The sequence below is a fragment of the Lepidochelys olivacea genome, assembly GCF_965140295.1.
Source record: "Lepidochelys olivacea isolate rLepOli2 genome assembly, chromosome: 11".
Taxonomy (NCBI): Eukaryota; Metazoa; Chordata; order Testudines; family Cheloniidae; genus Lepidochelys; species Lepidochelys olivacea.
Genome location: NC_140421.1, coordinates 76,910,104 through 76,981,030, shown reverse-complemented (window position 1 = coordinate 76,981,030; position 70,927 = coordinate 76,910,104). Strand labels below are relative to the sequence as shown.

Here is a 70,927-nt window from a genome sequence, read left to right as displayed (position 1 = left end):
CCCATGGAGTGTCCCAGAAGACAATGGCCATTCCAATTGCCTGGACATTTGGCACCAAACAATAAATGACCATGGACGGCCCACCCTCCATGGGAAGGCAACCAAGTGTGCCCAGCTGGAGGACAAAGGACTAGGCTGGGGTTCTAGGTGTGGGCTGCTGGAGGCAGGAGAGGAGCTTGTGGGCTCGGACGACAGAGGGGACAGAGGGCTCTGGGACTGACCTAGATGGACCTTTCCATTCTCTGTCTTCACTAAGCACTGTCTGCATTGTGTTCCAGACATGTCAAAAAATAGGGAGAGTCAATTATTTTTTATTCAGGTCCAAATTTCTTGGTCAATGCATTGTCAAGGTCCAGACTTCAGAGAAAATAATACAAAATAATAACAATCATGATCATAATAAAATAATAAAAAGATTTCAAGATCTGCTCAAAAGCATCTGGTGGTCCAGATTTGGCCCACGGTCTGCCTGTTGACTGCCCGTGTAATAACCCCCACTGCTTTTACAGTGCTGGTTGAGAGTCACTCCAGGGTAAGGAAGTGGGGGTACATGGCTCCCTGGGGGCCTACAAGTCTCCCTTCGGTGTCCAACTCAGGTGGACTTGCTGACGTGAAGCAGGGGTGTTGAAGGCTCTGAGATTCAGAGTCAGGAGGCGGTGAAGCCAAGTGACTTTCCTCCTTGGAAAAAGTGTGACCTTAAGGGGGTTGCCACACTAAAGAGCTCCTCCCAGGGACTGTTCAAGAGCACCAGACCTATGGCAGGGAAACAGCCTGGAGATGATGGTGCTGGGCCGGAGCGAGCCCGGCCCAGCAGCTCTGCCGGGGAGCTACCTTGGAGCTGAGGTCACTTTTTCAGAGGGTTGGAGAAGGGGGACCTGCTCCCACAGCCTCACTCTGCTCAGTGACGATGTTATCGCTCGGCCCAAACCAGTGACCCCAAACCAGCCCCCAGAGCCATTGTCTGTTTGCAGGAGCAAATCCCGACCCGCCTGCAGCATCTGTGGGAGGAGACAGAAGAGCTCCTGGGCCTGAAATCCGACTGGGACAAGGAGAGGGAGAGGCTCCTGGTAGGTGCCCTGCCCTGCCTGGCCGCTTTGCACAGGGGTGTCAGCAACAGCAGCAGGGGGTCTCTACGCTGCTTGGGGTCTGGGTCATTCAGAAGGTTAAAGGGTTTCCAGGGTCGCTACAGGGAGACAGGTCAGGGCCATTTTAACCAGTGCAGGGCAGACTCTGCTCTCAGGTACCTGGTGTACATCAGGAGTGAGCCCACCGAAGTCAGTGGGGTCAGGTCAGACTCCTCTGGGACCCTGCTGTTAGTTCCCACTGGGGTCAATGGGTTTACACCAGGGTAGCTGGGAGCAGCCTCTGGCTCTGTCTCTCTAGCGCTGGGAGGGGGGGCGGAGGGAGAGGCCAGTAAAACACTGAACAGGCGCAGATGTGGCAGGGTCGGGGCGGAGCAGGGGGAGACTTTTGCTGATCCCAGGGTTCGAGTGTCAGACGTCCCAGTGATGCCATTGGGCAGTTTGGGAAGCACCATTTGCCACGGCCTGGTCTGCACTTCACTCTGGTGCTGGGACAGTGGTGGGGACGGGCTGGGGGCTGGTGATTTTGGGTCACATTTTTATACTAGCAAAAGCTCTCGTGTAGCCACGGTTACTCTGGCAAAGAGATGGAATGAAACGCTCTGGGGAGCCCGGACAAGGCTTTGTACCATTTCCCAAGACACCCGCTCTCCCCGGGTCCCTGCCCTGCCCCTGCGTCTCTCTGTGCACCCCAGAGGCAGACGGAAGTGGAGCGGCCGCTGGTGGTGTCCAAGTGCGAGGGGCTGCACCAGTTTCTGGCCGAACAGGAGCGCCTCCTCCTGGCCCGGCTGGGAGAGCTGGGCGAGGAGATTGGGAGGAGGAGGGAGGACAATGCCACCCACCTGGGTGAGGAGATTTCCCGGCTCAGCGCCCTGATCACGGAGCTGGAGGGGAAGCGTCAGCAGCCGGTGCTGGAATTGCTGCAGGTGAGACAGTGTCGGATGCACCCAGAGCCCAGTGCAGGGAGGGGACGGCCCCTGAGTCACTCGGGCTGACAGGGTAACTCAGTGCAGGGCGCACGGCCCGGGGCGTCTGCAGGGCCAGGGGCCCAGGGCTGCAGAGAGACAGGAGTTTGGGCTGTCGGGGAGGTGGGGGAGGCTGGTGAAAGGCTGTTCCAGCCCTGGGCTCAGCACAGAGGACCCGGCCGTCCCGTCCCTGCGGAACATCTGGTGTGAACGGGGCTCTGCTCCCTCTCGCACAGCCCTTCAGAGTCTCCACCCCACTGGGGGAGCAGCCTGTGGGGCCGGGCTGGGGGAGCAGAGTGACCCGTCTGGGGCAGGGGGCCGGCTGGGCCATGGGCCCTGACTCTCTGCTCTGTCTCTCCTTCCCCTCTGGGGTGTCAGAAGTGCTGTGAGCAGATACACCCAGGCTCCGTCTGCCCCCACAGTCAGGGTATGTCTACACTATGGAATTAGGTCGAATTTATAGAAGCGGTGTTTTGGAAATCGGTTTTATATAGTCGAGTGTGTGCGTCCCCACAGAAAATGCTCTAAGTGCATTAAGTGCATTCACTCGGCGGAGCGCTTCCACAGGACCGAGGCAAGCATCGACTTCCGGAGCGTTGCACTGTGGGTAGCTACCCCACAGTTCCCGCAGTCTCCGCTGCCCATTGGAATTCTGGGTTGAGATCCCAATGCCTGATGGGGCTAAAACATTGTCGCGGGTGGTTCTGGGCACATATCTTCAGGCCTCCGTTCCCTCCCTCCCTCCCTCCGTGAAAGCAAGGGCAGACAATGGTTTCGCGCCTTTTTTCCTGAGTTACCTGTGCAGACGCCATACCACGGCAAGCCTGGAGCCGCTCAGCTCACCGTCACCGTATGTCTCCTGGGTGCTGGCAGACGTGGTACTGCATTGCTACACAGCAGCAGCAACCCATTGCCTTGTGGCAGCGGACGGTGCAATAGGACTGGTAGCCGTCATCGTCATGTCCGAGGTGCTCCTGGTCGCCTGTGTGAGGTCGATCAGGAGCGCCTGGGCAGACATGGGCGCAGGGACTAAATTTGGAGTGACTTGATCCGGTCATTCTCTTTAGTCCTGCAGTCAGTCCTATAGAACCATCTTATGGTGAGCAGGCAAGCGATACGGATTGCTAGCAGTCCTATTGCATCATCTTCTGCCGGGCAGGCAAGCGATGAGGATGGCTAGCAGTCCTATTGTACCATCTTCTGCCAAACAGCCATGAGAAGTGGATGGCATGCAGTCCTTCTGCACCATCTGCTGTCAGCCAAACATGTAAAAGATAGATGGAGTGGATCAAAACAAGAAATAAACCAGATTTGTTTTGTACTCATTTGCTTCCCCCCCTGTCTAGGGGACTCATTCCTCTAGGTTACACTGCAGTCACTCACAGAGAAGGTGCAGCGAGGTAAATCTAGCCATGTATCAATCAGAGGCCAGACTAACCTCCTTGTTCCAATAAGAACAATAACTTAGGTGCACCATTTCTTATTGGAACCCCCCAAGAAGTCCTGCCTGAAATACTCCTTCAGTAAAGCCACCCCCTTTGTTGATTTTAGCTCCCTGAAGCCAACCCTGTAAGCCGTGTCCTCAGTCGCCCCTCCCTCCGTCAGAGCAACAGCAAACAATCGTGCATCTGAGTTGAGAGTGCTGTCCAGAGCAGTCACAATGGAGCACTCTGGCATAGCTCCCGGAGGCCAATACCTCGAATTGTGTCCACAGTACCCCAAATTCAACCCGGCAAGGCCGATTTAAGCGCTGATCCACTTGTCAGGGGTGGAGTAAGGAAATCGATTTTAAGAGCCCTTTAAGTCGAAATAAAGGGCTTCATCGTGTGGACAGGTGCAGGTTTACATCGATTTAAAGCTGCTAAATTCGACCTAAAGTCCTAGTGTAGACCAGGGCTCAGAGCCCAGGCAGCAGACCCAGCATCCCGACCGTGGGACGGTCTCACCCTCTGGATCCAGCCCCCCTCCATCCCCATAGCCCTGGGGCTGCTGCCGCTGTGTCTGTGTGACCCACCCTGGGAAGGGGAGTGCCCCACAGCTCTGGGCTGGAGAACCCTCCCTGGGACCAGGCTGGCTTGGGGGATCATTAATGGGGCTGAGAGCCTGTCACCCCGAGGGCCCAGCTAGGACCTGGCCCCAGCTCTGTCATGGCCCAAAGCCTGTCCCGTGTGAGGGGGGCCCAAGGGCCTGTGGGGAAAGAGCTGAGTGTCCCAGCCCAGGCCCTCGTGGGGCAGTGTCCCGGTCCCAGAACCCCCACCCCACGGGGAGTGACCAGGCCCCTTGGAGGCTGAGAGGAGAAGCTGAGAAGAAGCTGGGCCTGGAGAATGAGCCCCTCGCTCATCCCTGGGAGAAGCCCCTCCAGGCCCTTGTAGGGAACGTGGGGCTGGGCCAGGTGTGAGGGGAGCTGGCCCTGCCTGGGCTGGGTTTTCTCTCTGGATGGAGAGAGGCCCCCAGTCTCCAGGCTGGCCCCGGCAGATCGTGCAGGCAGTAAATTCCCTGGGCAGCAGAGGTCACGGCCCCGTTAGCCCTGCCTGTGGCCCAGCTCCCACCCACTCCCCATCTGGCTCTGGGGGGCAGGAACTTAGAGCAAAGGAGGGGGAGGAATAAACACGCTCATATCTCTGCAGGGATGAGAAGGCCATGTCTCCGCATCCGGTGCCCGAGTCCCCTGAGCTGGAAAAGAGAATCCGGGATTTCCCTCGAGAGAACAATCTCCAGGAGGCTGTGACGGGATTCCTGGGTAAGGGGCGCTGCTGGGGGTTTCTCTCATTGTATTTGAGCAGGGCAGGGGGAGGGATTTGGCCCAGCAGGTTGGGTTATTATCAGTTCCTGTGAGCCCCTATTACTCGTGGATAAGAGCTTCATTCAGAGCACTGTGACTGCCCAGCCCAGAGGGGCCCAGATCCTGGGAGAGCCCTTGGGGTCCCAGCTTCCCTGGCTGCTCAGAGCAGAGCCCAAAGGGGAAGATTTCAGGAGAGCAGATAATTCATAATCATGAATCTGTGCGCCCAGTGCTGTCTCCTGCTCTCTCCCTGGCTATCTGAGCGCAGGGGCGGGTGCTCTTGGTTAACAGGAGACGTTATCACGGATTCTCAGCCTCCCTGACTGACACCAGCTGAGCCTCAGGGCCCTAGTGTTTAAGCACTTTGGGCCACACTTTCAATGGTATTTAGGTGTCTGGTGGGAACCTCCAAAGCACCTAACTCCTATGGACTTGCCTAACCTGCTTCAGCCCTTTTGAAAATCCCATTCTCCAGGCTGTTTCCCTGCCATAGGTCTAGTGCTCTTGAACAGTCCCTGGGAGGAGCTCTTTAGTGTGGCAACCCCTTAAGGTCACATCTTGATTATCATGCACATTGTCACTTTGGATGAGCTATTACCAGCAGGATAGTGAGTTTGTGTGTGTGTGGTTTTTGGGAGGGGGGTGAGGGGGTGAGAAAACCTGGATTTGTGCTGGAAATGGCCCAACTTGATGATCACTTTAGATAAGCTATTACCAGCAGGACAGTGGGGTGGGAGGAGGTATTGTTTCATATTCTCTGTGTGTATATAAAGTCTGCTGCAGTTTCCACGGTATGCATCCGATGAAGTGAGCTGTAGCTCACGAAAGCTCATGCTCAAATAAATTGGTTAGTCTCTCAGTTGCCACAAGTCCTCCTTTTCTTTTTGCGAATACAGACTAACTCGGCTGTTACTCTGAAACCTGTCATTATGCAAGGCACTGCATTTAGCCGTATGGAGTGGAAATCTATCAACTGCATGAAAAAACTTGTACAGATACAGACAGACATCATCTTCCTTTCCAAATGCAAACAGATGGACATCGTACCAAAAGGACTGAAGGTAAAAAATCCATTACAATCTACATACCACACAGACTATGCTGACAGCTTGTGCCCCACGCTCTCAAAGAAACTGCGGAATCACCTGATCAACATCCTCTACAGCAAACAGGGAAAGATTAAGAATGAGCTCTCAAAAATGGATACTCTCATAAAAAAACAACCTTCCACACAAACTTCCTCGTGGCTGGATTTTACTAAAACTAGACAAGCCATTTACAGCGCACACTTTGCTTCTCTACAAAAGAAAAAGGACACTAAACTTTCTAAACTACTACATGCTACAAGGGGCCATAGCAATGGTTCCCTCAACCCACCTAGGAATATTGTTAATCTATCCAACTATTCTCTCAGCCCAGCAGAAGCAGCTGTCCTATCTCGGGGCCTCTCCTTCTGCCCCTCCACCCCCACGAACATGATACAGTTCGGTGGTGACCTAGAATCCTATTTTCGACGTCTCCGACTCAAGGAATATTTCCAAAATACCTCTGAACAACATACTAATCCACAGAGGTCTCCCTACCAACACTACAGAAAGAGGGATTCTAGGTGGACTCCTCCTGAAAGTCGAAACAGCAGACTGGACTTCTACATAGAGTGCTTCCGCCGACGTGCACGGGCTGAAATTGTGGAAAAGCAGCATCACTTGCCCCATAACCTCAGCCATGCGGAACGCAATGCCATCCACAGCCTCAGAAACAACTCTGACATCACAATCAAAAAGGCTGACAAAGGAGGTGCTGTTGTCATCATGAATAGGTCGGAATATGAACAAGAGGCTGCTCGGCAGCTCTCCAACACGAGTTTCTACAAGCCATTACCCTATGATCCCACTGAGAGTTACCAAAAGCAACTACAGCATTTGCTCAAGAAACTTCCTGAAAAAGCACAAGATCAAATCCGCACAGACACACCCCTGGAACCCCGACCTGGGATATTCTATCTACTACCCAAGATCCATAAACCTGGAAATCCTGGGCGCCCCATCATCTCAGGCATTGGCACCCTGACAGCAGGATTGTCTGGCTATGTAGACTCCCTCCTCAGGCCCTACGCTACCAGCACTCCCAGCTACCTTCGAGACACCACTGACTTCCTGAGGAAACTACAATCCATCGGTGATCTTCCTGAAAAAAACCATCCTGGCCACTATGGATGTAGAAGCCCTCTACACCAACATTCCACACAAAGATGGACTACAAGCCGTCAAGAACACTATCCCCGATAATGTCACGGCAAACCTGGTGGCTGAACTTTGTGACTTTGTCCTTAACCATAACTATTTTACATTTGGGGACAATGTATACCTTCAGATCAGCGGCACTGCTATGGGTACCCGCATGGCCCCACAGTATGCCAACATTTTTATGGCTGATTTAGAACAACGCTTCCTCAGCTCTCGTCCCCTAAAGCCCCTACTCTACTTGTGCTATATTGATGACATCTTCATCATCTGGACCCATGGAAAAGAAGCCCTTGAGGAATTCCACCATGATTTCAACAATTTCCATCCCACCATCAACCTCAGCCTGGTCCAGTCCACACAAGAGATCCACTTCCTGGACACGACAGTGCTCATAAACAATGGTCACATAAACACCACCCTATACCGGAAACCTACTGACCGCTATTCCTACCTGCATGCCTCCAGCTTTCACCCTGACCACACCACACGATCCATCGTCTACAGCCAAGCTCTGCGATACAACCGCATTTGCTCCAACCCCTCAGACAGAGACAAACACCTACAAGATCTCTGTCAAGCTTTCTTACAACTACAATACCCACCTGCGGAAGTAAAGAAACAGATTGATAGAGCCAGAAGAGTTCCCAGAAGTTACCTACTACAGGACAGGCCTAACAAAGAAAATAACAGAACGCCACTAGCCGTCACCTTCAGCCCCCAACTAAAACCCCTCCAACGCATTATTAAGGATCTACAACCTATCCTGAAGGCTGACCCAACACTCTCACAAATCTTGGGAGACAGGCCAGTCCTTGCCTACAGACAGCCCCCCAACCTGAAGCAAATACTCACCAACAACCACATACCACACAACAGAACCACTAACCCAGGAACCTATCCTTGCAACAAAGCCCGTTGCCAACTGTGCCCACATATCTATTCAGGGGACACCATCACAGGGCCTAATAACATCAGCCACACTATCAGAGGCTCGTTCACCTGCACATCCGCCAATGTGATGTATGCCATCATGTGCCAGCAAGGCCCCTCTGCCATTTACATTGGTCAAACTGGACAGCCTCTACGTAAAAGAATAAATGGACACAAATCAGATGTCAAGAATTATAACATTCATAAACCAGTCGGAGAACACTTCAATCTCTCTGGTCACGCAATCACAGACATGAAGGTCGCTATCTTAAAACAAAAAAACTTCAAATCCAGACTCCAGCGAGAAACTGCTGAATTGGAATTCATTTGCAAATTGGATACTATTAATTTAGGCTTAAATAGAGACTGGGAGTGGCTAAGTCATTATGCAAGGTAGCCTATTTCCCCTTGTTTTTTCCTACCCACCCCCCTCCAGATGTTCTGGTTTAACTTGGATTTAAACTTGGAGAGTGGTCAGTTTGGATGAGCTATTACCAGCAGGAGAGTGAGTTTGTGTGTGTGGTTTTTGGGACGGGGGTGAGGGGGTGAGAGAACCTGGATTTGTGCTGGAAATGGCCCAACTTGATGATCACTTTAGATAAGCTATTACCAGCAGGACAGTGGGGTGGGAGGAGGTATTGTTTCATATTCTCTGTGTGTATATAAAGTCTGCTGCAGTTTCCACGGTATGCATCCGATGAAGTGAGCTGTAGCTCACGAAAGTTCATGCTCAAATAAATGGGTTAGTCTCTAAGGTGCCACAAGTCCTCCTTTTCTTTTTCCAGGGAGGAAAGTCACCTGGCGTCACCGCCTCCTGACTCTGAGTCTCAGAGCCTTCAGCACCCCTGCTTCACGTCAGCAAGTCCACCTGAACTGGACACCCAAGGGCGACTTGTAGGCCCCCAGGGAGCCATGTCCCCCCACTCCCTTCCCCCGGAGTGACTCCCCACCAGCACTGTGAAAGCAGGGGGGGGTTATTACAGGGGTAGCCAACAGGCAGACGCGGGCCAAAGCGGGGCCCCCCGCTGCTTTCCAGCAGACCCTGAAATCTTTTGATTGTTTTATTACGAGCAGGATTGTTCCCAGTTTTTATTGTTTTCTCCGAAGTCTGGACCTTGACGATGCCTCGACCGAGGCATCTGGGCCGGAATAGGAAGGAACGGGCTCCCCGCCCCACAGCGGCCGTCCCGGATCCGGGGGGTTCAGCCGGCGTGCGTGGGAGCGGGGGGAGGAGCCCGGCCGGGCCTGGCAGCGCCGCCCCTCCGCCACGTAGCCGCGCGCCGGCCGCGAGAGGGGGCCAGGGTTGAGGCCGCCCTGATCCGGCGGCGGGAGCGGGGCCAGCCATGGGGGGGGCAGCAGCATAAAACCAGCGGCTTTGAATTGCCGACCCCCCCCACACCCAGAGACCCACAGAGAGACCCCCCCACACCCCCGACACACAGACCCAGAGACCGAGACCCCCCCCACAGAGACCCAGAGACAGAGACCCCCCCCACACCCCCCACACCCCCAGAGACCACCCCACACACACACCCCACACAGACCCAGAGACCCCACACACACAGAGAGACAGAGACCCCCCACACACACCCCCCACACAGACCCAGAGACCCCCCCACACACAGAGACCCAGAGACAGAGACCCCCCACACACAGACCCAGAGACCCCCACACACACAGAGACACAGAGACCCCCCCACACAGACCCAGAGACAGAGACCCCCCCACACACCCGCCCCACACAGACCCAGAGACCCCCCCACACACAGACCCAGAGACAGAGACACCCCACACACACACACACCCCACAGACCCAGAGACCCCCACCCCACACAGAGACCCGCACACACGTCCTGTGAACCGGGAGTTCTCGGCTATTTCTTAAACCGCGGGCAATTAGCAGCAAGATTTGAGGAGTCCCTGAACTAGTTAATATCCAAGAATAACAATTACTGCAACCCAATCAAGTAATTTTCATAGTGTGTGTACATATAGACACACACACACACATATATTGGGGCTGTCAAGCGATTAAAAAAAATCACGATTAACTGTGCGGTTGTACAACAATAGAATACCATTTACTTTAAATATTTGGCATGCTTACATTTTCAAATATATTAATTTTAATTACAACACAATACGAAGTGTACAGTCCTCGATTTATATTTATTTTTGATTACAAATATTTGCTCTGTAAAAAACAAAAAAATTGTAAAGATTCTTAAACCTTGGGCTGAGCGCTGTTGCTGTTTTTAGAAATCTCACATTGGTACCTTCTTTGCGTTTTGTCACATCTGCTGTGAAAGTGTTCTTAAAAGGAATATGTGCTGGGTCATCTTCCAAGACTGCAGTAACATGAAACATATGCAGAATGCAGGTAAAATAGAGCAGGAGACCTACAATTCTCCCCCCAAGGAGTACAGTCACAAATTTAATTGATGTCTTATTTTTTTAACGAGCATCATCAGCATGGAAATATGTCCTCTGGAATGGTGGCCGAAGCATGAAGGGGCATACGAATGTTTAGCATATCTGGCATATCTTGCAACGCCGGCTACAAAAGTGCCATGGGAACGCCTGTTCTCACTTTCAGGTGACATTGTAAATAAGAAGCAGGCAACAGTATCTCCTGTCAGTTGTAAACAAACTTTTGTCTCAGCGATTGGCAGAATAAGAAGTAGGACTGAGTGGACTTGTAGGCGCTAAAGTTTTAAACTGTTTTGTTTTTGAGTGCAGTGATGCAATCAGAAAAAACCCAACTGCATTTGTTACACTTTCACAAGAAAGAGTTTGCACTTCAGTACTTGTATGAGGTGAATTGAAAAATACTATTTTTTTTGTTTTATCATTTTTACAGAGCATATATTTGTAATAAAAAAATAATAATATAAAGTGAGCACTCTGCACTTTGTGTTCTGTGTTGTAATTGAAATCAGTATTGAAAATGGATCAAAAATATATAATAAATTGCAACTGGTATTCTATTGTTATAAGCGTGATTAATCGCGATTGATTTTTTTTGAGTTAATCGTGTGAGAGAACTGTGATTGACAGCCTTAACGTACATATATAAAATAATACCAAATCCTCAGAACACCAATATAATGGGGAAACTAATTCTTACCTTAAAATGACAAGTGATTTTATGTACTCATGTGGCACTTGTTGGCATTGCCCTAGCAACAAAGCTATTGAAACAGAAAAGCAGGCAGGGTGCGGCAGTGAGGCTGATGCCTAGCAGGGCTACCAGGGGGGAAAAAAATCTTTTCATTTTGCCTGTGCTCCTAAGAGGTTGAAAGTTACCTAAACCCCAAAGCATAAAAGTGGGAGTGGGGGCAGGTGCTTTGAAACTTCCATTCCCAGGATCGCCATGGCACATGGGTCATGAGAGACAGAGTCTACAGGGGCCAGGGCGGGGCTTGCAACTAAACTCCCATGTTTCCCTCAGGATTTTCAAACTACACTGGACCCTCACTAGAATGTGGGATTTGGAATCCATGCCAAATCCCGCATTCTAGTGCGTACTGCATTACAGTGGGGACCACGTTACAATGAAAGTTAATGACGGTGACTAAATTTGGGATCCGCAACCACGTTCTATCAGAATTTGTGTTCTATAGACGCGTGTTCTAGCGAGGGTCCGGTGTATAACTTTCAGGTTCTCGTCTCTGTCAACTCAGGCTATGTCTACCCTATAGCACTTACAGCGGCACAGCTGCAGTGGGCTAGCCCCTTGTTCTGTGTTTGGGAGTGGCGGGGATTCCTTCATGGTCCTTTTCCTCTTTCAGGTGCTTTCAAGGGTCATCATGGTGCACCTTGGTAAGTGCAGACAGGGCTTGTTAAGGGTTGCGTGCACACCATGTTGTACTGACAGACCCCAGTTTCTGCATCCCTCTAAATCAATCACAGTTAGTGGAGAATGTGCAGCCTTCACCGCTGAACTCTCTTAAGGGTTGGTAGAGCAAATCTGTCATCTTTATTGTAAATAAATTGCTTTAAGACCTCAATGTCCTGGCAAGGTACAGACTTCGATTCCATCATGAAGAATAATCTATTGTTGCTGCGTAAGGGAAGGTTACAGCAGTTTTCTTGATTTTTAAATGAAACCAAGCTTTTCTCTAAGGCCTTTGGAATTTTTTGGCTCGACGTCTATACGCATCTGTTTATAATCAAATCTATTGTGACACCTGTTGATCTTCCCTTCAGCTCATCTCCTTATGAAGAATTATCATGGAGGACACGTAGCTATCCGATTGGCTCTTGGTGGTTGTGCCAACAGACCCTTCTTCCGTATAGTGGCCGCATATAACAAGCGAGCACGGGACAGCAAGTATTTGGAGCAAGTGGGCTGCTATGACCCACTCCCAAATAGCCACAATGAAAAGCTTGTTGGCTTGAACATCGAGAGAATCAAACACTGGATTGGTTGTGGAGCACATGTCACAAAACCGGTTGAAAAACTTCTAGGTAACTCAGTGTGTTTTCCAATCTGAACTATTTGCTTATGTCTCTTAAAAGACAATAGGTTTTCCTTGGTGATCCTCCGCATACTTGGAGTACCAAAGACTCTTTCTTCATTTCTTTGCATGAATCCTTGAGAATATGTATATATGCAGTCACCCTTCTTTTGGCCACAGGAAATGGGATGTTTCAGAGTAGCAGCCTTGTTAGTCTGTATCCGGAAAAAGAACGGGAGGACTTGCGGCACCTTAGAGACTAACAAATTCATTTGAGCATAAGCTTTCGTGGGCTACAGCTCACTTCATCAGATGAATAGAATGGAACATATAGTAAGAAGATCTATCTACACATACAGAGAATCATGAAAAGGTGGGAGTTGCCATACAAACTGTAAAAGGCTAATTAAGATGAGCTATAATTTGTTAGTCTCTAAGGTGTCACAAGTACTCCTGTTCTTTTTGAGGAAATGGGAACGGGTCTCATTTATGGAGAGGCTGAGCTGGCCGAGACAGCAGTAAAAGGCACTTCAAGCCACTAGAGGGTTAGTGAGAGAGACAATTACTCTCACTTCTTAAAAGTCTCATTAACTATTGGAACAGTTGACCGAGGGTTGTCGTGAATTCTCCATCACTGACAATTTAACTTGAGATTGCATGTTTTTCTGAAATATATATGCTAAGAATTATTTTGGGGAAGTTCTATAACATGTGTTATATAGGATGTCAGACGAGATAATCACAGCGCTCCCTTTTAGCCTTTGAATCTGTGTGTCTAGAACAGTCATATTGCAACTCCAGCTATAAATATCAATAATCTTTCTTTCAGGTCTTTCTGGATTTTTCCCATTGCATCCTATGACAATCACAAATGCAGAAAGATTAAGGAAGCGAAGAGCCTTGAAAGCCATAACAGCTTCTGAGGAAGAAACTCCAGGTGACTGATAACATCTAACTGAACTGAATTACTCAAAAGATTACTGTACAGACAATGATCAGAACAGTGTGCCAACTAAAAAGGACAATATATTTACTACAGGCAAAGAAATGATAGTGGATGTCAATTATTTCATAAGAACATTAAAGTATTTTGAAGCTTTAGGAGTCCTCAGACAAGGATTCTGATTGTCCTCATTTGTTAATTACTTCTTATTTTTCACAAATTATTAATCTTTCATGTTTGTCAAACTGCAATTACTTAGGCCCAGATCCACCAAGGTAAAATTTAGGCTCCTAAATTCCACTGAAATCCAATGGAATCCAAGAACCAAAATACCTTTGTGCATCTGGGCCTTCCAGATTACAGCATTCATACAAACTGAATACAAACTCCCGTTTTCTAAATAGCTCTATTGTGGAGGTAGAGAGAACGTTACTGACCGTCGTAAGAGTCTAATGTATAGGAAGTTGTGCTGGATCAATGAACAGGTGAGGATGCACCTGGAGGCTTCCTTCTAAATGTCACCTTACCATTACTTAAGACAAGCCACAGTTGGTTTTTAATTTTACAGTGAACTATTTCAAGATTTTTGTTAGAGGAGGGACACTCAGACCTGGCCACTGTTGCTTCTTTATTTTCACCCAGTGAAGCTGCAAATAGTGTAAGCGGCAGAAAATCCTTTTTTCGGTGCAGGGGTGCAGCACAGAATGTGACACGAATTACTTCACCACACTACTGTTCTTCCAGAAGGTATCCCACAGAACATGACCACTCTACACATAGCAAATACTTGGATGGTTTTATACCTTTCTTTCTCCCTGAACAGTATTTGATCAAACATTATACATGCGTCCAGCTAAAACAATAATTTAAAAAACCAGGAATTACTACATGATGTTCATAGATGATCAGCCACCCATAGCAGCCATTCATATTCCAGCGTGTTAAGCACAATAAGAATTGAGCTATGTTCAGAGGCAGACGGCTATCCCTGTTACTTGGAGGAACTCGCACATCATTCATTCTAGAGTCTTCCATCCACATTCTGACTCGCTTAAATGTCTTAGGTAAGGCTTGTACCATCCCCGAAGATCACCAACCTCAGACTCTGGTAGACCAAACAAAGCCACTGAGTTTGAGTCATAGAACCATCACCCCAAAAGCCTTAATGCCAATCAGTGCAAATCTCAGAATTGATGATGGGGAGCACATGAGATCTTTCTCAGCCCACACAGTGCAGCGCATCACCCCTTGTAAAGCACTCGACGTAACAAAGCTGAGACACGCTCACTGGACGATCACAGTATCCTGCTTATTTAAGAAGAGCACAATACAATAGACCACTCTAGTGCTGACAGAAAAGACGCCTTCCTCAGCTGTTGCTCCAAGATGGCAATCTGCTGCTGTTCCTGCATGTGAGGAAGTTGGTGGGGCTCAAAAGGAGGGCAGCTCACAGCAAGAGAAATGGCTGAGAAGAGCTAGGCAAGTTAGAGGCACTTGAGATTCATTGCAGGCCTGTGTGTTGCTCCCTTGGCAGCACACCCATAAGGGTGCGGGGAGAACCATGGAAACTCAGCCAGCTCTCACTTGCCAGGCAGCTGGGAATTGGTTACATTTTTAATGGAGAAGTAAAATCTGAGCAAATGTATACATGGAACCAAAGAAAAATAAGATCTTTTGGGTGATACCTGAAGTCCTGCCTGAAAAGGTCCAGGCAGACATGGCTGGTTTGGATTTTGCCTATTAGTACATTTAAACCAGGGGTTCTCCGAACACATTTTTTGGTGGCCTCGGGCTGTGACCCACCAATTCTTCCTGGTGGCCGCACTGACACTTTTCCCTAAAATACGTAACTGTAGGAAAAACAAATAAATATGCACAGACACGTGTCCAAATCCTTGTAATTTATTGATGTAGGGTTTTTTCAGACTCACAAATAATATGAAAAATTATATTTGTATGTTGAATATTGCTTTTCGCAGCACACTCAGTAGCTAGCTGGGAGTTTGTGAAAAGTGATATTAACAAACATACAAGTATCACTTTTCACAGCCTCCCAGGTAGCTAGTCAGTGTGCTGTGAAAAGTGATCCTTGCATGTTTCTTTGTTTCGCTTTTCTCAGCAAGCCCCAGGTTTGGAGAGGGAGGCAGCAGGGGTCTGGGGCAATGGGGGGGATAGAGGTGGAACCAGGGAAGGCAGTGGGGGCTGGGGGCGATAAATGGGGGTTCGGGGAGGCGGGGAGAATGGTGAGCCCTGCTGCCAAAAGGCTGGACAAAATCATGTTGTTGGTGTAATGCAGGAGGTCAGATTAAAAAACTCACATTAGTCCTGTCCATGGAATCACAGCACTGGAAGGCCCGTCCTAGTCCCGTCCCCTGCACTCAAGGCAGGACTAAGTACAGTAGAACCTCAAAAATACGAACACCAGAGTTACAGACGGACCCGTCAGCCAGACACCACGTGGCCCCAGAAGTACGCAGTCAGGCAGCAGCGGAGACGAAAAACAAAAAACCCAACAAATACTGAGCTGTGCCGGCATGGCATCGTCCAGTTCGGCACATCGGGGCTGCCTGTCCCTACCCCCACCCACGACTTGCCACGCGGAAGGCCAGCCACGTACAGGTGAAGACGCTGAGGTTCACGGGCACAGCTGTGAGCTCCCGAGAAGGAGTGCTGGGGTCTGCACTAGCCACAGGGGCTGTTTCCCGCCTCTGGCTGGGAGGGGGACAAGCCTGCAACCTTAGTCTCAGTCCAGGAAAGAAGCTCCCTGAGGTGCTGCTGGAACCTGGCTGAGAGCGTCAGCTGCTGGAGCCCAAACTCCTGCCCGCCTGCCGCGCTCTGGAGGAGCGGCTGCGTTTGAAAGGGCCCCGGCCTGCACTGCGCACCCACTGGTGCCAAAGCGCCCCCGGGTGCCTCACGCATCACCCTTGCAGTCAGGGGGCGAGAATCAGAAACTTGCCGGGCAGCCGCTGCAGAGTGTGAGCCCCCGTTCCGAGCACTCCGCCCTGAGGAGCAGCCCATAACGGCTTGGGCAAAGTTACCAACAACCTCCATTCCCGAGGTGTCCGTAATTCTCCTGTATTATCTAGACCAGGGGCTGTCAACAGGTGAACCACGGGCCAAATCCGGGTTGCCAGACGCTTTTGAACAGACCCCACAAACTTTTTATTTACATATTATCGTTATTATTATTTTTTTAAATGAATTTCTCTGCAGTCTGGCCCCGACTGTACGTTGATGAAGAATTTGGACCTTGACAAAAAATAATTGACTACCCCTCACCTAGACCATCCCTGAGCGGTGATTGTCGATCCTGCTAAGAACCTACAATGACAGAGATTCCACAACCTCCCTAGGTAATTTGTTCCAGAGCTTAACTATGCTGGCAGGAAGTTTTTCCTAACATCCAACCTAAACCTCCCTCGCTGCAATTTCAGCCCATTGCTTCTTGTCCTGTCCTCAGAGATTCACAAGAACAATTTTTCTCCCTCGTCCTTCTAACAACCTTTTATGTACTTGAAAACTGTTCACATGTCCCCTCTCAGTCTTCTCTTCTCCAGACTAAACAAACCCAGTTCTTTCAACCTTTCCTCGTAGATCATGTTTTCTAGACCAGCGGTTCTCAACAGGGGGTTCGTGGCCCACTGGGGGTCCATGAACCCTTTCAGGGGGGCCGCAGGGCCCCATGGCTAAAATCCAAAGCCCGAACCCCAGCACCTCCCGCAGGGCTGAAGCTGGGAGCAGCAGGGCTGAATTCTGCACCCCCGAGCTCCGGTGCTCCCCAAGGGACAGAAGCCCTGAGCCCATGGGCAGAGTTGGGGGAACACAGGGGTGTTACACCTCCCCCAAACTACAGTGCAAGAGCAGGGCAGTCCTGGGGTAGCTCCACCCCCCCCCCCACCTCCTCTCTCCACCCCCTGGCTAGGTCGGAGGTGGGAAGCCAGAGTCCGGCAGCGTGGGACAGCTGCTGCTCTGACTGGTGCCATGGAGCAGGCGGGCGCAGCGTTGCCTCGTCTCCTGCTGCTGCAAGGGGTTGAAGCTGCTCCCCTTTGCTCATGCAGCTGGTAAGAGCTGCCTGGGCGGGGGGACCCGGCTGCTTTGTGGCTGGCAGAGCCCTCAGGGTACAGGGAGCGCAGGGGAGCCCTGAGAGCACACAGCCCCTAGCTACCTCCTCCTTGCACCCTGAGCTACCCTCTGCCCACACACAGCCCCTAGCTACCTCCTCCCTGCACCCTGAGCTACCCTCTGCCCACACACAGCCCCTAGCTACCTCCTCCCTGCACCCTGAGCTACCCTCTGCCCACACACAGCCCCGAGCTGCCCCCCTCCCTGCACCCTGAGCTACCCTCTGCCCACACACAGCCCCTAGCTACCTCCTCCCTGCACCCTGAGCTACCCTCTGCCCACACACAGCCCCTAGCTACCCCCCTCACTGCACCCTGAGCTACCCCCCTGCACACAGCCCCTAGCTATCCCGTTCCCTGCACCTCAAACTTTTTGAGCTGAGCCCCCCCACCTTTGAGTTATAATTTTTGGTTGTAGGCCCCCCCCAAGTCCAGACAGGCAGGTGGCCTGCTGAGATGAGTCAGGGGGTGGATGTAGCATACCCTTCCCAGACCCCGACGTCGGAGCTGGCTTGAGCCTCACTGGCCCCTGCCCACCCAAAACAGAAGTCAAACTATACCTATGCAAACTTGTTTTCCCCCCTTTCCCCGGCCCAGAGCCTCCCCCTCCCACACTGGGCCCTGGAGATTTTAATGGCATGTTGTGGGTGGCCTCAGAAAGAAAAAGGTTGAGAACCCCTGTTCTAGACCTTTAATCATTTTTGTTACTCTCCTCTGGACCTTCTCCAATTTGTCCACATCCTTCCCGAAATGTGGCGCCCCGACTTAGACACAATACTTTAGCTGAGGCCACATCAGCATGGAGTAGAGCAGAAGAATTACGTCTCGTATCTTGCTTACAACACTCCTGCTAATCCTGCCCAGAATGAGGTTTGCTTTTTTTGCAAGTGTTACACTGTTGACTCATATTTAGCTTGTGGTCCACTCTGACCCCCAGATCCCCTTCCGCAGTACTCCTTCCTAGGCTGTCACGTCCTGCTCTGTATGTGTGCAGCTGACTGTTCTGTCCTAAGGGGAGTACTTTGCATTTGTCCGTATTGAATTTCAGCCTGTGAACTTCAGACGATTTCCCCAGTTTGTGCAGATCATTTTGAATTTTAATCCTATCCTCCAGAGCACTTGCAACCCCTCCCATCTTGGTATCATCCGCAAACTTTATCAGTAAAAAGAAAAGGAGGACTTGTGGCACCTAAGAGACTAACCAATTTATTTGAGCATAAGCTTTCGTGAGCTACAGCTCACTTCATCGGATGCATACTGTGGAAAGTACACAAGATCTTTTTAAACACACAAAGCATGAAAAAATGGGTGTTTTCCACTACAAAAGGTTTTCTCTCCCCCCACCCCACTCTCCTGCAGGTAATAGCTTATCTAAAGTGATCACTCTCCTTACAATGTGTATGATAATCAAGGTGGGCCATTTCCAGCACAAATCCAGGGTTTAACAAGAAAGTCTGAGGCGGGGTGGGGGGGGTAGGAAAAAACAAGGGGAAATAGGTTACCTTGCAGAATGACTTAGCCACTCCCAGTCTCTATTCAAGCCTAAGTTAATTGTATCCAATTTGCAAATGAATTCCAGTTCAACAGTCTCTCGCTGGAGTCTGGATTTGAAGTTTTTCTGTTGAAATATCGCAACTTTCATGTCTGTAATCGCGTGACCAGAGAGATTGAAGTGTTCTCCGACTGGTTTATGAATGTTATAATTCTTGACATCTGATTTGGGTCCATATATTCTTTTACGTAGAGGCTGTCCAGTTTGGCCAATGTACATGGCAGAGGGGCATTGCTGGCACATGATGGCATATATCACATTGGTGGATGTGCAGGTGAACGAGCCTCTGATAGTGTGGCTGATGTGATTAGGCCCTGGGATGGTGTCCCCTGAATAGATATGTGGGCACAGTTGGCAACGGGCTTTGTTGCAAGGATGAGTTCCTGGGTTAGTGGTTCTGTTGTGTGGTGTGTGGTTGTTGGTGAGTATTTGCTTCAGGTTGGGGGGGCTGTCTGTAGGCAAGGACTGGCCTGTCTCCCAAGATTTGTGAGAGTGTTGGGTCATCCTTCAGGATAGGTTGTAGATCCTGAATAATGCGTTGGAGGGGTTTTAGTTGGGGGCTGAAGGTGACGGCTGGTGGCGTTCTGTTATTTTCTTTGTTAGGCCTGTCCTGTAGTCGGTGACTTTTGGGTACTCTTCTGGCTCTGTCAATCTGTTTCTTCACTTCCGCAGGTGGGTATTGTAGTTGTAAGAAAGCTTGATAGAGATCTTGTAGGTGTTTGTCTCTGTCTGAGGGGTTGGAGCAAATGCGGTTGTATCGCAGAGCTTGGCTGTAGACGATGGATCGTGTGGTGTGGTCAGGGTGAAAGCTGGAGGCATGTAGGTAGGAACAGCGGTCAGTAGGTTTCCGGTATAGGGTGGTGTTTATGTGACCATCGTTTATTAGCACAGTAGTGTCCAGGAAGTGGATCTTAATCGCGTCTCTGCTAAGGCTGTGTCTACACTCCCCCTTGTGTCGGTAGAACGTATGTGGCTCAGGGGTGTGAATAAGCCACCCCCCGAGTGACACAAGTTACACAGACCTAAGCGCCGGTGTGGACAGTGCTATGGTGCTGGGAGAGCTTCTCCTGCCAACATGGCTACGGCTGCTCGTTGAGGGTGGAGAGCTCCCTCCCGTCGGCTTCCAGCCGCTCCTGTAGAGACTGCCACTGGGGGCCACGTCACTCACAGCTGTGAGGGCCGAGCGGTTAAGGCGTTGGACTCGAAATCCAATCGGGTTTCCCTGCGTAGGTTCAAATCCTGCTCACTGCGAGACCTGTGTTTTTGCCACACTTGCTCACCAGGGCAATACATCTCCACCGACCCTGAGACGCTCTCCATACACTCCCCACCCCAGGTAAACCCTGTTCTGCTCCTTTCATGGGGATGCCTGGGATGGTGCCTCACGCTGTGTCCCTGCGGTCTCAGGCCTCTGCCCCTCACCCAGCGCCCCCCGGCTCAGCCCCACCCCTGGGTGCTGCTCCTCTCCAGAGCGTGGAAGGAGCTGAGCACGGGCAGCCCGTATCAGAGGCCAGGGGAGCCTGAGCCTCCCCAAAAAGGCCGTCCATGCGGGGGAGAAAACGCTGGGGAATGTGGGGCGGGTCTCCCCGCCGGAGGCCCGTGGGCCCGTGGTCATCTTTCGAGCGCTGGAAGCAAAGCTCCAGAGAAGTGGGGGCCCCACCTGAACCCTGCTCCCCTCTGCCTCTTAGCCCGATGCCCTGCTCTTGCTCTGCCTCTTCCCATCCCCCCTCCGCCTCCTCCCCCAAAACCTGCGCCCCACCCCCCCTCGGCCTTTTCCCCCACGGCCCCGTCTTCTCGTGCCTCTTCCTGTCCTGCTCCACCTCCTTCCCCATGGACCCCCCTGCCCCCCGCTCACCAAAGACAGAGAAAAGGGACGGGTGCCTGGCCCCATGGCCCCCGGTAGCCCCCCTTCGGGGAAAGGGGCAGAGAGGAGCAAGCAGGGGGTGAGTGGAGTCCTGGGGGAAGAGGCGGAGAGGAGCGAGGGGCAGGTAGGGGGACCTCGGGGGCCAGAGGAGTGAACAGTGGGGGGGCGGGGCCTCGGGGGAAGAGGATGACCGGGGGCGGGGCCTCTGTGGCAGGGCCATGCTCTAGGCCCCGGTGGCCCCCCAACTTCTCGGGGTCATCTGAAACCCAGGATGAAGGTGACACAGGGCCTGGTTCCTCTTTGGGCTAAGATTCCATAACACCTCTCCCTTCCTGGCAGTGTGAAGGGGCTGCACAGGGGCATAAAGCCCTCCAGACACGGCCGGAGACAGGGAAAGGGCCGTCAATGCGGAAGAGGATCAGGCCCAGAGTTAGACAAGGGGTGCAGAGAATATTCTGGATTCAGGTCATTGCACTTCGCCCTTGCTCGAAATGCTTCCTGTATTTTCTCCATTTCACTCCCTGACTCTCGATCTCTGCCCCTTTCCCCGTTTCGTCCTCAGAATTAGCACGTTCAGCCAGTTAATCGCAGCAATCCCGCCATAAAACAGCAGCCTGAAATCTCAGCTCTCCCCCGCCCCTCGCACGAGACCTGCTGCCAGCTGAACTGGAGAAAGAATGGGGAACGTCTCTGGCAGAGGGTGTGAAACAGACACCCAGAAAAGGTGAGCTTTCACAGGGACTGCTGGGCACGCATGGACTGTGGCTGGGGAGGGCGCTGCCAGACCTCCCTCGGGTGACCAGACAGCAAGTGTGAAAAATCGGGATAGGGGTGGGAGGTAATCGGAGCCTATATAAGAAAAAGACCCAAAAATCGGGACTGTCCCTCTAAAATCGGGACACCTGGCCACCCTAGACCTCCCCCACAGACTGCCACTGAGTGAGTGGGGGGCAGTTGCACAGACCTGCAGTGACCGCACGGATTGTGAGGTTTGCTCCCCTCCTGTCTCCAGTGGGGCTGAGGTTTCTCCCTGAGCCTGCTGAGCCCTGTGGCCCTTCCCAGCCACGCCCATGGGAGCAGAAAACACCGAAAGACCAGGCCGGGGAGGTCATATGGTTTATTGGACCCGGTTCTGTTGGGGAGAGTGTAGCCAGACAGCCCTGTCAGAGGCCCTGTGACAGACATGGCTCTTAGCCCCTACTAAATAGCGTGATGCACACACACCAACATCCTAGGTGGGAAAATATTTACCCTGATAAAAGAAATGTCCAGTAGTCGACACTTATTGTTTCTCTCCCTTGCAAGTGTAAACTACTCTTGCGAAAGCTGGCGTCACCCCGACAGACCAGCCTCAATTTGGCATAAGAAAGGAGAAAGAGAATAAAGGAGTACAGAGGTATAAGTAGGAGACCTACAGCACCATGATTTTTGAGTGCTTTTCACTATCTATCTGCTGGTCAGATAAGTGACAGTCTCCCAAGGCTTCTGCAGCTAAGAGGGTCCCTACGCCTTGTCCCTTATTCGTCTTTCCGCGGAATTGAGTGACCGATCCTGGCTTGGCACCGCTGGAATCGAGAGACGCAAGGAGGGTAAGAAGCACCCACACCTGATCTCCTATCTTTAGTGTACACATATTTTGAAATAGAGCTCTATACTTTGTTTTCTTTCTTTGGGATTGTGGCTTCAGTTTTGTAACTTGTTTGTGTGTGTAACATCTCTACATTTAAATAAGTAGGCACTAGCAATTTTGTAACCACATGATTAGAATCTAGCTTAATAAATTTTGGTAACCATTTATGCATAAGCCTGACTTGTTTTCTCTGGTTTACTGTAAAGCAGCCAACACAATTAAAGAACCTCAGCCGTTTTGGCTCTAAAGCCTGGCCATTAGGTGAGAGTACTAAGAGCCTAGCGTTGAGTTGTGCCGCCTCCACGGGGCAAACTCTTGGGGCACCTGTCAGTCAATCCTCGCTGCCCGCTGCGAAGGAGCTCTGAGCTCTAGCAGTTAAAGTCACGGGTGTGGAGAGGCTCTTAGTGCTGCCATTGGGGCACCTGTCAGTCAGTATTGACTGCTCGCTGCGAAGCAGCTCTGAGCTCTAGCAGTTAAAGTCACGGGTGGTTAGGACCTTGGGGCATCCGTCAGCCTAGCCCGGGCTGCCTGCCGCGAAGGGACAGTGCGTCCTAGCGGTTAAAGTCACGGATGGTATAAACGGGCATAGCTGGCACCTCACCAAACATCCTTGGCCGTCGGCTAACAGAGAGAGACCAGGGCCTGAGGACGAGATCTGCGGAGCTCGAAGGCTTGTCTCTCCCCAGCAGAAGTTGGAGAATGAAAGAGATCCCCTCCCTGCCTTGTCTCTCTAATCTCCTGGGACCGACCTTGCAAACAGAGAACTCTGAGGCAGTTCAGTGCTTCCGACCGAGCCCCAGGAGCCCGTATGTAACACGGACATTGCACTCATTCAAACAGTGCCTAGCACAGCTGGGGGACGGGCTTCAAGCTGCTGCCAGCCACAGCCCCTTCTGTGCCCCAAACCGGGGGCGACTGCGCCTACCGGCCAGACCCCTCTGTTCCAGAACGGAGGTGCCCTTTGGTCTCTCAGCCCGGCGCTCTCACACAACCACAGCAGCTCCAGTCACCAGGTCCCCTCTTGGCGCAGTGGGAGGGGGCAGCAGGACAGAGCAGGCAGGCCTCCGAGGGGGAACTGGACTCCGGGAAGCCGTGACTCTGTCAAGGATTTAGGTGTCATACCGGGCAAGCCACTCAACATCCGCTCCCGGTGCGATGCTGTGGGGAACAGGGCCAAAGCCATCAGTGATGACGGGGGGATTTTCTTGGTTTTTCAATGGTTTGCGTGCCTCAGTTTCCCTGGGTGCTGTTTGTTTAACGAGGTGGGAGAGGTAGTTTGCTGTTACAGAGGACCAGCGGTGATCTCTCCTGTCAGTTGGGCCCTCAGGCAAAGGCCTGGAGAACGGATACCCCAGCGACTGGTGAGCGGGAGGCCCAGCTTGGAAGTCACAGCCAGGTCGGGCCAGTAGAAGGACAATGGGCTGAGGAGAGAAGACCCGGTGACTGCTTCCAGCCAGGGGGAAAGAAAAGAGGGAGGAGAGGAGAGGCTGAGATAGAGGAGACCCAGGCAGCCTGTTCACCTGGGACAGAAGACAAAGGACACAGGCTTGTGGGAAGGTGATATCGGACGCTTAGCTGGAAGGAGGGGGCTTCTGGACTGGGGAGAGAAAACAGCCAGAGCCCACACGGGTGCAGGAGAGACCTAGATGGACTGTGCAGAGGGAGATTAGGCCTGAGGCCCTGAGAGTTTCCTGTGCTGTGTTCAGACGCTCAATAAATCCCTCTCTTTTACGCTGGCTGAGAGGCACGGCAGTCTCGAGTTCGGGGTTGCTTTCTTCCCTCTGGGAGTAGAGGCCCCAGGGGTCCAGAGTGAGGGGACTCCCTGAGGGGGCCCACGGCAGACAGGCATGCTCAAGGCTCAGAGAAGAGGGGTTCCAGGAGGCGGAAGGGCCTACGGCTTAACCCTCGAGAGAGTGGATCTCCGAGAAGGGCTGTCACACTGAAGGGGGTTCCTCCCAAGGACTGTACGAGGCTGAGAGAGAGCACAAGTCCTGTGAGTCCGTGACGCCATCCATGGATAGATAAAGAGAGGATGGAAAGGGAGGTGATTCAGCAGTGGGGAGACTGACACTGGAATACTGCATCCCGTTCTGGTGTCCACATTTCAAAAATAAAGTTAAAAAAACTGGAGAGGGTGCAGAAAAGAGCCATATTTGAGGGATGGAGAAGATTTATAAGGAGGGATTGAAAAACTCAGTCTGTTTAGTTTTTAAAAAGATGGAGAGGTGAGCTGATGGCAGCCTGCAGTGCCTTCGCTGAGAGAAAACACCAAGTATTTAAAGGGCTCTTTAGTCTTGCAAAGAAAGGCAGAACAAGAACCAATGGCTGGAAGCAGAAATCAGAAAAATTCTCCTTAGAACAAGGCAGAGATTTGTAAGAGGGAGGGCGACTCATCACTGGAACAAACTGGCAAGAGAAGTGATGGATTCTCCATCTCTTGATGTCTTCCAGTGAAGACTAGATGCCCTTCGGGAAAGTGCTTTCATCAAAAAGCAGCTCTTGTGACACACGGGAGGGCTGGGAGATGCAGGGCGTCATATTAGATGCTCCAATGGTCCCTTCTGGCCTTAAGTCGACTAATTTATGAAAAACTGGTGGTTTATTGTATAGCCGGCTCCATCCCCCGACTCACCAGTCATTGAGTGCGGAGATCCGGGGGCAACAACTCCAAGCTCCAAGAGGCTGGGCAGGGGCAGGACAGGAGCTGGGAGGGGAGGGGTGGGGGGGCAGTGACATCACAAAGGCCTTTTGCAGGACCTCAGCGCATTGGGCAAAGGTGGTGGGGGGGGGTGACCTCACAGAGAGACCCCGACATAAGCGGGGCAGGGCTGAGGGGCAGGGCCAGGGCAGTCGCTGAGACCCCCCCGGCTTTGCTGCCGCACGTCTCCTTCTCCCGGTCTCCCCTCGAGGACGGGGAGAGAATTAGGATTCACGTCGTAGCATGAGGAGGAGCCTCTGTGGAGTTTTCTCCTTTCCGACCCCTGGTTGTGCCAGAAAACGAACGTCCCTTGGACAAGGTCGGAGGCTGCGAGAGGTTTGGAACCTGTTGGGTCTGATGCACCTGCTGCAGGCAGGATTCTCGGCACAGAAAACACTGGCTTAAGGGGGCAGAATGTGATTTCCTACCGAGCGCTTTGACGCTTGGAATCACTGGGGACCTTGGGGTTTATCCTTTTGGGTTTCCCTTTTCCTCTTTCCTCCCTCCTTTCTCCTCTTCTCTTGCTTCATTTTCCCCTGTTTCCCTCTCTCTCCCAAGGAGGAGGGAGGGCAAGGGGGGGTTGCTCTCATCGCGGGAGGTCCTCACAAAGAGGTGGGTCTGGATCTGAGAGCGATCCGCTCTGATGGTGACCTGGCCGTCCTGTGGGACCTCTGGTGAGACCTCTCAGCCGCCCGCCCCTCAGAGTCTCAGGGCTGGTTGGCCGAGCGGGGGCTATCGACAGCGAGGAGACTCAGGTCCTTTTGGTCTCGTTTCAAATCAGGCAAATAAGTCACAATCAATGCAACGTATGGGATTAATCTTGCTGCTTCAGGGGCGGAAGGAGGCAGGGTCTTGGGGGAAGAGGTGGAGCGGGGCGGGGTCTGGGGCGGAGTGGGGGTTGCCCCGAGCCCGCACCCCCCTCGGGACGGCCTTGGCAGCAGTATTGGTCCCACCCCGCGGCAGGGCCGGGCTGGAACCAGGTACGGCCGGGGCAGGGCAGGGCAGGGCAGGGGGTGGGGGAAAGCTGGGCGGGCGGGAGCCGGGGGAGGTACCTCTCTCCAAGCCAGACCTCGTAACCTGAGATCCAGAGAGGCAGGGGGGGCTGAGGACACACCCCTCCCATCGGCCTTTCCCGTTGGTTAGCATCGGTGTGGAGATGCCTCGCACGCTGGGTTTTGTGGGTCCTACTTTCAGGCACCTCCTTCTTCCTGTAAGCGGGGGAATAGTCCCGCGCTTGTGGGGAACTTTCCTGGCTTCTGCACAACCCCGGTGAAGTGGGCTAGGAAAAGGATCTGAGCCCTCGCTCCCACTCCCTTTACCCAGTGGCCTCCCTGCCCTGGAGGACTCCCCTTCCACACTCCTGTCTGGCAGAGTCCTCGTAACCCCAACAAGGCTGGACCCAGGATTCCTGGGGGGCTCGACCCCCAACCCTGCGGTGGTCAGCTAGGACAGGGGCTCGGGTGTCCCCACTCCGGGGTACTCTCTCTGCACTGGGCACTTCTCTGACCCACTAATCATTACATATAATTTAAAGCAAATGCAAGTTATTTAATCAACAATTAATTTTAAAAAGAATAAGGGAAAATGGGAAAGGTGAAAGGAAACACATCACCCCGCTCTGTGGCAGGGAACATCACAAACAGCATCTCTGGAAGGTCAGGGCAGTTCACAGTCTGCTCCTTGTGAGTCCCAGGCCCCTTCTCCGGCCCTGGCCGTGCTGCGGGGATGCTGCGGGTCGGACACTCGCTCTGGTGGTGGCCACACGCTCTCAGGCTCGAAGTGGCAGGACCCTTCTTCCCAGTGTGGCCCCCGCCCTGTCGGGGTTACGATCCAAGCCTGGCCTGCAGAGCCCCTTGGCTGAGGCGTCTCCCTGTGTGGGGCCCGCTGCCCAGGGTCCCCCTCGCTCTCCCCAGCTGCTCACCGCACCCAGCTCCGGACTGCTCCAGCCCCAGCCCCACCACTCGGTCTCTGCACGGCTGCTGCTCTGCCCCCAGCTCCCTGGGCTGCTTCTCTGGCCCCTCTGGCTCTGGTTGCTCCCACGACAGGTCTGCTCTCTCTGGGCTGCTTTACTGGTCCCTCTGGATCGGCACAGCTCCGCTCCCCAGCTCAGCTCGGGCCCCTGCTTTCTCCTTAGCTCGGCCCCACTCTGTCTGTCTGACCCAGGCAAATCCAGCTCTCACAGAGGACGGGACCCCCCTGGCCTCCTGACTCCCTCATTAGCCTTCTCGCCCTGTCATTCAGGCTGACCTGGAGCGTTGGCCTCTCCCCATTGTTCCTGGGGACTATCAGTCTCAGGGGCCTGGTTTCCCATCCACCCTTCCCCTTTTAGTACTGGGAGCGAGCCAACCAAAACACCCCCACTGACTGTTAGTAAGGGGGCAACAGTCCCCTTACATTTAGGCTGTAGCTGGGGGGGGGTTGAGGATTGGCGGCATCTCAGTGTCAGACTTAGGGAGCTAAAGTGAAAGTAGCAGCCAAGCCCAGCTCAGTATTTTTGTGGAGCTAGCCCCTGGTGCCTAACCTGTTTGGAACAGCCCCCTAGGCCCCCATCTGTGTGGTCAGGTGCCCGATCCCAGACCTACATTATTTTAAACAGATGCTTTTGAAAAACGTACCAAAAGTCTAACGGGCTCTAAAAATCAGCTGAATACATTGCGGGCCTACAAGCGCTAAAATACTTTCATCAAAACAGTGTCTTGTGCTTTGAACGGTATCACGACATGGCAGGGGCTGACAGTCAGTGCTAAATGTGTGAAGACCCATTTTTAATGATTCTTGCTAAAGCCAGTCAGCAAATGTCGTCTAGGAGTAAGTGCTGTAATTATGGGGAAGAAAAATCTGCATTTTTCACACGTAACAGAATGGAATAACTGCATTCAAAAATAAAACGATGGAAAACTTGAAAGGCCACAAGCCCTCTCAGTCCTACTGCTTGTTCAGCCAATCGCTCAGACAAACAGGGGTTTGTTGACATTTGCAGGAGCTAATGTTGCCCACTTCTCGTTGACGTGTCACCTAAAAGGGAGACCAGGCATTGACAGGGCACTGTTGTAGCTGGCATCGCAGGATATTGACAGGCCAGATGTGCTGAAGAATCATACGTCCCTTCGCGTTTCAAGCACCGTTCCAGAGCTCATGCGTCCATGTTGAGGACAGATTGAGATGTCACCAGCGGAAGGTTCATTTCCTTGTTCGGTGGTTGGGATCTTGTCGTTTCCACATTGGCGTGTTGCTCTTTTCAGACTTCAGAAAGTATGCGCCACACCTCATCCCGCTCAAATTTTGGAGTCCAATTTCAGACTCTTAACTCTTGGGTCAAGTCCTGTGGCTGTCTTTAGAAATCTCACATTGGTCCTTCTTCGCCTTTTGTCAGATCTGCAGTGAAAGTGTTCTTAAAACGAACACCACGTGTTGGGTCATCATCCGAGATGGCTAGGAGATGAAATCTGTGGCAGAGTGCAGGTAAAAGAGAGCAGGAGAAGACAATTCTCCCCCAAGGAGCTGAGTCACCGATTTAATTCACACATTACTTTTTTTTAACGAGTATCGTCAGCATGGAAGCATGTCCTCTGGACTGGTGGCAAAAGCATGCAGGGGCATACGAATGTTTAGCATGCCTGGCACATAACTACCATGCAATGCTGGCTACAAAAGTGCCATGCGAACGCCTCTTCTCAACGTCCGGTGGCCTTGTAGGCGCGAAACGTTGACACTGTTTTCCTTTTGGGTGCAGTTCTGAACAAAACAAAACATCTACATTTGTAAGTTGCACTTTCACGACCAAGAGCTTGCACTGCTGCACTTTTATGAGGGGAACTGAAAAATGCTCTTTCTTTTCTTACTTTGACAGTGTAAATATTTGTAAACCATCATCCTAGAACGTGAGCCCTGTATTCTGTGTTGTCATGGACATCAGTATATTTGAAAAAAGGAGAAAAACACCCCAAAATCTTGAATACATTTCAGTTGGTATTCAATGTTTAACAGGGTGATCAATCATACCTAAAAAAATCACAATTAAAAAATTAATCATGATTAATTGCAGTTTTAATTTTTTTAATTGCGATTAATTTTTTTGAGTTAATTGCATGAGTTAATTGCGGTTCTCCCTGCCCCAGCCCAGAGCCTGCACCCCCACCCTCTTCCCACACCCCCTCTCCTGCACCCAAACTCCCTCCTACACCCCCACCCCTTCCCCCAGCCCAGAGCCTACAACCAAACTCCCTTCCACAGCCTGCAGCCCCTCCCTCCGCAGCCCCTCCCATCCCCAAACTCCCTTCCAGAGCCTGCACCCCTCCACCCATCCTGCACCCCCACCCTGTGCCCCAGCCCGGAGCCTGCACCCAGCACCCAAACTCCATCCCAGAGCCTGCATCCCAGACTCCATCCTAGAGTGGTGAATAGGACAGATTACTAACTCATCACGGTGGGTTTCAGCCCCCTACGATCACCTGTCAGGATTTTTCCTTCCTTTAAAGAGGGCAGAACCCAAACCCCATTCAGAAGATGCGGGAAATCTTACAGTAAAGTCTTCCCACATAGTCCCCTCTGTAATCCCATCTGTCAGAGCTTGCCTTAGCACACGAAAATAAGGCCACAGAGTGGTAACCACACAAACAAGACTTTATTTACGATGGGGGAAAGGACTAGGACAGGCTAGAGAAGGGGTGGAGTAACAAAACTTTAACTCTGGAAATGCTCCACTCTCACAAACAATTACACCCAGGAGGAAATGTTGATGTGCTTTCTACCTTCTCTTGCAGGGAGAGCGATGGACAGCTTCTGCTCTCTTGACATTGGACGTCAGGGACAGACTTCGATGATGGACACAGGACCGGGTGAGTAGACCTAACTAAAAACCCTCCCTATCCCTCTTTGCGTCGTCTCTGCCTGGATGTTAGACCCTATCTACGCGGATTCAATCCGTGCGTGGGAGTGTGCTTCCCAACCCAAATGAATCTAGCCAATGGCAAAAGGTCACCAGATTCTTTTGCCAAGTCCAAGATGGCCACCTAATAGATAACACAAAACGTACATGCCTTTCTTCCCTTCTTTTACGAAAATTTGGCAGGGGCAAACACCATTTTACACACCCAGAGAATGCATTTGACCAATCAGGGGACGTTGCGGGGCAGGGTGACCCATCCAGAAGGGGGTTGTGTCTCCCCTCTGAGAACTCCTCCCTCTGTCCTCTACAACTGAAGTGGACGTCAGCTCTGTAGGACCACCCCGAGAGGGGATTTGACCAAATAGGGGAAGTGCCATAGTGGAGTGAGCTGCCCGCAACAGGATCCTGTGGTCCCTAAAAAGTCCTCACACCGCCCTTTACCAATTGGCGAGGGTTTCTCTCCCACCTTAGGCCATCTCAGAAGGTAAACGTGTACCAATCCAGAACAGGTTTAGCCCGAAGGCCTAGGCCACGATTTCTGCAAAAGACATCCTTGGAACGAGACGGGCTCTTCCACGCAGTGTTGTGTTGCGACTTCCAGGAGGATGCTGCCAGCCACGCAAACATGGAGCTCCAGAGATCGGCGGCTTCTGGCCTAGACCTTCGGGCACTGCCTATTCTGATCGGTACGTTACCCTTCTGGGATGGCCTATGGGGTGTGTGAAACCCTGACCGATTAGTAGAGGACAGTGGGGGGATTTCATGGAGCGGTGATGGGCCCCTCTTGCGGGCAGGTCACCCCACCACAGCACTTACCTGATTTGGTGAAATCCCCTCTCTGGCTGGTCCTAAGGGGCTGAGGCTCACCCCAACTGGGAGGAGTTCTCGGAGGGGTCACGTGACCCACTTCCGGATGGGTCACTCTGCCCCAGAACTTTCCCCCATTGGTCAAATCCATTCCTGAGGCAGATGGATGGAGATAAAACACCCCCATATTGGTAGAGGAGTGGCAGGAGCTCTTAGAGAGGTCACATGCTACTCCTTGCTTCTACTCATATTTGCATCCTGATCCCGAAAGTCTTATATCATGGTGTGGGTCTTATGGTGACAGATGGGCGATGCCTAAGGGGTGAAGGGGCGAGGTCCCATGGGTGAAACTAAATAACTGTCCTTAGCCTCAGGGTGGTTTGGCCTTATGGCCAGAGCTAAAATGGCTGCCCTCCCACTCAGGGCTGTGTGGCCCAATGCCCAGAGTCCGTGCGGCCGCCCGCTCCGTCGGGGCTGTGTGGCCCAACGCCCAGAGTCCGTGCGGCCGCCCGCTCCGTCGGGGCTGTGTGGCCCAACGACCAGAGTCCGTGCGGCCGCCCGCTCCGTCGGGGCTGTGTGGCCCAACGACCAGAGTCCGTGCGGCCGCCCTCTCCGTCGGGGCTGTGTGGCCCAACGACCAGAGTCCGTGCGGCTGTCCTCTCCATCCAGGGCTGTGTGGCCCAACGGCCAGAGTCCGTGCGGCCGCCCTCTCCGTCTGGGCTGTGTGGCCCAACGACCAGAGTCCGTGCGGCCGCCCTCTCATCTGGGGCTGTGTGGTCCAATGGCCAGAGTCCGTGCGGCTGTCCTCTCCATCCAGGGCTGTGTGGCCCAACGGCCAGAGTCCGTGCGGTCGCCCTCTCCGACCGGGGCTGTGTGGCCCAACGGCCAGAGTCCGTGCGGCCATACTCTCTGTCGGGGCTGTGTGGCCCAACAACCAGAGTCCGTGCGGCCATACTCTCCGTCGGGGCTGTGTGGCCCAACGACCAGAGTCCGTGTGGCCGCCCTCTCCGACCGGGGTTGTGTGGCCCAACGGCCAGAGTCCGTGCGGCCGCCCTCTCCGTCGGGGCTGTGTGGCCCAACGACCAGAGTCCGTGTGGCTGTCCTCTCCGTCGGGGCTGTGTGGCCCAACGACCAGAGTCAACGGCTGTGCAGTCTAGTGGCGCAATGGGGACGTGGGCAGCCACCCGAGGATGAATGGCAGCCAGGGCAGGGGGACCCAGACTCTCCTTACTCCCCCTTGCCCTAGCCCAGGGCCTTGTCCGTGGCCAATGTGTTTGCCGTTGAGTCAGTGGGGATCCAACCAGAACATGCTGACATCACTCAGCATGACAATGGCTCGTTCACCCAGGTTACTTCAGAGGAGAAGTCTCTCGGCCACGGGCTGGGGGTCTCTGGGCTCCCGGCGTGGGAAACTCCCAGACACTCCGATCTCCCTTGCACGTCTGCAGGCACCCGGGGGTGCGGCTGGGTCTCGGCGCCTCGGGGCTTCAGCTGCTTCTGGACTGGAGCCTCCAAGGTGCATCCTCCATTTTCGGCGCTCTGCCTAGCGTGAGCTGAGCTGCTCCCTTTCACACTGGTGCTCCAGTTGTAGCGTGTCCGGCAGGGCTGGGGAAGGGCTTGGCTTCCTCCGCCTAGACTGTGGGGTTATGTGGGGCTGGTACATCCCGGCACACGCTGCTCGGCCTCTTCTGTCTCCTCCTTCCCGTGCAACAGCTGCTTTGCCATCTCACAAGAGATGGGATCAGTGGTGGGCTCAGTTGGCTCCTGTTGGCCTCTAGATGTCTGGAAGAGGGAGAAAGGGCAGGAGCACAAATTAGAAAAACAAAACCTTCAAGCAGGGTGGTTTTCCACTGCACAAAACCACCCCACTTTGCTAATGTTCATTTGCAGCTTCCCGGAGAGCTGGCATTTCTTAAAGAGAGCACCCAACCCCTGGCAACCTCTGCTACCCTGGGGGCTGGCAATGGTGAAAGGGAGTCTGGGAGAATTTCTCCTCTCTCCGCCTGGCACTGATGAGTGAGGGAACCACATGCGAGAAGCTGTGTGAATGTCGGGCTCTGTGCGGTGGGGTGAGATGTCCCACATGGTGCCCAAAGGTGGGGTTGTCCTGACTCTGCAGTGACTTCATTCCAGGGAGAGAGATGTCAGAGATCAGCTCCAGGGTGCTGCCCTGTAACAGAGGGTGGCAATGGGGCAGAAGTGGGGCAATGGTGCACTCAGGAAAGGAGCAGGGCTAAGGGGGGCCCGAGCTGCAGCCCCTAAAGCCCCTGTGTGCTGCGTTCCAGCCAGGCCGGCTCTGCCTGGCTGGGGTGGGGGCGAGGCGGCTCCGCGCGCTGCTCTTCCTGTCCCCCCGCAGCCACGTCGCGATGAGCACTGCACCGGGAACCTCTGACCCGGGGGCTGCTCTTGCCTGTCGGCTCTGCCCTCCCTCCGCGCGTTCCCCCGCAGCTCCCATGGGCCGGGAATTGTTAATCCGGCCCTGGCCCTATTCCCCAGCCTGTTCCAATCCTGCTCTTGACTCCTGACTCCAGCTCCAACCCTTGGCTCCCCTCGGCTCGACCTCCACCACTCTGAGCACGCGGCCCCAGCGCCCTTGCTCCAACCACTGGGCCCAACCAGCCGTGCTTTGGCTTCTGACCCCAGCGATATGGAGGAGTCGTTCACCGCACTGCTTTTCATGTGTATGGCCCTGCCCTGGTCAGCGCTGGTTTTCATCTGCCATGGTGCTGCCCAGTGACATGGCTTGATTACATCCCTTTGAACTTCTTCAATGTCTTCTCTAGGCTGATTAATCTGCATAATCTTTTGTCATCTGCCAATATCCACCTCGTTGTTCAGCCCCGGTTCCAAACATAAGAACATGAGAAAGGCCAGACTGGGTCAGAGCAAAGGTCCATCTAGCCCAGTATCCTGTCTTCCGACAGTGGCCACTGCCAGGTGCCCCAGAGGGAGTGAACAGACAGGAATCATCCAGTGCTCTATGCCCTGTCACCCATTCCTAGCTGCTGGCAAACAGAGGCTAGGGACACCAAAATGTTGATAAGCGTCTGCTGTACGTACCATAGCAGGACAAAGAGCTCTTCTGTGTCGGTCCCGGTTCCCTAGTCAAATGCAGAACCCGACACGAGATTTACAAGCTTCTGCAACCATTTATAATGTCTGTTGAGGATGTACCAAGTGGTCCTGTCAGATTTCAAAGGCACTTCCTGAAAAGCTGAAACCAAGAGGAAACGGGTTGAAAAGCCTCTGGTGCTGATGTGCCTGGTGCCTAGGAAATCTCCACTCCCGATGGCCATCGCCCCCTGCTATTAGCTCCCCAAGAGTCTAAGGGCACAAGAACAACAACTCCGCTCCTCCCAAAATAGCCCTGCACAGAGAGGAGACCCCATTCTTGTCACTTCCCCCTCCGCTGGCCTACACCCGTACACACACCCCTACACACAGACGGTTGGGGGCACTTGTTCTTTCGATGGAACAGGAAAGTGACAGCCGCAGCGACATTAAACCATCCAACATTTAGGCCGAGATCCACAAAGGGATTTAGGCTCCTAATGTCTACTGAAATCTTTTGTGGCCCTGTGCCTTCATTCCTCAAGTGGTCACAGGGAGAAGTGTTTCCCATGTGCCCTCATGGGATTTCCTATGAGCTGATAAGCAATCTGGGAGGGAATCTCCCTGGCCTGCAATCACTCCAGTACAGGGAGGGCAGGTGATGAGGATAATTGTCATCATCATCATCCTTAATAACAACGGCTCTTTTCAATTCTGTCAGGCCTTCCATTACAGACTTTCAGACCTTTATGAAGACACTTTCCCCACACAGCTTTAAGGTTACGTCTATACTAGGAGCTAGAGATGGAATTCCCCTGCTCCCATACACATATTGTGGTACCTCGATGATGCTCGCATGACCATCCTTCTTCCTTAAACGCTGTCCTTAGACAGAGAGGGACCTGTGTCCACATTCAAACCTGTGTTCGGGCCCTGTCTGCACCCCTGTATTTCCCACAGAGGCACAAACACACACAGGTATTTCCTTACCTTCATACAGGCGGGAGATGCCATCTTCATTCACTGTTTCAGACAACAAATCACAGTAATGGTGGATAGTATTTCCTAGACATACAATGAATACAATGAATCTCATTACTTTTCAAATCCATCGCTGAAAACTGCTGAAGATGCAGCCATTTCCCCAAGACAGCCCTTCGGAAAATTAAATACATTCCTTACATCTCTTCACAAAGCACATTAGATAAAGCATCAGATGCCCAGCAGGTACTGAGAAGCTGATTTCTAAAGGAGACTGAATTCACATCAAACCAGCATGATGTGAATTCAATCTCCCCTAGGTGCAGCCAAAGAGCTGTTGTGGGCAGGGGAAGTTGGTGCAGTCGATACAGCTAAGTTGCTCTCTTCATCTTGGAATACATGTTAATTCTCTCTCTCTCTCTCTCACACACACACACACACACACCCCGTTTTAGGATTCTGTTGCTGTCGGAGGGAACAGAGCAGCCATCTAGAAAAGGGCTTTGAAGGAAACATTTAAAAAAGGTGAAGTGAATTTGCTCTGCTTACCAATGAACAAGGCTGCAGAGTGTCGTATTGTTGTCTGTGAGCTTTCCAGGTAGTCTAGGGCCTGGAACAGGAATTTGGGGATGTGGCTCTTGTTGTTCTGCATCTGGAAAGAAAGAAGGAAGAAATGCACAATATACAAATGACATGTTCTCCCCACAGCGAATAGTCCAGGAAAGCCAAAGCATATAGCCAGGCCATGGCAACCGCCAATACGAACCCATACACCAGAGCAGCACCTCTCTGAAGTCACTGTTGTGTTCTCCAGAACCTCCGCTTTCATTTGAAAAGACAAAAGTTTGGAGGTCTGACAGTTGTGGAGGAAAATGTCAACAATGTGAACGGATTGTAACTCCTGCAGAAATGAACCAGCAGAGAGCCTGGAATAGCGTCTTGCAACCCGACCGAAGCGGATGGGTCCTCAGGCTGTGGGGTTAGAAAGGTCTCTCTCAAGTCCCCATTCACCCCTCTCAAGGCACAAGGAATTCACCTACCAGGCACTTCCCGACACTCTTCAAGAGCTGTGAGGAGCCATCCCAGGCCATGCTGCGGAACAGCGTCTTCAAATGAGCCCAGCCGAGAAACACTGCGCAGCGGAAGAGCGTCAGTTTACATCGCTGAAAGAGAAGGGGAGACCAAGAGGGTTCTCACTGAGAGAGGGATAGTGTGGGGGACACTGGACCTTCTCCACCCCTTGTGCTGTGTGCTGTGAGGATGGATGAGGCACGAGGCTCCAGCAGGGAGTGAAGCCGGGAGAAGACTCTGCTTGGGCAAGGGGCTCTGGGGATGACTGGAGTGGAGGCCCCAGGGGATTCTGGCTCTTTGCTCTGAAGGAAATAATGTCTGTGGCACTTACCAGTGTCACACTCTCCTCCTGGTCTGCAAGATGCAGCAGCAGCGGGAGCAAGCAGTGGATGATTTCCTGCTGCACGAGGGCTTTGTCCGGGTCCTGCACCCTGCTCACCACGTTGCCAAGCAGTGAAATGGCAGCTGAGCGCACACTGCCCCTCTCCTGGCAATGACACACGGGGGGTGGGGACGCCCGGTTAAAGCCAGGCAGTATCAGAGCAGAACGCAACAGAGTCATAATCCGCCCGCTGCTCCGGTTCCCCCGTGTGAACTGACTTGGGTGGGGGGAGCAGGGCGGACACCAGGCCATCGCCATAGACATCTTCTGCAGGGCCTGAGACCCTGGGCAGGACAGCGCAGCCCCAGGGTGTCCCAGAGGCAGTTTCTGTCTGGAGAGCCCAGAATCCCAGAACCTGAGAAGATTTGGGGAGAGGGAGGGAAGTCTGCTGGAGACTGGTCTGGGGAAGGGGAGAAGCCGCTGCTGGAGCCTTGCAGGGATTCGCTGCTACAAAACACAGCATTTCTTTTGCTCTTCGGTGCCCCCGAGAGCCGGGCCATTCCCGACCCACCTCTTTCCTGCTGAGAATCTCCACCTCTTTGGGGACCTGTGTTCTCCAGACAGTTGGGCATCTGCCCAGGGCCAGATCCCCTCTCCCCCAGGCCAGGCTGCAGCAGGGGCTGAGCAGAGCATGGCGCTGAGACTGAGCTTTGGCGAGAAGAGCTCTGACAGGGAGGTGGCTAAGCAGGACATTCCCCACCCATGGCGGGGGAGCTCCTTGGAGGGTCCATGGCAGGCCTGAGGGGCGGGAGCCAAGGAGATGGGGAGAGAGAGACAAGGGCATCAGAGACAGGTGGAGGGGGGGAACGGGCTTCTCCTGGGGTTCCAAGCCTTACGTCATCAATGAAGGGGCGAAGGCTGACTGCAATGTCCTGGGAGATGGAGCCAAGCCCCTCCCTCTTGAGGAGGTAGATGATGTCTTGAGCTTTGTGCATGGCCTCCTTGACACACCCTCCATCCCGGTCACAAAACCTGGCAACGGTTCCTGGCAGCTGGGCCTGTAACCATCTCACCTGCAGGAATGAAGAAGGCAACTCATTACTTTCCGGGGTGACAGCCTGGAGCACGTGCTGCACCACTCCCACCTAGGAGAAACCACGGATGGCAGAGCCCCCCAACGGGGCAGAAAGTCGTTCTCCTGTCACTCTGTGCCAGCTGCTCACTGTAACCTTTGTCGTTGCTCACCCCACCTCCCCCATTGCATCCCATCTGCAATCAGGGCTCCGCTCATGGGAGCAGGGAGCACGTCATGCCTTGATTTGCTCAGGAAAGCACCTCCACCATTTGAGGGCTGTGTGTTAAACAACAAGGTTTATGTGGGGATCTGGCTCTCGTTTCCGAGCTATTTGAGAGACATCGGCTTCCTCGGTCCCCTGGGCAATCCACGCCTCTTACCTTTTCTGGCTGGAAAACAATACTGCCAAGGCCTCGCAGACTGAGCTTACATATGACGGGATTTGTGTCCTTGGTCCATTCCATGAGCTGCGCCCGGAGCTCTGATTTTGTCAGCACTGTCTCAATGGAAGGACTCTGGAGAAACTGGAAAGAGCCAAATCAACATCAGGTTGAGGAGCAGAGGTCTTCCTGTGGGGTCTCTTCCCTGGACAGTCGTCTTTACCAAAGGGCCACTTACTCCCACCCAAAGTCTCTGGTGCATAGGGAGCCAGTTGCTGCTGTTTCAGTTGGTTCATTCCCAAAAGTTGGACTCATGCACAGCTCACAAATCAACCCCCAGGGAAAGGGGCATCTCCAGGCCTCATTGAGCGCCATGCAGAGACCCCTGGGACAGAAGAAAAGCAGAACCTCAGGAAAAGGTGAGGAGAGAAGCATGGTCTTGGGGCACTGGAGGAACCTCTCCTCTTGTCCCATAATCCCATCGAGGCACATCCAGCCAGGAGCAATCTCACCCTGTCTCTCCCTCCCTCTCTTTGCCATGCCCCACAACCATCCTTGTGCAGAGAGGAGCTAGCTGGCGGTAAGGCTGCTGAGCTGCTGACAATGTGCCCCAGAGCTAACTGGCCTGAGCTGCTCTCCAGAAAGCCCCCTTGTGCCTATCAACTAATGTATCTCACCTCAATACAGAAAGCCATGGCAATTGTTCTCTGCTCCTCCTCCCTCTCACTCTGGACGATGGTGATTGCCTCTCTGAAAACTGCAGGGAGCTGAGGGTTCTCACACTCGATCATGGCTCTGGAACATGGAACAGAAAGTCCCTTGAAAATCACAGAGAGTTCCCCTGGGAGAGAGAGTTCCTCTCCAGTTGCTGGGCTGAGCTGGCAGCCTGGAACAGAGGAATATTTCACACGGCAATCCCATTCCCAAGAGAGGCCCAGCGAGGAGGAAACTTTGGGCTCCTACCTTGCAATCAGGCCAACACCCTGTGAATAGTAATATCGGGAGGCTATCGTGTCCCAACCCTGCTGAAACTGGATGATGGCAAATTCCTTCCAGTAGCCGGGCATGGAGAAAAGAGTCTTCACAGCCTCCACTGACGTGCTAAAGAGAAAAACCAGTCTCAGGCAACGAGATCAGCCCCAGGCATAGCAAATCTGCACAAGCCCTGGGACACACAGCATGGTCAGCAGTAGCTAGCCTCCCCGAGGATAGATCCAGAGTGATATCATGATGCTTCCCTGCCCAATGGGCCCTGTCTACACTGCAGTTTCATTGAGTTTCTAACCAATTAGTGACAATGTAGCTTCTTAAGATGATTGGTGTCATCACTCCCTATGGCTGAATACTTGACTCTTTACTGTGACAGGTAACAGGACTCAAGGGGGCATGTGGGGTCGGGTCCTTAGTTGGTGTAAGCGAGCAAAGCGATGTCAGTTTACACCACCTGAGGTGTCTTCCGGCGCTCTGGTTTTCCCGTGTAGATGGAAGCCCCTCACTGTGCCCACAGAGCCAGTTGAACGGGTCCCTCTTCCTCCTGCCTGCCTGTGAGGCTGAGATCCTGCAGGGCCTGGCCCCATGTGCTCCCGGTGTGGCTCTGTCTGCGTTCGGGGACGGAGGCCCCCAGATTTGCTCAGCAGACAGTGATGAAAGCACTGACCCTTTGGCGGGTGGCACAGGTGGATGAATGCACAAACATGACTGCTGCCTGAGTGTGTGGGGAAAGCAGCTGGCCTGTGGACGGCGTCAGATGAGCGAGTGTGACTCACAAGAACACACGGCTCTCAACCCTTTTCCCTCAAGAGAGACCTGCACCCAACTAAGCCTGGGCCAACGACAGCACCCGAACCACCGATGGCCATGAACGGACCCCAGGTGTTTAGCAGAACAAATCTGTTCTTCCTTTTCCTTTCAGTCATTACCTTAGGAGACTGAGGCAGCTGGATCCCTCCTCGGGGCTGGATGTCTCGCTGGCCATGTAGGTCCCTGGCAAGCGCAGATCCATCACAAACTGCACTTGCCTGACGCAGAGGATGAGCAGCTGGGGATACATTTCCAGGATGGCTTCTCGGTATCCCCAAAGGAAAAGGACCTCGTAAATGGTCTTCATGGCCTGGAGGGGGGAAAGCATTTCATTCAACTATCCCAATCTGTCCTCTGCCCCCATTGCCATTCGCGACTGTCCTTTTGTCACGTCTCCTTTCCTCTCCAGCGTGTTACAAAAGAGGATTGGCTCCTGAGAGGGGAGGAGACATTTGGAAGCTTCTGAACCTTCCCCCATTCCTGGAACAGAAGCAGGATGGAACCCTATGGAAAGATCAGAAGAGTCTGGGTGACGTTATTCCCCGTTATTTCTCTTAATGGTGCAGACCCTGGGCTTTGGCTTTCCAGCCGTGACTGGATGGGCTGAAATCATCCTGAGGAGATGCGTTCTCACAGGCCCAGTGTTTCTGGCCCAGTCAAACGTACTGGACATCTCAAGATCCCATGCTGGGAAGGTTTCTAGCCACAATTTACAAAGCCAGAAACCTGGATACTTCCAAGAGACGTCCGAACTGCACCTGCTCACTAAAGGGCCATCTAAAGCAGAAGATGACTGAGCCAGGGTACCAGCAGAGAAACCACTTAAGATCTGTAACTTTTACCTGGGGGAAACTTTATTTACACCTCTTTGGTTTGATTGGAGGTGGCCAGGACACACGAAGGCCTGGTCTACACGACAGAGTTAGGTCAACACAAGGCCACTCACCCAGCATCACCCTAACTATGGAATTTCCTTCCCATTGGCAGAACTGCCCCTGGGGGCCAAGTTCATAACTCCACGTCCACAAGGGGCAGAGAGTCCAAGTCAATGAAGTTCGGTCGATGCAGTGTCAGCGTGGACACCGCGTCGTTTATGTCAACTGACCCTCAGGAGCCTCCCCGCAATGCCCCACCCTGACCGAGGAATCACGACAAGCGCTTCTGGTGAGGACGTGCGCTGCTGGCACCAGGGCTGGCTCCAGCTTTTTGGCGGCCCCAAGCGGAGAAGGGAAAGAAAAGAAAAACCCGATTGAGCTGCCCCCGAAGTGGCGCTGAAGAGGAAGAGAGGAATGAAGGACCCGCTGCCGAATTACCGCCGAAGACCCGGACGTGCCGCCCCAACTTTCTATTGGCTGCCCCAGGCCCCGGCTGCCTTTGCTGGCACCCGGAGCCGGCCCTGGCTGACACAAGCAGCAAAGTGCAGCCCCACCCAAGGGATGGGCTTGCTGTGGCGGCTGTGAGCCGAGGGAGGTTAGGTCAGCTGAGCTGTGTAGTGGAGCTGTGGCCTGAAGCTCAGAAGGGGCGAAGCTCACACACACACACAAAGATGCACCATCCTCCCTGCCGTGGTGGGTTCACAAAGTGACATCTCAAATCTCACTTACAGCCAGGGACACATAGCCGCTCTTCTCCTCCCGGCGTCTCTGCTGGAGCTTGTCCAGCAGCTGCCGCAGCACCTCCCTGGTGAGCTGGGGTTCTTCACCCAAGGCCTTCCACAGCTCAAGGGCACATCTGCAGAGTCAGAAACAGAAGTCAGACCTTCCCTGCCTGGCCAACTCTCGCCCTCCCCAGGGAGAGGCTTGCAATGTAGGCAGGAAAGGCGTCTCTCAGTGGAGACACCAATCGGTGGGGGGAGGCTGAGGCTGGGCAAGTCCCTTCAGAGAACGTTGTATTTATTCCTTTCCCCTCATGGGTTATTGTTCCTGAAGCCAGCACCACTGCTTCCAAACAGTGACCATGAACTGACCACAGAGTGACCAACACACTGCAGACTGCAAAATTCGGCTCTCTTCCGCTAGGGTCAGTGCGGAGGAACTTGCCTGACCTCATTGGAGTTACTCTTTCTATTTGGGGGTGTAACTGAGACCCAGCGTTTGACCAAGTGTCTCAAAGCACCTCAATCCTACTGCAGTGTGGTGGATGGGATCAGACACTGAATCAGAACATGCCCTGATAGGAGAGGATTCAGGAGCTTGGAAGGGGAAATTGTACTGCCCAGCATGACAGAGATGGAAGGAAACTAGTATTGAAATCCCTCTCCTCTCTTCTCTCCATTCTTGCTGATCTAAGTCCTGCTGGTGCCCGCAGGCATCTGCAGAGGAAGACTGCAGACGGATCCAAAAGACTTCCAGTCATTTGACTTCCAAGTTTGGTGAGGAAGCTCGGACATGGTGGTCAAGCCCTGGGGACACTGAGAGCTAGGTTGGACAAATCAAGAGCAAATGGCCTGGAAGCAAGGTCTTCAGGAAGCTTGACTGAAATTCTGTGCCGTGGCTGCCGAGTTTCTACAGCTTGTGAGCACAGCCCCTGGATAGCACTGTGGCTGTTCTAAGGAATTCAAACCTGAAAGGTTTACAAATCAAACACTCAAAGAAATATGAAAACCAACACTGTATTCCTCTGGTAACTGAATTGGGCAAGAAATTCAATTTCTTTCATGCTGCTCTTCAATTTGCTCTCCCATGTGACACAGATTTGTCTCTGGGCAGTGCAGAACAGCATTGCAGAAGATGCCGAGGAAAGCCGGAGTTGTGACCTCTGGCTAGGGTCCAAGTTGGGTTTCACGGCCCCTAGGGACATGGGGATTGTGTTCTCAACACCTCAGATGGATGACTCTGCAAAGTGACCAGCAATAACCAGCAGGACTCAGAGTTTACACCATATTGAGATGAAAAGAGGCACTCACCCCTCTCAGAGCTATTACTGCCGGCTGTCTGCAGACTCAGGCAGGCTGCACTGCATTTACGCTCTGGTCATGTGTGGATGATTTTTTGTCTTTTTTGCAACAATAAGGGCTGGAAATTTCTGTCTTCAGAGATTTACCTCTGCTGCACAGCTCCAGAAGAATGAGTGTATTTTTTCACCAATTCCTCAGCCACGGAATAACTAGGGATCTGACTACAGGTAACAATCCTGCCCTGGTCTGCAGGGGATAGACAGATGGGGCTCATGGGCCTTTTCCGTCTCTGCCTTCTCTCATGCACTAAGGAGCAGCCAGACCTCATGAGCCAGGGATGTTGAGTGAGCCCCAAAGTCATTTATTGGCCCTGTACTGGATCTGAGAGGAAGTGGGTGACCCATAGAAATCAGGACAATGCTGGAATTCTCCAGAAAACTGGCACGTCTCCATCCCGGGGAGTGCAGGAGGAGGGGTTGGCTCCTCAGCGGCTGGGCCTGGCCATCTCCTCTTAGTAAGCATGGACAGCTCTCTGCACAGCAGGAAACTCCCTCCAACTGTGTGAGCCCCACGGACCCTTCCCGGCCTGTGGCCTGTCAGTGGGAGCAGGAAGAGAAATAACAGACTGAGGTGATAACAGAGCAGCTTCCTACCTGTGCGATGACAGCGTGTGAGCCACACAGGTCAGAACCACGTCCTGGGGGTGGGAGCGAGCCAGCAAGGCCGTGGCCCTCAGCGCTGCTTTTCTGGCTCTGGGATCACAGACGTTGTCGAGCCAGATTAAGATCCCTCCCACGACGTCTCCAACCTGGAAGAATGCCAGGAAGTTGAGGGATGGATTAATCAAAGAGTGGCCTCCTCCCAGAGAACCCCTCCTGGCAGCCCTGCAAGCCGCCTCTGACCTCAGTTTCCCATCTTGGCTCCTCCCTAATCTGAAGAAAGAGGCTTTGACAAGTCCAGGAACCCCAGTCTTCCTGAGGTCTGGTTTAGCACCTTAAAGCTCAGAAACACACACAAAAGCCTTCCCCAAAACCTAACAGGGGGCACAGCCGAAACTCCCCTGATGTCCCAGGGCCTTCCCTGCCATGGCAAACTGCTCTCTGCCCTGCTCTCAAAGGCTTCCCTGCAGGAGCCTTTCCTCAGTCTCTGCAGCTTCCTGTTGCTCTTTCTAGCACAATCAGTTCCTCCAGACCAGGGGTCTCAACCTAGTTTCCATTGTGGGCCACATCCAATCCTACCTGTTTGGCCCTGAGGATGTCCCATGGGGCACAGCTCTGTGCTGATTGGGCCGCAGGCTGAGAACCACTGCTCCAGACCCCAGAGCCCATTCTAGAGATGGCAGGCCGGGCTGGTTGGATGGGGCGAGCCAGCTCCAGACCCAGCCCTAAGGAGAACCTCTGTGCTGCAGGATTGTAAAACCTGCCGTAACAAATCTTAAAGCCGGCTCTCTACCCTCGGGCTCAGGCTCTGGCACCAAGAACAGCAGTGTAGACGTGGTGACTTGGGCTGGAGCCCAGGCTCTGAAGCTCCCCTCCTCCTTGGGCTTCAGAGATCAAAGTCCAGCCCAAGCCCAGAAGAGTCTGCATTCCTCTTTTGGCCCCACAGTGCCAGCCCTGGGAGCCCAAGTCCATAGGGCCAGGAGGCTTTCAGGCTCCTGCTGCAGAGTTTGCAGCACAGGCTAGAAAGACCCTAGAGGGACAAGCCCCCCCGAGGGCTCTTCCATGAGGAATTGGTCATGGGTCTTGCTTCTCTCGAACAAGGAGCAGGAGTTACAGCCCTGGGTGGGGGATTCTGGTGACCTGTTCTGCTAGCGGGGTGGGAAACGGGATCAGAGCTTGGGAGAGACAGAGAGAGACGTGCAAAGCCAAATTCTTCCTGATACTTCAGCTGGAAAACAAGGCCCTGCAGCATGTCTGAGGAAACCATGTCTGCTCCTGGAGCCTAATGTGGAGGCTCGTCAGCAGACTAGGTGAGTGCTGCCTTGCCCGGGCTGGGGCTGTCACACACCTTCAGTGTGGCTGGGCGTCCCCAGGGAAGTGTCAGAGCTCCTTCGGGCAGAGAACACTTCAAAACCTGACGCCGCGGATCCCCGCGGCCAAGCGCTGAATGGCAAGGGGCTGAGCCAACCTTCAAAGCACCATGCCAGTGTGTCCCAGGAACGGTTTCCTAGGAGCGGCGATTCTCCCGTCCCCCTCTCTGCCCAGCATCCCCCTGCCCCACTGCGGGCGTCTCTTACTCTCTCCATCTTGTCTCCGTGGAGAGATACGATGGCCCTCAGCTCTTCCTCTGCGGCTCTAAATGTCTGCAGGGTGGGTGTTGTCAGACCCTGCACGGCTGTCATCAGCAGGGCGTGGAGCGGGTCTGAGGAAGGGTGCTCCTCGAGGGTCTGCAATGAACAGGGACAAAGCCTGTGGGGACTGAGTTTTTCCCTCGGGCAGCTGCCCTGGAACAGTCTGTCCCCGGGGGAGGCTGCCAGCGCCGAGGGAGCCTGGAGACTCCGGCTGAGCCCATTTCTTAAAAAGCCTCCCCAGGTGCCAAGGTTTCCTCAGCCTTTCGTCCACGCTCTGTCCCCCTCTCCTGAGAAGAGACGGGAGGTTCTCGGGCAGTGCGGGGACCCCAAGGGCCACCCCATTTCCTCCCTCTCTAGCCCCTCCTCCCAGGACGCCCAGCTTTTGCTGAGAAAGCCTCAATGTCCTGCAAAGCCCATTCGAGTTGCTCCTTGAGTGTCGCCGAGGGCTCACTGGAGAACCTGCCCCATGTCCCATCCCACCCCGAGCGCCTGAGGAGATTGGCTCAGCAACTCTGGCAGCCCACAGTGTCTGCGAGGAAAGGAGTGAGAATAGGGCCCAAAGGGAAACGCCCTCTTCCTTCCCCACCCCGCAGCGTGAGGCGCTGCCAGAAAACAGGCAGGAATCGCCGGCAGGAGAGAAAGTAGCTGAGACTGAAGGAGCGAGTCTGCCTGGCTGAGGAGAATCCCAAACCGTGGGCCTCCGGGGCCAGAGCCCTGTGGGTCAGAACTCACTGGGCACAATGTTACTCCTGGGGGCCCGGTTCCAGGGTCACCTCACCCCAGGGCCTGGGGTGCTGGAGGCCTTTGCCCGGGTGTCCCAGGGCAGCCCCTGGGGATTGCTGCGGCTGGCCTGCGTGGCGCTGGATTAGCACCGTCTGTCCTGGATGCCCGCAGCTGAGGACGCAGCAGAGCACACCGGAGTGGCCGACTCGCCTCCACACTCCAGCCCCCCGGCACCTCAGGAGCTCCCAGAATTGCAGACTTTTGTATGCGCTGCAGGGTGCTCTGTCCCTGACAGCAAGAGTCACAAGGGCGTCGAGGTGCCTTTGTGACTCGGACGGAGCCCAGATGTTGGCAGGCGGGATCGAACCTGGGATCTCAATGCAGGAGCCCCTGCCACAGGAGCTAAAACCCATGCGGCTGTTAGCTCAGGCTGGAGAGCAGACTCATCGGTTCTGTCTCGAAGTGGTCCTGGTGCCACGAGATGGGCCAGAACCCCACAGCCAGGAGATATGCGGGTCACCCTGACAAGGGCAGGGATGGGCCTGGTCTGACTTTCAGCCGTGCCTGTGGGCCATGGGAAGTGCCTCAGAATCAGGCACCTGAGCCAGGCACGTCTGCCAATCCCACGAAGCACCTCTGGGCTTCTTGAGGTGCCTAAACCCCCTTGTCAAACTGGGCCTCCTTCGACAACCCAGAGAAACTCGTAAAGACTGGCTGGAGTTGATCACACTTCAAGAGTGTTCCTTTTCAGCCCCCTGAGCAAGGGGCAGGTCGTTCTCCTGTCAGAGATCCCAGCTCCGGGAGATATGAACACACACAGCAAGGGGTGCTTTCCATGAGCACAGCCACACAGCGTCATTACCATCGTCCTAGGGGAGATGCTCGTTAATGAGGAGACGGGAGCGCGCTCTTCTTCCTGCTGTTCTGGGCTCCCTTTTTCCCACTTCTCCTTCGTCTCCGACGGCTCCTTCTTCGTCCCTGCAGCAGAAAGAAACATTCTTAACGTTAAAAGAAAAGGAGGACTTGTGGCACCTTAGAGACTAACCAATTTATTGGTGCCACAAGTACTCCTTTTCTTTTTGCGAATACAGACTAACACGGCTGTTACTCTGAAACCATTCTTAACGTTTTGCTTTTCCATGTCTTCTCCCTGGTTTCCAGAGGGTGGAAGCTGGGCACAGAGCCCTGAAGCGAATTGCCCCGGCTCAGACTGAAGGTTGTTGGCAGAGCTGAGCAGAGAACTCCGATCTCATGCCTCTTAGCCAGGGGCTTTTACCAAAGAAGACTTCTTCTTACCTCGGGACCGGTTTCTTTTCTTTTCTACTCTTCCTCTCCCCTTGCCCACTTTTCCCGTCAGTGACGGGCAACAGGCCTCATTTTGCATTTAACCCCCCAAGAAGCAATGACTCAGCTCTGGTACGGTTCCCAGCTGTGACCTGCTGAGACCTCGGGAGCATTTTCCTGATGAAAGGGACCCGATCCAGGAGAAAAGAAATGATTTCCTATAGCGTCCAGCCTCTCTGTTCCCCTTACAGCCTGCAGTAATATTAGTACTCCCCACCACACAGGGCCAGAACCCAAGAGGGGGTGACCTGACATTGTCAGCTCTCCCCACCTCAGCGATGGACCTCTGCCACCCTCTCCAAGAGGATCCGGCACTAAATGGATTCCAGAGTCTGAGGTACCCATCACTGTCCCATGAGACGGCCCTGATGTGGAAGTGTAAGGGGACTGTTGGCCCCTTACTCAAACTCAGTGGGGTTTTTGGTTGGCTAGGTCCCAGTCCCAAAAGGAAGGGGAAGGGTGGATGGGAAACCAGGACTCTGATACTGACAGTCCTCAGGAGCCATGGGGAGAGGCCAGTGCTCCAGGTCAGCCTGATTGACAGGGCGGGCAGGCTAATGACGGAGTCAGGGGGTCAGAAAGGTCCCCGTCCTCCGCGTGAGCTGGAATTGCCTGGCTCAGGCAGCGTGGGGCCGAGCTAAGGAGAGAGCAGGGGCCCGAGCTGAGCTGGGGAGCAGAGGCGGGCCAGCCAGCGGGGCAGAGAGACAGCCCAGGGAGAGCAGACCCTGGGCTGGGAGCAGGGCTGCAGCCACAGAGCCAGCGGGGCCGGAGAAGCAGCCCCGGGGGCTGGAGGCAGAGCAGCAGCATCCGTGCTGAGGCAGGGTGGAGCCGGAGCTCGAACAGTGGGGCTGGGGCTGGGGCAGTCTGGGGCTGGGTGCGGAGAGCAACGGGGGCCAGCCAAGGGGGGACCCTGGCAAAGGGCCCAGCGCAGAGAGACACCCCCAGCCGAGGGTCCTTGCAGGCCAGACTGGGAGGGGGATCTGAACCCGGCGGGAAGGAGGGACCCACTCCCCAAAGCCCGGAGGGGTGTGGTCACCACCAGAGCAAGTGTCCGACCCGCTGCATCCCTGCAGCACAGCCAGGGCCGGAGAAGGGGCCTGGGACCTACAAGGAACCAACTGTGAACGGCCCTGACGTTCCAGAGACATGGTTTGTGACGTTCCCTGCCACAGAGCGGGGTGATGTGTTTTCTTTCATCTTTCCCATTTTTCCTTATTCTTTTTTAAATTAATTGCTGATTAAATAAACTGTATTAGCTTTAAATCGTATGTAATGATCAGTGGGTCAGGGAAGCGCCCAGTGCAGAGAGAGCACCCCGGAGTCGGGACACCCTAGCCCCTGTCCTGGGTTGCCACAGCAAGGTTGGGGGTTGAGCCCCCCAGGAATCCTGGGCCCAGCCTTGTTGGGGTTACGAGGACTCTGCCAGACAGGAGAGTGGAAGGGGAGTCCTCCAGGGCAGGGAGGCCTCTGGGGAAAGGAAGTGGGAGCGAGGACTCAGATCCTTCCTCTAGCCCATTTCACTGGAGAAGTGCAGAAGCCAGGAAAGTTCCCCACAATAGCGGGACCGTTCCCCCGCTTCCATAAGGCTTGTAGACTGACTGGTGAGAGTATTCCTCACATGCTCCTTGCTAACCATGTGATTTGTATCCTCACCTGTGAGATCCAGTTCAACTTGGTTTTGCTTCTCCTGCAGCTTCTCCTCCTCTGACGCCACCTGGTTCTTGGCTGCTTTCTTCTTCTTCTTCTTCTTCTTCTTCTTCTCCTTCTTCAGGGAAAAGCACGTCCACCTTCTTGGAGAGGAAACTGTTCTCTCCTCATCGCTATCTGCCATTGAGTTGTCAGACTGGCTACAGACACAGAGTCTTTTCATGCCTGATAGGATCTTCCACGAGCATTTGCTTCTCGTGGGCTTCTCTGGCAAGGCCTGTTCTTGCTGGCTGATGGCAGAGCATGCCTCCATGGCTGCCGGTTGGACGAACACCGTGTGCACATGGCTCTCTCTGTGCTCCCGAGAGGTGAGTCTTTGAAAAAAGGAACGAAGCCTGGAATAGAAAGACGGAGGAAATGGGTTTTTCTGTCCTACTCTAAAGGAAGGGAATTAGTCTGCCCAGGATTCCCAGATCCAAGAGAGTGGTCTTTTGAAGCCATCTGCTCCTCTAATAGTCAGGACTGGTTCATACAACAAAAGAATATAAGCAACAAAAGACTGGTCACACTGGGTCAAACGAAAGGTCCATCTAGCCCTGTATCCTGTCTTCCGACAGTGGCCAGTGCCAGGTGCCCCAGAGGGAATGAACAGAGAATCATCAAGTGATCCATTCCTGTTGCTCACTCCTGGCTTCTGGCAAACAGAGGCTAGGGACACCATCCCTTCCCATCTTGGCTAACAGCGATTGATGGACCGATCCTCCATGAATTTATCTAGTTCATTTTTGAATCCTTTGTTTCTTTGAAATTTGCTGCTTATTAACAAAGGCTTCAATGGGGGCACTTCGATTTGAACCAAGGACCACTTAATGTGCAGTCAAACACTCTATCACTGAGCTCTACCCCCATGACTAGACCCAGCCCCAGTTGAAGACACTTGGGACCATGGTGAAAGAGGAATTCTTCTGGGAAAGTTCCAGGGCCCATGTTATGCAGGAGGTCAGACTTGATGATCAGGCCTGGCCTTAGAGCCGTTGAAACTGAATTTATGAACCTCAAGTTGCCTTTAACGGCTAGGATGAAAATTGCTGCTCCTGTCCAAGAGGAGATGCTTTGAGGTTTCAGCCAAGGTCAATTTCTGTTTTCTTTGCTCATTGCCGGGGCCTAGTTGCAAAAATGCTTCATTATTAACCCTACTCCTTTGTGCACAGAATGTTGGGACTCTGGGGACAGACAGGGCCAAGCTGAAAACCAAGACACCTCTGTTCCCAGAGAAGCCAGTAAAAGGAACAAAGGATTGTCATCTAGAAGGCTTGAGGGTCTGGAAGGATGGATTAGCAGCTGCAAATATGTTGACTTATTCTCAACTATTCCAAAATCTGGACTGTATTAGCAGGGGGAAAATAACCAGTAAACTTTAAGTGAAGAATTTCCCATACGATTTATAACGTCCAATCAGAACAATAGGCCACCCAAACAATGACAAAGAAATCACAGCGAGACCCATGACAAATTTAGGCTGCAGTTTATTTAAACCCCTTTTCTGGAAAGGGATTACAGGGGGGATTTAACACGTCTGTTTTATGTAGCCCAATGGGGGAATAGTAGAATTTGTAGAGAGTTTTGAAGTCTCTCTCCATGAGATTATTTCTGAGAGAACTACCAAGATGGCAGCCAGGGGATGGGAGTGGAGCTGGGTCACTTTCAATAGCTTCAGATTGATTTCTTCTGCATATCTGAGCTCATTTCTGTGTCTTTCAATCATGTACATTCTGAGACCGATCTTGTCTCAATACACATACATTAGACAATCATGACATGAGACAGACGGTTTCTATTCACTACTTGAAGGCAAGGAGTGCATTAGGGACAACTCCGAGGGAAATACTATTGATGGAGCTATCAGTCTAAATTCTACACCAGTTTTTTATCTTCCCTTTAGGTTATAGCCATGGAAATTCACCCATGCTAGTCTGCTGAAAGATAAAAGCATCGAAATCTGCCTCCAAAGACCGTGACAGGCTGAAGCAGACGGAGAAGGGAGAGATGCCCACATTCAAATCAAAACGGAACGCTGAGACCTGACTGTTGCAACGCTGGCCCTCACCCGACCCTGCACCGGGGGGGCCAAGCTGAGCCTGAGAAGAGCCAGAATTGACCGATGAACATTGCCAAAGAGCCCCAGTAACACACCAGCAGCCCCCCATCCACCACCCCCTCCAGCCCCCAGCACCTCCCGCCCAGCGGCAGCCTCGCCCGTCAGCGCCTCCCCCTCCCTCCCCACTCCTCCCGCCCGCCGCAATCGGCTGTTCTGCAGTGCGCAGGAGGCTCTGGTGGGGAAGGGGCAGGAGCGAGGGCATGGCAGGCTCGGGGGAAGGGGCAGGGGACTAGGGGGAAGGGGTGGAGAGGTGGCAGGACCTGGGGCAGAGCAGGGGGTTGAGCAGTGAGCACCCCACAGCGTATTGGAAAGTTGGCATCTGTATCTCCAGCCTCGGAGTCAGCGCTGTGCAAGGAGCCGCGTATTAACCTCTGACGAGCCGCATGCGGCCCCGGAGCCCCAGGTCGGCCACCCCTGCCCGAGGGGAAGGAGGCACCAACTTGTCATGTGGGATCGAAGGAGCAGGAAAAGAATCTGGGAATTACCTTCTGTAAAAACTCATCTTTTGTCGAAAACCTGTGGAAAAAGCTGATGCAAGAAGTTGTTGACAGAGGGATAGTCCGCGTCTCTCAGCAGCTCCTTGGGTCACCAGCCGTTGTCAACCAAGGCAGTTGGCAGACTGAAGGCAGGGCAAGAATGCTGAGGCCGAACAGTCTTTGCTGTTGGCATCCGTGACCTCACAATCAACTTAAGCATCAACACACACAGACCCCCCCACCCAGAGAGACACGCACACACAGAAGCTGGTAACATTTACAACATGGAGAGATGCACCCAAAATCTCGAGGACTTTTGATTTGGGGGAGGGCATCATCGGCGCTGACTGCATGGGTGTCCCGGGGCTGGAGCACCCATGGGGAAAAATTAGTGGGTGCTTTGCACCCACCGGCAGCCAAGCTCTGCCATCCCCCAGAGCATCTCCTGCTGACCAACTCCTCCCCCACCCTTCCAGGGCCTTCTGCCCACCACAAAACAGCTGTTTGGCTGCATTCAGGACGCTCCCATTTGGTGGGGGAGGAGCAAAGCCATAACTCACCCAGAGATGTGATTTTATTAAATGGTTTGGAGGCTCAGAAACACATAGAAAATGTTCCAAGGCCCTGAGCTAGTGAAAGTGCCAATCACCCAGAGAGCAGTGGGAGCGGGTCCAAGATGTAGCAAAGAGGGTTTCCTGCAGGGAGAAGGGAAGCAGAGAGATTGCAGCTGTTTGGGACAGAGACTGTCTGTTTGTTCTGTATGTATGCAGCACCTGGCACAATGGGGCCTGATACCTGAGTAGGGCCTGGACACAGTGCTAATAAAGCAAGGGCATTTGTTGAATTACTGAAGTGCCCTGAGTCCCGAGTGGAAAGGTGGCAGGTGAAGTGGGGCAAACCCTAGACAGATGGGATCTGCCCAGCCTGGGGCAGCATGTGCGGGAAGGGGGAGGGGAAAGGCCATTGGGAGTGTTTCCACAGAAGGCAAGAAATCAGGGCACCAGCCCTAGCATGGGTGAGTGAGGCTGTTTCCTGGGATAGATCTCCACAGACAGCATTCGTGGGCAGGCTGGGAGGGATGGCCTGGATTCACTTTGGAGTGGATCCAGTGTAAATGAGACTAGACTTGTCCCAGAAGGGCCCAGATACAACAGTGACAGACAGACACTGTGGGTGGAGCCTGTGAATAAATAAATGAGGTGCATTATAAAACAGTAGGAAAATAATCCCCCTGCTCTGTGACCCCAAGTCTGACCTTGTACCTGTCAATGGGGCATCATCACTCAACGGGGGAGCTGTTAATGAGGCCCCACAGGGATTGGCTGTAGCCCCCTCACGTCTCAACTTTTTAGTTAACGATCTGGAAGGAAGTATAAAATCACTGTGGCTAACACAGCTTGGAGGAGTGGTAAATAATGCTGATGATGGGGCCGTTGTATGGAGCAGCCTGGAGAGTTTGGTAAACTGGGATTAGTAAAACAAATGCAGCCAAAAGCAAGGCCCTATAGCTGGGAATGGAGACGGGTGGCCGCACCTAGAGCCTCGGGAATGGTAGCCTGGAAAGCAGTGACTAGGAGAAGGATTTACGTGTCACAGAGGACAAAGAGCTGAACACTGACTCCCATTGCTAATGTGATCCTGGGACGTAGAAACAGGGGAGCAGCGTTGGCTTCTTTGTGTATGTAATTAAATCACCTCTTCATTTCTTTAAGTAGCTGGTTGCTTGTTTGGGGGCTTTTCTGGGGGCGCGGCTTCTGCTTTGGTTTTGGTTTTGTTTAAATTTCCCGCCGGTGAGGGCGATTGCCTCCTGGTTGTGCAATCGACTCAAAAAAAAGATTTCAAGGGCTGCTGGCTACTTCCTCTGCTCAGGAAAGTGCGGGGAGACCATGGCTGCCGGGGACCTGGCCGAGAGCTTCCAGGACAAAGTGTCTTGCTCCATCTGCCTGGAGTATTTCACAGACCCGGTGACCATTGAGTGTGGGCAGAACTTCTGCCGGGCCTGCCTCAGCCAGTGCTGGGGGGAGCCGGAGCCAAACTTCTCCTGCCCCCAGTGCAGAGAAAGCGCCCTGCAGAGAGACCTGCGTCCCCACGGGCAGCTGGGGAACCTGGCGGAGCTAGTGAAATGCCTGAGGCTGCAGGCGGGGCCAGAGCCCGAGGGGCAGAGAGTGGGTGACAGGCACCAGGAGGCTCTGAAACTCTCCTGCGAGGAGGATCAGCCCCCCCTTTGCTTGGTGTGTGACCGATCCTGGGCGCACCGCACTCGCACGGTGGTTCCCATGGAGGAGGCTGCCCAGGAGCACAGGGTAGGGAACAGTTATCTGCATGGTTGGAGTTACAGGGGCAGCTTCTCTGCAGCTACAGAGCCCCCCCGTGTGTCTGACCAGCTCTGGGTTAGAGCCAGGGAGCTGCCTAATAACGGGATTGTTGTGCAGTGGGAATTTTTCATAATAGTTTGGATGAATATTGTGTGTGCCTCAGTGTCCCCTATGTGGTGCATGTTTAACACCCACAGACCCCCGTTGTCGTCAGCTGGGATCAAAGAGGGGGACCTGTGGAGCTTAATGGACGAGCCTCTACTGCGTGAGCTAAAAGACCTGTTCTCCTCTCCAAGACTGTAGGAGGTTCACACATCTTTAGTTGGTCTAGGTGCTGCTGAAGGGGGACAGAGCGCCACACCAAGCAGGCATGGGTTACACATGGTTAAGGCTATGAGTTTTTCACAGAGGTTGCAGAAGTCACGGAATCCGTGACTTCCAGAGACTTCTGTGACTTCAGCTCGTAGCTCCAAGCGAGCCCCCACAGCTGCCCAGCCACTGTGAGCAGTGTGGGGACCCCGCAGCTGAACTCCCCGTGGACAGGTCACGGGCTTCTGTGAATTTTTCTTTATTGCCCGTGACCTGCCGTGACTTTTACTAAAAATATCCCTGACAAAATCTTAGCCTTACCCATGGTTAGGTAGGTGAGAGGAGGGCGGAAAGGTGTTACTTGTAGAGACCCAGAGATACAGGCATGAGGGACAGCTGGCTGCCTGGGGCCCCATGCCCATGGAGTGTCCCAGAAGACAATGGCCATTCCAATTGTCTGGACATTTGGCACCAAACAATAAATGACCATGGACGGCCCACCCTCCATGGGAAGCCAACCAAGTGTGCCCAGCTGGAGGACAAAGGACTAGGCTGGGGTTCTAGGTGTGGGCTGCTGGAGGCAGGAGAGCAGCTTGTGGGCTCGGGCGACAGAGGGGACAGAGGGCTCTGGGACTGACCTAGATGGACCTTTCCATTCTCTGTCTTCACTAAGCACTGTCTGCATTGTGTTCCAGACATGTCAAAAAATAGGGAGAGTCAATTATTTTTTATTCAGGTCCAAATTTCTTGGTCAATGCATTGTCAAGGTCCAGACTTCAGAGAAAATAATACAAAATAATAACAATCATGATCATAATAAAATAATAAAAATATTTCAGGATCTGCTCAAAAGCATCTGGTGGTCCAGATTTGGCCCACGGTCTGCCTGTTGACTGCCCGTGTAATAACCCCCCCTGCTTTTACAGTGCTGGTTGAGAGTCACTCCAGGGTAAGGAAGTGGGGGTACATGGCTCCCTGGGGGCCTACAAGTCTCCCTTCGGTGTCCAACTCAGGTGGACTTGCTGACGTGAAGCAGGGGTGTTGAAGGCTCTGAGATTCAGAGTCAGGAGGCGGTGAAGCCAAGTGACTTTCCTCATTGGAAAAAGTGTGACCTTAAGGGGGTTGCCACACTAAAGAGCTCCTCCCAGGGACTGTTCAAGAGCACCAGACCTATGGCAGGGAAACAGCCTGGAGATGATGGTGCTGGGCCGGAGCGAGCCCGGCCCAGCAGCTCTGCCGGGGAGCTACCTTGGAGCTGAGGTCACTTTTTCAGAGGGTTGGAGAAGGGGGAACTGCTCCCACAGCCTCACTCTGCTCAGTGACGATGTTATCGCTCAGCCCAAACCAGTGACCCCAAACCAGCCCCCAGAGCCATTGTCTGTTTGCAGGAGCAAATCCCGACCCGCCTGCAGCATCTGTGGGAGGAGACAGAAGAGCTCCTGGGCCTGAAATCCGACTGGGACAAGGAGAGGGAGAGGCTCCTGGTAGGTGCCCTGCCCTGCCTGGCCGCTTTGCACAGGGGTGTCAGCAACAGCAGCAGGGGGTCTCTGCGCTGCTTGGGGTCTGGGTCATTCAGAAGGTTAAAGGGTTTCCAGGGTCGCTACAGGGAGACAGGTCAGGGCCATTTTAACCAGTGCAGGGCAGACTCTGCTCTCAGGTACCTGGTGTACATCAGGAGTGAGCCCACCGAAGTCAGTGGGGTCAGGTCAGACTCCTCTGGGACCCTGCTGTTAGTTCCCACTGGGGTCAATGGGTTTACACCAGGGTAGCTGGGAGCAGCCTCTGGCTCTGTCTCCCTAGTGCTGGGAGGGGGGGCGGAGGGAGAGGCCAGTAAAACACTGAACAGGCGCAGATGTGGCAGGGTCGGGGCGGAGCAGGGGGAGACTTTTGCTGATCCCAGGGTTCGAGTGTCAGACGTCCCAGTGATGCCATTGGGCAGTTTGGGAAGCACCATTTGCCACGGCCTGGTCTGCACTTCACTCTGGTGCTGGGACAGTGGTGGGGACGGGCTGGGGGCTGGTGATTTTGGGTCACGTTTTTATACTAGCAAAAGCTCTCGTGTAGCCACGGTTACTCTGGCAAAGAGATGGAATGAAACGCTCTGGGGAGCCCGGACAAGGCTTTGTACCATTTCCCAAGACACCCGCTCTCCCCGGGTCCCTGCCCTGCCCCTGCGTCTCTCTGTGCACCCCAGAGGCAGACGGAAGTGGAGCGGCCGCTGGTGGTGTCCAAGTGCGAGGGGCTGCACCAGTTTCTGGCCGAACAGGAGCGCCTCCTCCTGGCCCGGCTGGGAGAGCTGGGCGAGGAGATTGGGAGGAGGAGGGAGGACAATGCCACCCACCTGGGTGAGGAGATTTCCCGGCTCAGCGCCCTGATCACGGAGCTGGAGGGGAAGCGTCAGCAGCCGGTGCTGGAATTGCTGCAGGTGAGACAGTGTCGGATGCACCCAGAGCCCAGTGCAGGGAGGGGACGGCCCCTGAGTCACTCGGGCTGACAGGGTAACTCAGTGCAGGGCGCACGGCCCGGGGCGTCTGCAGGGCCAGGGGCCCAGGGCTGCAGAGAGACAGGAGTTTGGGCTGTCGGGGAGGTGGGGGAGGCTGGTGAAAGGCTGTTCCAGCCCTGGGCTCAGCACAGAGGACCCGGCCGTCCCGTCCCTGCGGAACATCTGGTGTGAACGGGGCTCTGCTCCCTCTAGCACAGCCCTTCAGAGTCTCCACCCCACTGGGGGAGCAGCCTGTGGGGCCGGGCTGGGGGAGCAGAGTGACCCGTCTGGGGCAGGGGGCCGGCTGGGCCATGGGCCCTGACTCTCTGCTCTGTCTCTCCTTCCCCTCTGGGGTGTCAGAAGTGCTGTGAGCAGATACACCCGGGCTCCGTCTGCCCCCAGGCCTCGTTGTGCTGGGAAGAGACTCAGGGTATGTCTACACTACGGAATTAGGTCGAATTTATAGAAGCGGTGTTTTGGAAATCGGTTTTATATAGTCGAGTGTGTGCGTCCCCACAGAAAATGCTCTAAGTGCATTAAGTGCATTCACTCGGCGGAGCGCTTCCACAGGACCGAGGCAAGCATCGACTTCCGGAGCGTTGCACTGTGGGTAGCTACCCCACAGTTCCCGCAGTCTCCGCTGCCCATTGGAATTCTGGGTTGAGATCCCAATGCCTGATGGGGCTAAAACATTGTCGCGGGTGGTTCTGGGCACATATCTTCAGGCCTCCGTTCCCTCCCTCCCTCCCTCCGTGAAAGCAAGGGCAGACAATGGTTTCGCGCCTTTTTTCCTGAGTTACCTGTGCAGACGCCATACCACGGCAAGCCTGGAGCCGCTCAGCTCACCGTCACCGTATGTCTCCTGGGTGCTGGCAGACGTGGTACTGCATTGCTACACAGCAGCAGCAACCCATTGCCTTGTGGCAGCGGACGGTGCAATAGGACTGGTAGCCGTCATCGTCATGTCCGAGGTGCTCCTGGTGGCCTGTGTGAGGTCGATCAGGAGTGCCTGGGCAGACATGGGCGCAGGGACTAAATTTGGAGTGACTTGATCCGGTCATTCTCTTTAGTCCTGCAGTCAGTCCTATAGAACCATCTTATGGTGAGCAGGCAAGCGATACGGATTGCTAGCAGTCCTATTGCATCATCTTCTGCCGGGCAGGCAAGGGATGAGGATGGCTAGCAGTCCTATTGTACCATCTTCTGCCAAACAGCCATGAGAAGTGGATGGCATGCAGTCCTTCTGCACCATCTGCTGTCAGCCAAAGATGTAAAAGATAGATGGAGTGGATCAAAACAAGAAATAAACCAGATTTGTTTTGTACTCATTTGCTTCCCCCCCCTGTCTAGGGGACTCATTCCTCTAGGTTACACTGCAGTCACTCACAGAGAAGGTGCAGCGAGGTAAATCTAGCCATGTATCAATCAGAGGCCAGACTAACCTCCTTGTTCCAATAAGAACAATAACTTAGGTGCACCATTTCTTATTGGAACCCTCCGTGAAGTCCTGCCTGAAATACTCCTTCATGTAAAGCCACCCACTTTGTTGATTTTAGCTCCCTGAAGCCAACCCTGTAAGCCGTGTCCTCAGTCGCCCCTCCCTCCGTCAGAGCAACAGCAAACAATCGTGCATCTGAGTTGAGAGTGCTGTCCAGAGCAGTCACAATGGAGCACTCTGGGATAGCTCCCGGAGGCCAATACCTCGAATTGTGTCCACAGTACCCCAAATTCAACCCGGCAAGGCCGATTTAAGCGCTGATCCACTTGTCAGGGGTGGAGTAAGGAAATCGATTTTAAGAGCCCTTTAAGTCGAAATAAAGGGCTTCATCGTGTGGACAGGTGCAGGTTTACATCGATTTAAAGCTGCTAAATTCGACCTAAAGTCCTAGTGTAGACCAGGGCTCAGAGCCCAGGCAGAAGACCCAGCATCCCGACCGTGGGACGGTCTCACCCTCTGGATCCAGCCCCCCTCCATCCCCATAGCCCTGGGGCTGCTGCCGCTGTGTCTGTGTGACCCACCCTGGGAAGGGGAGTGCCCCACAGCTCTGGGCTGGAGAACCCTCCCTGGGACCAGGCTGGCTTGGGGGATCATTAATGGGGCTGAGAGCCTGTCACCCCGAGGGCCCAGCTAGGACCTGGCCCCAGCTCTGTCATGGCCCAAAGCCTGTCCCGTGTGAGGGGGGCCCAAGGGCCTGTGGGGAAAGAGCTGAGTGTCCCAGCCCAGGCCCTTGTGGGGCAGTGTCCCGGTCCCAGAACCCCCACCCCACGGGGAGTGACCAGGCCCCTTGGAGGCTGAGAGGAGAAGCTGAGAAGAAGCTGGGCCTGGAGAATGAGCCCCTCGCTCATCCCTGGGAGAAGCCCCTCCAGGCCCTTGTAGGGAACGTGGGGCTGGGCCAGGTGTGAGGGGAGCTGGCCCTGCCTGGGCTGGGTTTTCTCTCTGGATGGAGAGAGGCCCCCAGTCTCCAGGCTGGCCCCGGCAGATCGTGCAGGCAGTAAATTCCCTGGGCAGCAGAGGTCACGGCCCCGTTAGCCCTGCCTGTGGCCCAGCTCCCACCCACTCCCCATCTGGCTCTGGGGGGCAGGAACTTAGAGCAAAGGAGGGGGAGGAATAAACACGCTCATGTCTCTGCAGGGATGAGAAGGCCATGTCTCCGCATCCGGTGCCCGAGTCCCCTGAGCTGGAAAAGAGAATCCGGGATTTCCCTCGAGAGAACAATCTCCAGGAGGCTGTGACGGGATTCCTGGGTAAGGGGCGCTGCTGGGGGTTTCTCTCATTGTATTTGAGCAGGGCAGGGGGAGGGATTTGGCCCAGCAGGTTGGGTTATTATCAGTTCCTGTGTGCCCCTATTACTCGTGGATAAGAGCTTCATTCAGAGCACTGTGACTGCCCAGCCCAGAGGGGCCCAGATCCTGGGAGAGCCCTTGGGGTCCCAGCTTCCCTGGCTGCTCAGAGCAGAGCCCAAAGGGGAAGATTTCAGGAGAGCAGATAATTCATAATCATGAATCTGTGCGCCCAGTGCTGTCTCCTGCTCTCTCCCTGGCTATCTAAGCGCAGGGGCGGGTGCTCTTGGTTAACAGGAGACGTTATCACGGATTCTCAGCCTCCCTGACTGACACCAGCTGAGCCTCAGGGCCCTAGTGTTTAAGCACTTTGGGCCACACTTTCAATGGTATTTAGGTGTCTGGTGGGAACCTCCAAAGCACCTAACTCCTATGGACTTGCCTAACCTGCTTCAGCCCTTTTGAAAATCCCATTCTCCAGGCTGTTTCCCTGCCATAGGTCTGGTGCTCTTGAACAGTCCCTGGGAGGAGCTCTTTAGTGTGGCAACCCCTTAAGGTCACATCTTGATTATCATGCACATTGTCACTTTGGATGAGCTATTACCAGCAGGATAGTGAGTTTGTGTGTGTGTGGTTTTTGGGAGGGGGTGAGGGGGTGAGAGAACCTGGATTTGTGCAGGAAATGGCCCAACTTGATTATCATGCACATTGTGTAAAGAGTTGTCACTTTGGATGGGCTATCACCAGCAGGAGAGTGAATTTGTGTGGGGGGGGGGGGGGGGTGGAGGGTGAGAAAACCTGGATTTGTGCTGGAAATGGCCCAACTTGATGATCACTTTAGATAAGCTATTACCAGCAGGACAGTGGGGTGGGAGGAGGTATTGTTTCATATTCTCTGTGTGTATATAAAGTCTGCTGCAGTTTCCACGGTATGCATCTGATGAAGTGAGCTGTAGCTCACGAAAGCTCATGCTCAAATAAATTGGTTAGTCTCTCAGGTGCCACAAGTCCTCCTTTTCTTTTTGCGAATACAGACTAACTCGGCTGTTACTCTGAAACCTGTCATTATGCAAGGCACTGCATTTAGCCGTATGGAGTGGAAATCTATCAACTGCATGAAAAAACTTGTACAGATACAGACAGACATCATCTTCCTTTCCAAATGCAAACAGACGGACATCGTACCAAAAGGACTGAAGGTAAAAAATCCATTACAATCTACATACCACACAGACTATGCCGACAGCTTGTGCCCCACGCTCTCAAAGAAACTGCGGAATCACCTGATCAACATCCTCTACAGCAAACAGGGAAAGATTAAGAATGAGCTCTCAAAAATGGATACTCTCATAAAAAAACAACCTTCCACACAAACTTCCTCGTGGCTGGATTTTACTAAAACTAGACAAGCCATTTACAGCGCACACTTTGCTTCTCTACAAAAGAAAAAGGACACTAAACTTTCTAAACTACTACATGCTACAAGGGGCCACAGCAATGGTTCCCTCAACCCACCTAGGAATATTGTTAATCTATCCAACTATTCTCTCAGCCCAGCAGAAGCAGCTGTCCTATCTCGGGGCCTCTCCTTCTGCCCCTCCACCCCCACGAACATGATACAGTTCTGTGGTGACCTAGAATCCTATTTTCGACGTCTCCGACTCAAGGAATATTTCCAAAATACCTCTGAACAACATACTAATCCACAGAGGTCTCCCTACCAACACTACAGAAAGAGGGATTCTAGGTGGACTCCTCCTGAAAGTCGAAACAGCAGACTGGACTTCTACATAGAGTGCTTCCGCCGACGTGCACAGGCTGAAATTGTGGAAAAGCAGCATCACTTGCCCCATAACCTCAGCCATGCGGAACGCAATGCCATCCACAGCCTCAGAAACAACTCTGACATCATAATCAAAAAGGCTGACAAAGGAGGTGCTGTTGTCATCATGAATAGGTCGGAATATGAACAAGAGGCTGCTCGGCAGCTCTCCAACACGAGTTTCTACAAGCCATTACCCTATGATGCCACTGAGAGTTACCAAAAGCAGCTACAGCATTTGCTCAAGAAACTTCCTGAAAAAGCACAAGATCAAATCCGCACAGACACACCCCTGGAACCCCGACCTGGGATATTCTATCTACTACCCAAGATCCATAAACCTGGAAATCCTGGGCGCCCCATCATCTCAGGCATTGGCACCCTGACAGCAGGATTGTCTGGCTATGTAGACTCCCTCCTCAGGCCCTACGCTACCAGCACTCCCAGCTACCTTCGAGACACCACTGACTTCCTGAGGAAACTACAATCCATCGGTGATCTTCCTGAAAAAAACCATCCTGGCCACTATGGATGTAGAAGCCCTCTACACCAACATTCCACACAAAGATGGACTACAAGCCGTCAAGAACACTATCCCCGATAATGTCACGGCAAACCTGGTGGCTGAACTTTGTGACTTTGTCCTTAACCATAACTATTTTACATTTGGGGACAATGTATACCTTCAGATCAGCGGCACTGCTATGGGTACCCGCATGGCCCCACAGTATGCCAACATTTTTATGGCTGATTTAGAACAACGCTTCCTCAGCTCTCGTCCCCTAAAGCCCCTACTCTACTTGTGCTATATTGATGACATCTTCATCATCTGGACCCATGGAAAAGAAGCCCTTGAGGAATTCCACCATGATTTCAACAATTTCCATCCCACCATCAACCTCAGCCTGGTCCAGTCCACACAAGAGATCCACTTCCTGGACACGACAGTGTTCATAAACAATGGTCACATAAACACCACCCTATACCGGAAACCTACTGACCGCTATTCCTACCTGCATGCCTCCAGCTTTCACCCTGACCACACCACACGATCCATCGTCTACAGCCAAGCTCTGCGATACAACCGCATTTGCTCCAACCCCTCAGACAGAGACAAACACCTACAAGATCTCTGTCAAGCTTTCTTACAACTACAATACCCACCTGCGGAAGTAAAGAAACAGATTGATAGAGCCAGAAGAGTTCCCAGAAGTTACCTACTACAGGACAGGCCTAACAAAGAAAATAACAGAACGCCACTAGCCGTCACCTTCAGCCCCCAACTAAAACCCCTCCAACGCATTATTAAGGATCTACAACCTATCCTGAAGGCTGACCCAACACTCTCACAAATCTTGGGAGACAGGCCAGTCCTTGCCTACAGACAGCCCCCCAACCTGAAGCAAATACTCACCAACAACCACATACCACACAACAGAACCACTAACCCAGGAACCTATCCTTGCAACAAAGCCCGTTGCCAACTGTGCCCACATATCTATTCAGGGGACACCATCACAGGGCCTAATAACATCAGCCACACTATCAGAGGCTCGTTCACCTGCACATCCGCCAATGTGATATATGCCATCATGTGCCAGCAATGCCCCTCTGCCATGTACATTGGTCAAACTGGACAGCCTCTACGTAAAAGAATAAATGGACACAAATCAGATGTCAAGAATTATAACATTCATAAACCAGTCGGAGAACACTTCAATCTCTCTGGTCACGCAATCACAGACATGAAGGTCGCTATCTTAAAACAAAAAAACTTCAAATCCAGACTCCAGCGAGAAACTGCTGAATTGGAATTCATTTGCAAATTGGATACTATTAATTTAGGCTTAAATAGAGACTGGGAGTGGCTAAGTCATTATGCAAGGTAGCCTATTTCCCCTTGTTTTTTCCTACCCACCCCCCTCCAGATGTTCTGGTTTAACTTGGATTTAAACTTGGAGAGTGGTCAGTTTGGATGAGCTATTACCAGCAGGAGAGTGAGTTTGTGTGTGAATGGGGGTGGGGGGATGTGAGAAAACCTGAATTTGTGCAGGAAATGGCCCAACTTGATTGTCATGCACATTGTGTAAAGAGTTGTCACTTTGGATGGGCGATCACCAGCAGGAGAGTGAATTTGTGGGGGGTGGAGGGTGAGAGAACCTGGATTTGTGCTGGAAATGGCCCAACTTGATGATCACTTTAGATAAGCTATTACCAGCAGGACAGTGGGGTGGGAGGAGGTATTGTTTCATATTCTCTGTGTGTATATAAAGTCTGCTGCAGTTTCCACGGTATGCATCCGATGAAGTGAGCTGTAGCTCACGAAAGCTCATGCTCAAATAAATGGGTGAGTCTCTAAGGTGCCACAAGTCCTCCTTTTCTTTTTCCAAGGAGGAAAGTCACCTGGCGTCACCGCCTCCTGACTCTGAGTCTCAGAGCCTTCAGCACCCCTGCTTCACGTCAGCAAGTCCACCTGAGCTGGACACCCAAGGGCGACTTGTCGGCCCCCAGGGAGCTATGTCCCCCCACTCCCTTCCCCCAAGTGGCTCCCCACCAGCACTGTGAAAGCCGGGGGGTTGTTACAGGGCAGCCAACAGGCAGACGCGGGCCAAAGCGGGGCCCCCCGCTGCTTTCCAGCAGACCCTGAAATCTTTTGATTGTTTCATGACGAGCAGGATCGTTCCTAGGCTACGGCGGCCCGTAAGGCCCGGATCCAGGGGGTTCAGCCGGCGTGCGCGGGAGCGGGGGGAGGAGCCCGGTCGGGCCTGGGAGCGCCGCCCCTCCGCCACGTAGCCGCGCGCCGGCCGCGAGAGGGGGCCGGGGTCGAGGCCGCCCTGATCCGGCGGCGGGAGCGGGGCCAGCCATGGGGGGGGGCCGCAGCATAAAACCAGCGGCTTTGAATTCCCGACCCCCCCACACCCAGAGACCCACAGAGAGACCCCCCCACACCCCCGACACACAGAGACCGAGACCCCCCCACACAGAGACTCTGAGACAGAGACCTCCCCCACACCCCCCCACACAGACCCAGAGACACCCCCCCACACAGAGACCCAGAGACAGAGACCCCCCACACACAGACCCAGAGACCCCCCCACACCCAGAGACCCACAGAGAGACCCCCCCCACACCCCCGACACACAGACCCAGAGACCGAGACCCCCCCACACACAGAGACCCTGAGACAGAGACCCCCCACACACATCCCCCCCCACAGACCCAGAGACACCCCCACACACACACAGACCCAGAGACAGAGACACCCCCACACACACACAGAGACCCAGAGACCCCCCACACACAGAGACCCAGAGACAGAGACCCCCCCACACAGACCCAGAGACAGAGACACCCCCACACACACCCCCACACAGACCCAGAGACACCCCCCCACACACACAGAGACCCAGAGACCCCCCACACAAAGAGACCCAGAGACAGAGACACCCCCACACACACCCCCACACAGACCCAGAGACCCCCCCACACCCCCCACACCCAGAGAGAGAGATCCCCCCCACACACAGAGACACAGACCCAGAGACCCCCCACACACACAAACCCAGAGACAGAGACACCCCCCTACACACACAGAGACCCACACACAGAGACCCCCCCACACACACAGAGACCCCACACACACACAGAGACCCGCACACATGTCCTGTGAACCGGGAGTTCTCGGCTATTTCTTAAACCGCGGGCAATTAGCAGCAAGATTTGAGGAGTCCCTGAACTAGTTAATATCCAAGAATAACAATTACTGCAACCCAATCAAGGAATTTTCATAGTGTGTGTACATATAGACACACACACACACATATATTGGGGCTGTCAAGCGATTAAAAAAAATCACGATTAACTGTGCGGTTGTACAACAATAGAATACCATTTACTTTAAATATTTGGCATGCTTACATTTTCAAATATATTAATTTTAATTACAACACAATACGAAGTGTACAGTCCTCAATTTATATTTATTTTTGATTACAAATATTTGCTCTGTAAAAAACAAAAAAATTGTAAAGATTCTTAAACCTTGGGCCGAGCGCTGTTGCTGTTTTGAGAAATCTCACATTGGTACCTTCTTTGCGTTTTGTCAAATCTGCTGTGAAAGTGTTCTTAAAACGAATATGTGCTGGGTCATCTTCCAAGACTGCGGTAACATGAAACATATGCAGAATGCAGGTAAAATAGAGCAGGAGACCTACAATTCTCCCCCCAAGGAGTACAGTCACAAATTTAATTGATGTCTTATTTTTTTAACGAGCATCATCAGCATGGAAATATGTCCTCTGGAATGGTGGCAGAAGCATGAAGGGGCATACGAATGTTTAGCATATCTGGCATATCTTGCAACGCCGGCTACAAAAGTGCCATGGGAACGCCTGTTCTCACTTTCAGGTGACATTGTAAATAAGAAGCAGGCAACAGTATCTCCTGTCAGTTGTAAACAAACTTTTGTCTTAGCGATTGGCAGAATAAGAAGTAGGACTGAGTGGACTTGTAGGCGCTAAAGTTTTAAACTGTTTTGTTTTTGAGTGCAGTGATGCAATCAGAAAAAACCCAGCTGCATTTGTTACACTTTCACAATAAAGACTTTGCACTTCAGTACTTGTGTGAGGTGAATTGAAAAATACTATTTTTTTTGTTTTATCATTTTTACAGAGCATATATTTGTAATAAAAAAATAATAATATAAAGTGAGCACTCTGCACTTTGTGTTCTGTGTTGTAATTGAAATCAGTATTGAAAATGGATCAAAAATATATAATAAATTGCAACTGGTATTCTATTGTTATAAGCGTGATTAATCGCGATTGATTTTTTTGAGTTAATCGTGTGAGATAACTGTGATTGACAGCCTTAACGTACATATATAAAATAATACCAAATCCTCAGAACACCAATATAATGGGGAAACTAATTCTTACCTTAAAATGACAAGTGATTTTATGTACTCATGTGGCACTTGTTGGCATTGCCCTAGCAACAAAGCTATTGAAACAGAAAAGCAGGCAGGGTGCGGCAGTGAGGCTGATGCCTAGCAGGGCTACCAGGTGGGAAAAAAAATCTTTTCATTTTGCCTGTGCTCCTAAGAGGTTGAAAGTTACCTAAACCCCAAAGCATAAAAGTGGGAGTGGGGGCAGGTGCTTTGAAACTTCCATTCCCAGGATCGCCATGGCACATGGGTCATGAGAGACAGAGTCTACAGGCGCCAGGGCAGGGCTTGCAACTAAACTCCCATGTTTCCCTCAGGATTTTCAAACTACACTGGACCCTCACTAGAATGTGGGATTTGGGATCCATGCCAAATCCCGCATTCTAGCGCGTACTGCATTACAGCGGGGACCACGTTACAATGACAGTTAATGACGGTGACTAAATTAGGGATCCGCAACCACGTTCTATCAGAATTTGTGTTATATAGACGCGTGTTCTAGCGAGGGTCCGGTGTATAACTTTCAGGTTCTCGTCTCTGTCAACTCAGGCTATGTCTACCCTATAGCACTTACAGCGGCACAGCTGCAGTGGGCTAGCCCCTTGTTCTGTGTTTGGCAGTGGCGGGGATTCCTTCATGGTCTTTTTCCTCTTTTAGGTGCTTTCAAGGGTCATCATGGTGCACCTTGGTAAGTGCAGACAGGGCTTGTTAAGGGTTGCGTGCACACCATGTTGTACTGACAGACCCCAGTTTCTGCATCCCTCTAAATCAATCACAGTTAGTGGAGAATGTGCAGCCTTCACCGCTGAACTCTCTTAAGGGTTGGTAGAGCAAATCTGTCATCTTTATTGTAAATAAATTGCTTTAAGACCTCAATGTCCTGGCAAGGTACAGACTTCGATTCCATCATGAAGAATAATCTATTGTTGCTGCGTAAGGGAAGGTTACAGCAGTTTTCTTGATTTTTAAATGAAACCAAGCTTTTCTCTAAGGCCTTTGGAATTTTTTGGCTCGATGTCTATACGCATCTGTTTATAATCAAATCTATTGTGACACCTGTTGATCTTCCCTTCAGCTCATCTCCTTATGAAGAATTATCATGGAGGACACGTAGCTATCCGATTGGCTCTTGGTGGTTGTGCCAACAGACCCTTCTTCCGTATAGTGGCCACATATAACAAGCGAGCACGGGACAGCAAGTATTTGGAGCAAGTGGGCTGCTATGACCCACTCCTAAATAGCCACAATGAAAAGCTTGTTGGCTTGAACATCGAGAGAATCAAACACTGGATTGGTTGTGGAGCACATGTCACAAAACCGGTTGAAAAACTTCTAGGTAACTCAGTGTGTTTTCCAATCTGAACTATTTGCTTATGTCTCTTAAAAGACAATAGGTTTTCCTTGGTGATCCTCCGCATACTTGGAGTACCAAAGACTCTTTCTTCATTTCTTTGCATGAATCCTTGAGAATATGTATATATGCAGTCACCCTTCTTTTGGCCACAGGAAATGGGATGTTTCAGAGTAGCAGCCTTGTTAGTCTGTATCCGGAAAAAGAACGGGAGGACTTGCGGCACCTTAGAGACTAACAAATTCATTTGAGCATAAGCTTTCGTGGGCTACAGCTCACTTCATCAGATGAATAGAGTGGAACATATAGTAAGAAGATCTATCTACACATACAGAGAATCATGAAAAGGTGGGAGTTGCCATACAAACTGTAAAAGGCTAATTAAGATGAGCTATAATTTGTTAGTCTCTAAGGTGTCACAAGTACTCCTGTTCTTTTTGAGGAAATGGGAACGGGTCTCATTTATGGAGAGGCTGAGCTGGCCGAGACAGCAGTAAAAGGCACTTCAAGCCACTAGAGGGTTAGTGAGACAGACAATTACTCTCACTTCTTAAAAGTCTCATTAACTATTGGAACAGTTGACCGAGGGTTGTCGTGAATTCTCCATCACTGACAATTTAACTTGAGATGGCATGTTTTTCTGAAATATATATGCTAAGAATTATTTTGGGGAAGTTCTATAACATGTGTTATATAGGATGTCAGACGAGATAATCACAGCGCTCCCTTTTAGCCTTTGAATCTGTGTGTCTAGAACAGTCATATTGCAACTCCAGCTATAAATATCAATAATCTTTCTTTCAGGTCTTTCTGGATTTTTCCCATTGCATCCTATGACAATCACAAATGCAGAAAGATTAAGGAAGCGAAGAGCCTTGAAAGCCATAACAGCTTCTGAGGAAGAAACTCCAGGTGACTGATAACATCTAACTGAACTGAATTACTCAAAAGATTACTGTACAGACAATGATCAGAACAGTGTGCCAACTAAAAAGGACAATATATTTACTACAGGCAAAGAAATGATAGTGGATGTCAATTATTTCATAAGAACATTAAAGTATTTTGAAGCTTTAGGAGTCCTCAGACAAGGATTCTGATTGTCCTCATTTGTTAATTACTTCTTATTTTTCACAAATTATTAATCTTTCATGTTTGTCAAACTGCAATTACTTAGGCCCAGATCCACCAAGGTAAAATTTAGGCTCCTAAATTCCACTGAAATCCAATGGAATCCAAGAACCAAAATACCTTTGTGCATCTGGGCCTTCCAGATTACAGCATTCATACAAACTGAATACAAACTCCCGTTTTCTAAATAGCTCTATTGTGGAGGTAGAGAGAACGTTACTGACCGTCGTAAGAGTCTAATGTAGGAAGTTGTGCTGGATCAATGAACAGGTGAGGATGCACCTGGAGGCTTCCTTCTAAATGTCACCTTACCATTACTTAAGACAAGCCACAGTTGGTTTTTAATTTTACAGTGAACTATTTCAAGATTTTTGTTAGAGGAGGGACACTCAGACCTGGCCACTGTTGCTTCTTTATTTTCACCCAGTGAAGCTGCAAATAGTGTAAGCGGCAGAAAATCCTTTTTTCGGTGCAGGAGTGCAGCACAGAATGTGACACGAATTACTTAACCACACTACTGTTCTTCCAGAAGGTATCCCACAGAACATGACCACTCTACACATAGCAAATACTTGGATGGTTTTATACCTTTCTTTCTCCCTGAACAGTATTTGATCAAACATTATACATGCGTCCAGCTAAAACAATAATTTAAAAAACCAGGAATTACTACATGATGTTCATAGATGATCAGCCACCCATAGCAGCCATTCATATTCCAGCGTGTTAAGCACAATAAGAATTGAGCTATGTTCAGAGGCAGACGGCTATCCCTGTTACTTGGAGGAACTCGCACATCATTCATTCTAGAGTCTTCCATCCACATTCTGACTCGCTTAAATGTCTTAGGTAAGGCTTGTACCATCCCCGAAGATCACCAACCTCAGACTCTGGTAGACCAAACAAAGCCACTGAGTTTGAGTCATAGAACCATCACCCCAAAAGCCTTAATGCCAATCAGTGCAAATCTCAGAATTGATGATGGGGAGCACATGAGATCTTTCTCAGCCCACACAGTGCAGCGCATCACCCCTTGTAAAGCACTCGACGTAACAAAGCTGAGACACGCTCACTGGACGATCACAGTATCCTGCTTATTTAAGAAGAGCACAATACAATAGACCACTCTAGTGCTGACAGAAAAGACGCCTTCCTCAGCTGTTGCTCCAAGATGGCAATCTGCTGCTGTTCCTGCATGTGAGGAAGTTGGTGGGGCTCAAAAGGAGGGCAGCTCACAGCAAGAGAAATGGCTGAGAAGAGCTAGGCAAGTTAGAGGCACTTGAGATTCATTGCCGACCTGTGTGTTGCTCCCTTGGCAGCACACCCATAAGGGTGCGGGGAGAACCATGGAAACTCAGCCAGCTCTCACTTGCCAGGCAGCTGGGAATTGGTTACATTTTTAATGGAGAAGTAAAATCTGAGCAAATGTATACATAGAACCAAAGAAAAATAAGATCTTTTGGGTGATACCTGAAGTCCTGCCTGAAAAGGTCCAGGCAGACATGGCTGGTTTGGATTTTGCCTATTAGTACATTTAAACCAGGGGTTCTCCGAACACATTTTTTGGTGGCCTCGGACTGTGACCCACCAATTCTTCCTGGTGGCCGCACTGACACTTTTCCCTAAAATACGTAACTGTAGGAAAAACAAATAAATATGCACAGACACGTGTCCAAATCCTTGTAATTTATTGATGTAGGGTTTTTTCAGACTCACAAATAATATGAAAAATTATATTTGTATGTTGAATATTGCTTTTCGCAGCACACTCAGTAGCTAGCTGGGAGTTTGTGAAAAGTGATATTAACAAACATACAAGTATCACTTTTCACAGGCTCCCAGGTGGCTAGTCAGTGTGCTGTGAAAAGTGATCCTTGCATGTTTCTTTGTTTCGCTTTTCTCAGCAAGCCCCAGGTTTGGAGAGGGAGGCAGCAGGGGTCTGGGGCAATGGGGGGGATAGAGGTGGAACCAGGGAAGGCAGTGGGGGCTGGGGGCGATAAATGGGGGTTCGGGGAGGCGTCGGGGAGAATGGTGAGCCCTGCTGCCAAAAGGCTGGACAAAATCATGTTGTTGGTGTAATGCAGGAGGTCAGATTAAAAAACTCACATTAGTCCTGTCCATGGAATCACAGCACTGGAAGGCCCGTCCTAGTCCCGTCCCCTGCACTCAAGGCAGGACTAAGTACAGTAGAACCTCAAAAATACGAACACCAGAGTTACAGACGGACCCGTCAGCCAGACACCACGTGGCCCCAGAAGTACGCAGTCAGGCAGCAGCGGAGACGAAAAACAAAAAACCCAACAAATACTGAGCTGTGCCGGCATGGCATCGTCCAGTTCGGCACATCGGGGCTGCCTGTCCCCACCCCCACCCACGACTTGCCACGCGGAAGGCCAGCCACGTACAGGTGAAGACGCTGAGGTTCACGGGCACAGCTGTGAGCTCCCGAGAAGGAGTGCTGGGGTCTGCACTAGCCACAGGGGCTGTTTCCCGCCTCTGGCTGGGAGGGGGACAAGCCTGCAACCTTAGTCTCAGTCCAGGAAAGAAGCTCCCTGAGCTGCTGCTGGAACCTGGCCGAGAGCGTCAGCTGCTGGAGCCCGAACTCCTGC

General features: G+C 52.5%; 1 protein-coding gene and 1 long non-coding RNA gene across 2 annotated transcripts; both read left to right on the top strand.

The window, feature by feature from the left end:
* Positions 1–4,674: 4,674 nt before the first annotated feature.
* On the top strand, positions 4,675–13,581 carry LOC311528535. Its single transcript, XR_014713629.1, has 2 exons — positions 4,675–4,787; positions 12,215–13,581. It is a non-coding gene; the product is annotated as an uncharacterized lncRNA (long non-coding RNA).
* A 42,633-nt stretch (positions 13,582–56,214) lies between these two features.
* On the top strand, positions 56,215–68,278 carry LOC311528210 (small ribosomal subunit protein bS16m-like). Its single transcript, XM_084642948.1, has 4 exons — positions 56,215–56,231; positions 58,921–59,033; positions 66,912–67,172; positions 67,992–68,278. The coding sequence occupies exons 2-4, from the start codon at positions 58,934–58,936 to the stop codon at positions 68,105–68,107; spliced, it is 477 nt and encodes a 158-aa protein (XP_084499074.1). The 5' UTR covers positions 56,215–56,231; positions 58,921–58,933; the 3' UTR covers positions 68,108–68,278.
* The last annotated feature ends 2,649 nt before the right edge of the window (positions 68,279–70,927 follow it).

Bases quoted from the DNA above. Each gene is read 5' to 3' on its own strand.
- LOC311528210 (XM_084642948.1), top strand. From the start codon at position 58,934: ATGTCTCCGCATCCGGTGCCCGAGTCCCCTGAGCTGGAAAAGAGAATC. The intron at 59,034-66,911 runs GTAAGGGGCGCT...TCTTCCCTTCAG, and splicing joins GGCTGTGACGGGATTCCTGG to CTCATCTCCTTATGAAGAAT. The intron at 67,173-67,991 runs GTAACTCAGTGT...TCTTTCTTTCAG, and splicing joins ACCGGTTGAAAAACTTCTAG to GTCTTTCTGGATTTTTCCCA.